General features: G+C 48.6%; 1 protein-coding gene across 4 annotated transcripts; it reads right to left on the minus strand.

The window, feature by feature from the left end:
* Positions 1–9,313: 9,313 nt before the first annotated feature.
* On the minus strand, positions 9,314–33,310 carry slc29a3 (solute carrier family 29 member 3). 4 transcript variants are annotated; one of them, XM_085970676.1, is made up of 6 exons: positions 33,019–33,310; positions 24,422–24,741; positions 22,247–22,329; positions 17,945–18,171; positions 15,942–16,104; positions 9,314–11,348 (listed from the first exon to the last, which is right to left on the minus strand). In XM_085970676.1, exons 2-6 carry the CDS (start codon positions 24,674–24,676, stop codon positions 10,673–10,675), a joined length of 1,404 nt encoding a protein of 467 aa, XP_085826802.1. In that variant the 5' UTR covers positions 24,677–24,741; positions 33,019–33,310; the 3' UTR covers positions 9,314–10,672. The 4 variants fall into 4 exon arrangements, with proteins under 4 accessions (XP_085826802.1, XP_085826803.1, XP_085826804.1 ...); XM_085970677.1 differs by having other exon boundaries at positions 24,422–24,749; XM_085970678.1 differs by lacking the exon at positions 33,019–33,310 and adding an exon at positions 32,876–32,991 and having other exon boundaries at positions 24,422–24,749.
* Between the last annotated feature and the right edge of the window lie 38,432 nt (positions 33,311–71,742).

Consider the following 71,742-nt stretch of genomic DNA (forward strand, 5'->3'; position numbering starts at 1 on the left):
TAGAATTTTATAAGTTTCAATGAGATCCCCTCTCATTCTTCTAAACTCCAGCGAGTACAAACCCAATCTCTCCTCATACGTCATTCCTGCCATCCCAGGTATCAGTCTGCTGAATCTTCGCTGCACTCCCTCCATGGCAAGAACATCCTTCCTCAGATAAAAACGTCAGAATTTGGGTCCAGTCCCGAGTTTCTCATCGTCTTGCAGGACTAGGATGGAGTCAGACAGCAGATGTGACTCTTTCCAAATGATGTACTAATTCCCTGCAGCAATACAAATGGAAGTGATCCTGCACTGAAGGGTAAACCGCCCCGAGGGGAATGGCTGCCCCCTCACTTGTACTGTGCTATGGCTGCATTACTCATGCTTGCGTGGCCTTTAATGCAAGTGGTTTTGATATAGCGGTCGTTGACCTCAGCGCGACCCAGGATTAGGGGTCGCCAACCTTCCAGGCTTGGCCCTGGAGTTTCCAGGAATTGAAGGTTCATCTCCTGGACTCCGATGCGAGCAAAACCCGGGAGAAAAATCATTGGGTTGTTAAAAGTTATTTTCTTTCTCCACTTTCATTGATGTTATAAAAAATAATGGCGACGGGGGGGGGGAAAAAAATGACTGTTTGACGGGAAGTCATGTGATGAATCCTCCAAGCAGAGTTGGCGACCCTACCCAGGACATAAACTTTCAACTATTTTCTAAGCAATGGCACTTGATTCCACCCGTTCCTTAACTTGCTCCATTGCAAATTAATATTTACATTTAGTGCAGCCTCCCTCTGCTTTGAGTTGTAGTGTTTTGCATTGAAATGAGACAACCCTTGGTGTATGCCATAGTCCGTGCCGGCTCTCTGTAGAGCAATCCAGTCAGTCCCATTCCCCCGCTCTATCCCCGTAGCCCTGTAAGTTTATTTCCCTCCAGTGCCTATCCAGTCTCCCCTTGAAAACATTGAGGGCTAAAAATTCAGTTTGGGGCGCCCAGCTCGCCTGGGCGCCGGAATTACCACTGCGCCCGGAGCCGCTTGCGCCATCGGGATATTCAGTTTCAGCACCCCAAATGGAAGCCGGCCGCTAAACAAGGCTTTAGGCGTCCCGCTTGGGGCGCTGAAACTGAATTTCGGCGCGCAAAGTGCTGCAGCGCCACCCGCTGCGGCACGGCACGCTGCGGTACTGCAGGCCTTCCTCCCACTGTTAAGGGGGAGGTGCCTGCAACAGCGCGATCCCCGCTCGCGAGTGCCGGCAAATGAGCCCAGCACCAAGGAGCAGTGCCGGGCTCTTGGGAAACAGCCGGCAATGCCGCGGGGGGGGGGGGGGGTGTAGGAGGCCGGGGACGGAGGTGCGGGCAGGCGGCCGCCGAAAAACCGGCTGGCCACACCTCCACCTTAACTCGCCCCACCACCGCCACAGGTAGGCCCCTGTGTACCGGTCACTATTTGCGGCCGGCGCAGAAGAGGCGGCCGCGACCTAATATGGCGCTCGGGGCGGGTAGCGGGGTGCTGCGCACACCGATGACGTCATCGGTGGCGGCGCAGCGCTACAGGCTAACGCCGCCATTAGCGCCCCGCTAAATATCGCGGTGGTTGTGGCCAGTGGCGCTAAAGCCTCTGAGTGGCCTCTTTGGGCGCAAACTGGTGGCGCAAGCAACTGAATTTCTAGGCCCGAGTGTCTCCGCTTCCACCACTTCCGTTGGCAGCAAGTTCCAGGTCCTCACCACTCGCTGCGTAAAAGAGTTTTTCCTCACATCCCCCCTGTATCTCTTGCCCTAAACCTTAAATCTGTGTCCCCTAGTCCTTGTACCATCAACTAGTGGGAACAGCTTTATCACGATATAAACACGAGCAGCAAGGAAGTAAAGGTGACACTATCGGAAGCCAGTTATTAACGAATTAATTGAAAATTATTTTCAGTTTAAATAAAACCTTACAAAACCCCAAAACAGCTTTAAGCCTCACAGCAGAACGAACACTACTAGAAATTGTTCTTCGGCAGCACCTCCCATACCCGCGACCTCTACCACCTAGAAGGACAAGGGCAGCAGGCGCATGGGAACACCACCACCTCCAAGTCACACGCCATCCTGACTTAAAAGTATATCGGCCATTCCTTCATCGTCACTGGGTCAAGATCCTGGAACTCCCTCCCTAACAGCACTGTGGGAGCACCTTCACCACACGGACTGCAGCGGTTCAAGAGGGCGGCTCACCGCCACCTATCGAGGGCATTTAGGGATGGGCAATAAATGCTGGCCTTGCCAGCGACGCCCACATCCCAGGAATGAATTTTTTTTTAATTGTGCAATTTTAGTGCACCAACATTTTACAAATTAGTAAATTAGCTGGCTATTTATTTTAAACAGCCTTCATTAAATGCAGGTACATTCATATCACGGTAATACTAGGCTATAGTGCCACAGGATAAACTCTCCTAGGCAAGTAACTTAAGAAAGGACAGTGCCTTTATATACAGCCCTCTCCTGCCTCTGTGAAACATCTCCGAGTGCTTGACGTACAACGCATTACTTGCGAATGCATTCACTGCCATGCAATAAATGCCAATCCAGTTTTTGGATTGGGCTGTTCCTAGAAGCAAGCCTAATCAAAAATTCCCCACAGTGACCCTGGAACTCCCTCCCTAACAGCACTGTGGGAGTACCTTCACCACACGGACTGCAGTGGCTCAAGGCGGCGGCTCACCGCCACCTTCTCAAGGGCAACTAGGGATGGGCAATAAATGCTGGCCTTGCCAGCGACGCCCAGATCCCGTGAATGAATAAAAAAATCAGTAGTCAGAAAATCATGGAGAGGTATTGATCATGCAGTTTGAGAGATCGTGCATTTTAGCGATGAGGCAAGATTGGAGAGGCTGGGGTTGTTTTCTTTGGAACAGGGGAGGCTGAGGGGAGACTTGATTGAGGTGTATAAAATTATGAGGGGCCTAGATAGAGTGGATAGGAAGGGCCTATTTCCCCTAGCAGAGAGGTCAATAACCAGGGGGCACAGATTTAAAGTAATTGGTAGAAGGATTAGAGGGGAGTTGAGAACTTTTTTCACCCAGAGGGTGGGGGGGGGGGGGGGGTCTGGAACTCACTGCCGGAAAGGGTGGGAGAGGCAGAAACCCTCATCACATTTAAAAAGTACTTGGATCTGCACCTGAAGTGCCGTAACCTCCAGGGCTACGGACCAAGAGCTGGAAGGTGGGATTGGGCTGGAGAGTGCTTTGTGGGTCGGCTGAATGGGCTCGTTCTGTGCTGTAAATTTCTACGATTCTATGAAATGTTTAATTCCAGTACAGCGATGCCTTTTCGGCCCATGGTTTTGGATAACTAGCTGGAGTGAGGCGGAGAAATGTACAAGGTCCTACTCGCTGCTTCAGTTATTCGCACATAAACAAATCTGGCCTCTCGGTGTGGGGACCTCAGGAGAAGGCGGGAGTCGCGAAAACAACAGTTTCCCGGGAGCTGCGGGCGATCCAGCCCCTGAAGTGTGAACAACCATTGAAGCTCAAACTCCTCAGTCGCTGGTTTGACCACTTGGAATTTAGTGGGCTGTCTAGCCCCTGTTATATTGGGGGGGGGGGTCACTCTAGCCCCTGTTATATGGGGGGGGGGTCACTCTAGCCTGTTGTATGGGGGGGGGTCACTCTAGCCTGTTGTATGGGGGGGGGTCACTCTGGCCTGTTGTATGGGGGGGGTCACTCTAGCCTGTTGTATGGGGGGGGTCACTCTAGCCTGTTGTATGGGGGGGGTCACTCTAGCCTGTTGTATGGGGGGGGTCACTCTAGCCTGTTGTATGGGGGGGGTCACTCTAGCCTGTTGTATGGGGGGGGGGTCACTCTAGCCTGTTGTATGGGGGGGGTCACTCTAGCCTGTTGTATGGGGGGGTCACTCTAGCCTGTTGTATGGGGGCGTCACTCTAGCCTGTTGTATGGGGGGGGGTCACTCTAGCCTGTTGTATGGGGGGGGTCACTCTAGCCCCTGTTGTATGGGGGGGTCACTCTAGCCTGTTGTATGGGGGGTCACTCTAGCCCCTGTTGTATGGGGGGGGTCACTCTAGCCTGTTGTATGGGGGGGGGGGTCACTCTAGCCTGTTGTATGGGGGGGGGTCACTCTAGCCTGTTGTATGGGGGGTCACTCTAGCCCTTGTTGTATGGGGGGGTCACTCTAGCCTGTTGTATGGGGGGTCACTCTAGCCCCTGTTGTATGGGGGGGTCACTCTAGCCTGTTGTATGGGGGGGGGGTCACTCTAGCCTGTTGTATGGGGGGGGTCACTTTAGCCTGTTGTATGGGGGGGTCACTCTAGCCTGTTGTATGGGGGGGTCACTCTAGCCTGTTGTATGGGGGGGTCACTCTAGCCCCTGTTATATGGGGGGGTCACTCTAGCCTGTTGTATGGGGGGTCACTCCAGCCCCTGTTGTATGGGGGGGGGTCACTCTAGCCCCTTTTGTATGGGGGGGGGTCACTCTAGCCCCTGTTGTATGGGGGGTCACTCTAGCCTGTTGTATGGGGGGTCACTCCAGCCCCTGTTGTATGGGGGGGTCACTCTAGCCTGTTGTATGGGGGGTCACTCCAGCCCCTGTTGTATGGGGGGGGGGTCACTCTAGCCCCTTTTGTATGGGGGGGGTCACTCTAGCCCCTGTTGTATGGGGGGTCACTCTAGCCCCTGTTGTATGGGGGGGTCACTCTAGCCTGTTGTATGGGGGGGGGGGGTCACTCTAGCCTGTTGTATGGGGGGGTCATTCTAGCCCCTGTTGTATGGGAGGGTCACTTTAGCCTGTTGTATGGGGGGTCACTCTAGCCCCTGTTGTATGGGGGGTCACTCTAGCCCCTGTTGTATGGGGGGGGGTCACTTTAGCCTGTTGTATGGGGGGGGTCACTCTAGCCCCTGTTGTATGGGAGGGTCACTTTAGCCTGTTGTATGGGGGGTCACTCTAGCCCCTGTTGTATGGGGGGTCACTCTAGCCCCTGTTGTATGGGGGGGGTCACTCTAGCCCCTGTTGTATGGGGGGGGTCACTTTAGCCCCTGTTGTATGGGGGGGGGGGTCACTCTAGCCCCTGTTGTATGGGGGGGTCACTCTAGCCCCTGTTGTATGGGGGGGTCACTCTAGCCCCTGTTGTATGGGGGGGTCACTCTAGCCCCTGTTGTATGGGGGGGTCACTCTAGCCCCTGTTGTATGGGGGGGGGGGTCACTCTAGCCCCTGTTGTATGGGGGGGGGGTCACTCTAGCCCCTGTTGTATGGGGGGGGGTCACTCTAGCCCCTGTTGTATGGGGGGTCACTCTAGCCCCTGTTGTATGGGGGGTCACTCTAGCCCCTGTTGTATGGGGGGGTCACTCTAGCCCCTGTTGTATGGGGGGGGGTCACTCTAGCCCCTGTTGTATGGGGGGGGGTCACTCTAGCCCCTGTTGTATGGGGGGGGGTCACTCTAGCCCCTGTTGTATGGGGGGGGTCACTCTAGCCCCTGTTGTATGGGGGGGGTCACTCTAGCCCCTGTTGTATGGGGGGGGTCACTCTAGCCCCTGTTGTATGGGGGGTTCACTCTAGCCCCTGTTGTATGGGGGGGGTCACTTTAGCCCCTGTTGTATGGGGGGGGGTCACTCTAGCCCCTGTTGTATGGGGGGGTCACTCTAGCCCCTGTTGTATGGGGGGTTCACTCTAGCCCCTGTTGTATGGGGGGGGTCACTTTAGCCCCTGTTGTATGGGGGGGGTCACTCTAGCCCCTGTTGTATGGGGGGGGTCACTCTAGCCCCTGTTGTATGGGGGGGGTCACTCTAGCCCCTGTTGTATGGGGGGTTCACTCTAGCCCCTGTTGTATGGGGGGGGTCACTTTAGCCCCTGTTGTATGGGGGGGGGTCACTCTAGCCCCTGTTGTATGGGGGGGGGTCACTCTAGCCCCTGTTGTATGGGGGGGGGTCACTCTAGCCCCTGTTGTATTGGGGGGGTGGTCACTCTAGCCCCTGTTGTATGGGGGGGGGTCACTCTAGCCCCTGTTGTATGGGGGGGTCACTCTAGCCCCTGTTGTATGGGGGGGTTCACTCTAGCCCCTGTTGTATGGGGGGGTTCACTCTAGCCCCTGTTGTATGGGGGGGTCACTCTAGCCCCTGTTGTATGGGGGGGGGTCACTCTAGCCCCTGTTGTATTGGGGGGGTGGTCACTCTAGTAGCTTTAAATGCCAAAAATCAGAGGACAGGTTAATTATCGACTGGCAAAGCTCACGGGGCAAATCAGCAAAATTGCCAAATTCTGTTAAAACAAGTTCTTCAAAAAAAAAACCTCAACAGGGAACGAGAGATTTTCTTGGAGAACAATTAGCAGCCCAAAATTGTGAAATTTCAAAACTACAAATTTTGTGTCTGCTTAAATTTTAGGAAAAACTTACTACAGAAAGCGACGTTTACTTACATAACCTGAAATGCTCCAACGGGCGGAGGAGAATTTCGGCTCCCCTGTAGAGTAATTCCAATGGATATTTGCAAAGTTAGCAGATGTTTAAAAGCTTCACATTTTGTGTAACCTCACCCAGTGGGATAGGGAATGTACAACTGGGAAAAGACTGCACATCCATCGAACTCGAAAGCACAAATAAAACTTAGCTTTTACTTAAAACACAGGTCAAAGATTAGCCAAACCACTCTGATGTGGGATCTAATTAACAGCTAGATTACAAGTAACTTGGCCCCATAATTACTCCAACTGCCTCCCGAGATATCAGATCCAATGTCTCTCCACTTCTTATCCCTCACATGTCTAATTTATATATTGATTACAATTCTATTCATTAGCGATGGTGGGCTTGGGGTTGCTGGGGAATTTATTTGTGATGCAGCCTGAGCTTTAAGGTTTGGTTTTAATTTAAAAAAAGAGAAAATTATTTTGTACTTTAAGAATGAGTAACTGAAGAGCAAAGGTGTGACAGGGTAGATGCAGGGAGGATGTCTCCCCCTGGCTGGAGAGTCTAGAACCAGGGGGCACAGTCTCAGAATAAGGGGTCGGCCATGTCGGACTGAGATGAGGAGAAATTTCTTCACTTAGAGGGCTGTGAATCTTTGGAATTCTCTACCCCAGAGGGCTGTGGAGGCTCAGTCGTTGAGTATATTCAAGGCTGAGATCGACAGATTTTTGGATACTAAGGGAATCAAGGGATATGGAGATCGGGCGGGAAAGTGGAGTTGAGGTAAAAGGTCAGCCATGATCTTATTGAATGGCGGAGCAGGCTCGAGGGGCCGAATGGCCGACTCCTGCTCCTATTTCTTATGTTCTTCTGGGTCAACACTGGGATGGGACAAACCACTGAGAAACCACTACCATAAAGAATTAAGTGCCTCGTGTTAACTGACAAGTAAATGTGCCCTCAGATTTTCAGAGATTAGAACATAAGAAATAGGAGCAGGAGTCGGCCATTTGGCCCTTCAAGCCTGCTCCGCCATTCAATGAGATCATGGCTGATCTTCTACCTCATCTCCATCTTCTCGCCCTATCCCCATATCTCTTGATTCCCATAGCATCCAAAAAATCTATCAATCTCCGTCTTGAATATACTCGACGACTGAGCCCCCACAGCCCTCTGGGGCAGAGAATTCCAAAGATTATCGCTAATAATCAGAGCCACTGGATTCCAGTCACTGAAGATGAGTTTTTACTTCCAGAGATTTGCGGATTTTGAACCATTGTTTTTGGGGATTGCATTTCAAGGCACGACCAGGCATAAGTATAATGGGGGGGGGGGGGGTGGGAAAGAGGCGTGTGGGGGTGGAGAACAGACCCCCGTTCCCGAACAACCTGGGGGAACCTGCATCCAATTTGCAATTCCATCTATTTTTCAATGAAACCTGCGCCTTGTCTATAATATACGAAGTGGCTTGAATTCCCTATAATCAGAGCAACTGGGTTACAGTGACCGATCAAGTCAAATTCTGTTTTGTTACATAGGACGCTTGGGATGACATTCCACGATCCCTTTAGAATATTTTTCCATGAAAGCCAAGGACGAATAATTTAGACGTCTCTGGCCACACACTGGTGCATCAATGCACAGTGCCAAGCCAGGTAGGGATATGTGTTGGTGTCCACGATTACCCGTGTGGCGAGTTCCTAACTTCAGCCACGCTGGAAGGTGGAGACAGCGAGCAAAAGCCATGTTCTTCTCCGAAGGGTCAGTAAAGCTCTCGCCCATACCTTTGATTAACAAGATGAGGAGGGACCAAGAAACACATCGCCTGCCTGCCTTTCCCACCAAATAATAAAATTATACAAAAGGTTATTGCCAAATAGTTGCGCTGATGCACCCCATTCCAACCACTCCATCGCCAATCTGCTTTGCCACAGATGTCAGCACGTCCCATGCTCCATGCACGGTTTTGTGTCAGCTGTGGCTCAGTGGGTAACACTCTTGTCTCTGAGTCAGAAGGTCGTGGGCTCAAGTCACACTCCAGAGACTCGAGCACAAAAATCTAGGCTGACACTCCCAGTACAGTGCTGAAGGAGTGCTGCACTGTCGGAGGTGCCATCTTACGGATGAGACGTTAAACCGAGGTCCCGTCTGCTCTCTCAGGTGGACGTAAAAGATCCCACGGCCACTATTTCGAAGCAGAGCAGGGGGATTCTCCCCGGTGTCCTGGGGCCAATATTTATCCCTCAATCAACATCACACAAACAGATTATCTGGTCATTATCACATTGCTGTTTGTGGGAGCTTACTGTGCACAAATTGGCTGCCGCGTTTCCTACATTACAACAGCGACTACACGTCAAAAGTACTTCATTGGCTGTAAAGCGCTTTGGGACGTCCGGTGGTTGCGAAAGGCACTATAGAAATGCAAGTCTTTCTTTTTAAGGAACTGGGTGCAAAAAGAGGCCACAGATCTAGCAGCTCACAAGATGAACCCAGATAAAGAAGGGCATTCACCCCCCATCTTACCTCATCCATCCAAAAAGCGTCCAGAGTCCCATCCCAGCGTCCAACAAGCTCCTGACTGATCAGGCGTTTTTCCCCAATCACTCCTTCTGAACGTCGGTTCCAAATGAAGAGCATTCTTCGCGTGAAGCGAATCCTCCTTTGATCAGTCCTAAATCTGACCTTTCGCCAATTTGGACCCGTGGGCCCCCCTTACCCGGTGACCATGGTTTAGCTTGAAATACTCAACCACATTCAAAATGGCAGCCCTGTGGGTGTGGGGGGAGGGGAAGGAACTGCTCCCCAACTTCAGTTAACATGTTCCAAAATAGATTTGCACTTTATTTGGCAGCTTTCTACCACTAATCTCCCATGTGACATTTCAAGAATGCTTGTCTGTGAATACATTTGGCACAATATGACCCGATAAAATTGACAAATTAAAACACTTTTAATTAAATGTTTTCATGACTGTTTCTAAACAGCTTTCATCAATGCTCAACTCAAGACTCATTCCACTCTGTGCAGAATAGAGAAATTCAATTAGTAACAGCTTAGTTCTGAAATTTTTTAAAAATCACTTTCCGACGCTTAATACCTCTCCCCAAAAGCTGCCCATTTAAAAAACTGACCCCCTTTCAAAAATGGAAGCCATTTGAGCGTGAAGATTTCGAGAGCACATCTGTGCTCCAAGATGATTAAAAAAAACTATAAAATAGAAAACATCTAGAGACATGATTTTTTGTTTCTTTGAATCATCCCAAGGAATACAGATCACCACACGGCCAATGAAAACTGGCGTGGGCTGAGGGTTTAGAACACTGTACTTTGAAGCCCATAGACATGGAATCAAATCCAACCCATGCGTCTGGGATGGATGTCACTTCTCCTCACCGTCACTACAGGTGGAAGTGACTGCAGTTCTTGACTATTCTTCTCCTCCCTGTTCCACCTAGCATTAACTGAGCAATCCCACTCAACGAAAGGCTGATAAAGAGACCGAATGTGTCCACTGGTGCAACACAGAGTGACGTCCTGAGGTTGGGGCTAAGGAACACCCCGGGGGGGGGGGGGATGTTGGCGGTAAGGTTTAATCTTCATGCTTCATTTAACAAAACTGTAAATCCTTTCTTAATGAACAGGTATCTGATGGCTACACATGGTACATAAAGGAAATCTTCCTCCTGTGGCTAGGGCAAGTTAGAAAACCTACATGATAGTATATAAAATTATGAGGAGCCAAGATAGAGTGGATAGGAAGGATCCCTTTCACTTAGCAGAGAGGTCAATAACCAGGGGGCATAGATTTACAGTAATTGGTGGAAGGATTAGAGGGGTGTCGAGGAGAACTTTTTTCACCCAGAGGGTGGTGGGGGTCTGGAACTCACTGCCTGAAAGGCTGGTAGAGGCAGAAACTCTCATCGCATTTAAAAAGTACTTGGATATGCACTTGAAGTGCCGTAACCTACAGGGCTACGGACCAAGAGCTGGAAAGTGGGATTAGGCTGGATAGCTCTTTGTCGGCCAGCACAGACATGAGGGGCCGAATGGCCTCCTTCTGTGCTGTAATTTTCGATGATTCTATGATTATAGTTGATGTGGGATTGCTCAACATGGACACCATTTGACCAATGAGATCAAGATAGTCATCGCACAACTCAAGTATACAATGCACTCCCCACCCGTTGAAGATTACATTTTACGGTAGGGTTAGCCCACAAGTAGGCTGAAAGTCCAATCCTGAATTAATTTAACATTTAACGAATAGATAAAACACCCGAATACTCTTCGCTATATCAGATGAACTACAAGAACAGAGCAAGCAGAGCCGAGAGCTAGACCAAGGGCGAGGAAGAAGGACATCACGACTCCAGTCGGCTCGGACAACTCTTTCGGCACAATCCTTGGTCCGTAAATCATAGGCAGAGTTCCCAAGTATCCATTGGTTAAGCCCAGAACAGAGATGAAGACAGCAGGATAAACATCCCGGTCAAAGAAAACCATGTGTAAATGGTCCCGCGGCTGGTAGTTACAGAATATGAACAAGGGTAAGAGAGCGGTCCGCAAAACCACCAAGACGGGGAGAAATGTACTCTTCGGCCCAGGGATTTGGATCCAAGCAGTGGTCTGTCGGCCAGTCCAGTCTGCAAAATTGTACAGGAGGAAGCTGGTCAGAGGTACAAAGTACTTACTGGTCCACACGCTGCCTGAATCCTTTGCGATGGACTCAATGTTGGAGGAGATGGAAGGGAAGATAATGATGGAAATGAAAAAGGTGTAGAACACACTGAAGCCCAGGGCTGCGGTCTTTCTGAGGATGGGTTTCAATGGAGGAACAGTGCCACTGTCGCTGGACAGGGAACCGCTCCCGACAGACCCATTTATGGAGCTGGTGTCATTGATGAGTAAGCTGTCGTTTTCGCCTCCTGTATGTTGTTGTCTCTCATTCAAACTCTTCAGATAGTAGCTAAGGATTCACAGAACAAAAGTGTTAAGATTCCAAGTAATAAGTAGAAATTAAGATATGACACACAATTGCCAAGTACAAAAATTCTTCCCATGTTAATATTGGCCCAGAACTTGGTGTCGGGGGCTTGCCGCGCGTGCAAGCCCCCGATGTGCACTCACCCTGCGCGCCGACATCTGAAACCTGGCCCGCAGTGGATTTCCTGTCAGTGGCCAGGTTCTGATGTCGGCGCGCTGTGCTAACCTGACCCAGCGGCGTAGTTAGTGCGATGTGCCGGCTGGGATCAGGTGAGCACTGTTCAGCCAATCAGGGGAGGGGAAACTTCATTCATAAGTTGAGAGTAAGAACTGTCAAACTCATGAGAAGTACTGCACCCCAAAACACTACTTAAACTTTAAATAAAATTTTAAAAAACATCCCAATCATTAAATTAAGTGTAAATAAGTTTAAAAAAATAACTTAAACAATAATTTTTTTTGTTGAAAAAAATAAATTTTTAATAAAAAGGGTCTAAAACTAAACTTACCTTATTGTAGATTCTTTAAAATAATAAACCTGTGGAAAAAAAAATTCTAAATTGCACTAAAACACCACTTACCTGTAAAAATAAATACTTACGTGTGCTTTTTACAAGCGTAAAGACCGGAGGCCTTTACACATGCGCAAATCCCCCAAAACAGAGGAAATCCAAGATGCACGCGCTGCCCCCTACAGCGCACGTGCTAGCCTCTTCAACTCTTGGGTTAGAGGAGAGGAAATGCCGGTTTTCAGCGCATGCGCTGTGCATGCTGAAAACCGGCATTTCCTCTGGCCAGACGCGTGAGTACCCCTTCCGTACTCACGCGTTTGGAGAGGAATTACTGCCCCATTAACTCAACCGTGGCTAACAAGGGAAATTAGGGATAGCATAAGATCCAAGGAGAGGACATATAAATTGGCCAGAAAAAGCAGTAAACCTGAGGATTGGGAGCAGTTTAGGATTCAACAAAGGAGGACAAAAGGATTAATTAAGAAAGGGAAAATAGAATATGAGAGTAAGCTTGCAGAGAACATAAAAACTGACTGTAAAAGCTTTTATAGATATGTGAAGAGAAAAAGATGGGTGAAGTCAAATCCCTTGCAGTCAGAATCAGGGGAATTTATGATGGGAACAAAGAAATGGCAGACCAATTAAATAAATATTTTGGTTCTGCCTTCACAAAGGAGGACACAAATAACCTCCCAGAGATGTCAGGGAACATAGGGTCTGATGAAAGGGATAAACTGAAAGAAATCAGTATTTGTTGGGAAATGGTATTGGGGAAATTGATGGGATTGAAGGCCGATAAATCCCCAGGGCCTGATAATCTACATCCTAGGGTTCTTAAGGAAGTGGCCCTAGAAATAGTAGATGCGTGCTGATCATCTTCCAACATTCGATAAAATCTGGAACAGTACCCATGGACTGGAGGGTAGCTAATGTTACCCCACTATTCAAAAAAGGTGGTAGAGAGAAAATGGGGAATTACAGACCGGTAAGCCTGACATCAGTAGTGGGGAAAGTGGGGAAAATGCTAGAGTCCATTATAAAAGATGTAATAGCAGAGCACTTGGAAAACAGTGACAGGATCGGACAAAGTCAACATGGATTTACAAAAGGTAAATCGTGCTTGACTAATCTACTGGAATTTTTTGAGGATGTAACTGGTAAAATAGATAAGGGAGAACCAGTGGATGTGGTGTATTTGGACTTTCAAAAGGCTTTCGATAAGGTCCCGCATAAGAGATTAGCGTGTAAAGTTAAGGCACATGGGATTGGGGGCAAGGTATTGACTTGGATAGAGAACTGGTTGGCAGACAGAAAGCAAAGAGTTGGAATAAACGGGTCTTTTTCCGAATGGCAGGCAGTGACTAGTGGGGTACCGCTGGGATCGGTCCTTGGACCCCAGCTATTCGCAATATATATTAATGATCCAAATTTGCAGACGACACAAAGCTGGGTGGGCGTGTGTGCTGTGAGGAGGATGCCGAGAAACTACAGGATGATTTGGACAGGTTGGGTGATTGGGCAGAAGCATGGCAGGTGCAATATAACATGGATAAATGTGAGGTTATCCACTTTGGTGGCAAAAACAGGAAGGCAGATTATTATCTGAATGGCAATAGATTGGGAGAAGGGGAAGTGCAATGAGACCTGGGTGTCCTTGTGCACCAGTCGCTGAAAGCAAGCATGCAGGTGCAGCAGGCGGTTAAGAAGGCAAATGGTATGTTGGCCTTCGTAGTGAGAGGGTTTGAGTACAGGAACAAGGATGTCTTGCTGCAGTTGTACAGGGCCTTGGTGAGACCACATCTTGAGTATTGTGTGCAGTTTTGGTAGCCTTATCTGAGGAAGGATGTTCTTGCCATGGAACGAGTTCAGCGAAGATTCACCAGGCTGATACCTGGGATGGCAGGAATGACGTATGAGGAGAGATTGGGACGATTGGGCTTGTACTCGCTGGAGTTTAGAAGAATGAGAGGGGATCTCATTGAAACTTATAAAATTCTGACAGGACTGGACAGACTAGATGCAGGAAGGATGTTCCCGATGGTCGGGGAGTCCAGAACCAGGGGTCACAGTCTAAGGATAAGGGGTAAGCCATTTAGGACAGAAATGAGGAGGAATTTCTTCACCCAGAGAGTGGTGAACCTGTGGAATTCTCTATCACAGAAGGCAGTAGAGGCCAATACATTAAATATATTCAAGAAGGAGTTGGATATATTTCTTAAGGCTAAAGGGATCAAGGGGTATGGGGAGAAAGCAGGGATCGGGTACTGAACTTGGATGATCAGCCATGATCTCATTGAATGGCAGAGCAGGCTCGAGGGGCCAAATGGCCTACTCCCGCTCCTATGTCTTACAGCACCTCATCTTTCGATTAGGCACTCTACAGCCCTCTGGACTCAACATAGAGTTCAACAATTTCAGATGATAACCTTAGCCCCTATTATATATATCTCCACACTTTCGTCTGGGCTTTTTTCTTCCCTCCCACATGACAGCTGTCCTTCATTCTGCCAGCGCCATTCACACTTCATCCAGAGCCATCTTTGTTCCTTGAATATCTCTTAATGTCTCTCAATGTCTCTTAATCTCTCCTGCTGTCTATCCTATCACTGACCTTCCCTTTTGTTCTTTCATCCCCTCCCCCTTTTCCCAGCCCCTACTTGCTTTAAAATCTATCCCTTTTCCTGCTTTTTTTCCAGTTCTGACGAAGGGTCATCGACCTGAAACGTTAACTCTGTTTCTCTCTCCACGGATGCTGCCCTGGCCTGCTAAGCTTTTCCAGCATTTTCTGTTGTTATGTCTTATGTTCTTATTGGCCATCCCCACTTGTCCTTGAGAAGGTGGTGGTGAGCCGCCTTCTTGAACCGCTGCAGTCCGTGTGGTGAAGACGCTCGCACAGTGCTGTTAGGGGGACAGTTACTGAGGGAGTCTGAAGTTCTCCAGGGACTGATTTCTGGACAGCCCAATCCCGTTTCTAGTCTGTGTGGGCCCGTAGCGTAAAACCGCCTTGAATTTGTGGGACGTGGAAATGTGCAGTCGGAGGCATTTTTCCACCGGGTTGTGATTAAAGCAGGTTATTGCGTCGAGGGAGCTTGGCTCTGCATCTAACCTGCGCCATACCCGACTTGTGTGCGCGCATGTGCTTGATACAGAAGTAGGAAAGTATTCCATTTCACGTCGTTACTATCCCTCCCCAGAACAGAACAAAAAAAAAGAAAAAATTCTGCCAAGTAACATTTATAATTAATCCAGTCACACACATGAAAGGGAAGTGTCCAAATTGATTTACAAGCAAGAAAACAATGGACTTGGGACATTTCTTTTCCATTAGTCTCATTCATCTCTTGTGACAACAATGCAACAGTTGATAGGATACAACTATTAGCGATTTACAGGGCCTGCCGATGTTTTAATTATGCTGGCGGAGAGAACAAAATCAATGCGAGGGGTGTCAGTGCGGATGAAAGGAATATCTTCCCATTTCACCCTCACTGCGTCAATGTGACATCACCCAATCTCTTCAAGGGAGCGCCTCCAGTGAATGCCAATTTATTCCTGGCCGCGTTAGTGTTGCAGAGTTGCGCACACTGGAAGCTGGGGTTAGCACCAATGTTCCCATTAAGCTGTGCAGCCACGCAGCCACCTGAAGCTCCCGCGCAGGGCCACTCGCCGCCTTTTAAATGGGGGGGGGGGGGTGGGCGGCGGAAGAAACGCACAAACGCAATCATTTGAATGGGCCACGCAACCCCAAGAAAAATTAGCGGGAGCGTTAGTTACCATTGCCCCCAAAAATCATTCCCCGTTAGGAATCCTTCTGCGATCAAAAAAGAGCAGACTTTCTCCCAGTCGGATTGGGCTGGATTCAAGCCTGGATTCAGATGCGAGCTCTTAACCTGCAAGCCAGGAATGGCGACGCTTTGGAAATATTTCATACCTTGCATTCAAGTACAACCACTTAAATACTTCATCAATAATTCATATTGGGATGACCGCAAAAATCGATTGTCAAAGAGACGAGGCGGCGATTCCGGGCTGCCAGGCCGAAGATGAGCAACAAACATGCTTACCTGGAATAGGGGATCCTGGGCAGCAGCAAGTAGATGACAATACAGATCACAAGGAAAACATCAGCAGTAATAAAATAGGCCAGTGCGCTGTCTGAAATTGAGCCCGCGGCAGCCAGGTCCACCACTGAAGCCACGGCGCTAATCGTTCCGCCCATGGCCTGTCCTACACAAGAATCAAGAAAACCAGTGAACGCGAGGCCACCAGGCAATCAATCATCGAGAGCCGTCTGTATTATGTTTTTCCAAATGTCAAAGCAAGCCCGCAGCTCTGTTTCGCAGCTGAGAAACTACTAAGTAGCAAATGTTGGGTTCATTATCTTTCAAACACTCCACTTAGACAGAGAAGAACCGAGAATGGTTCCAGGGATGAGGGATTACAGCTATGTGGATAGACTGGAGAAGCTGGAGTTGTTCTCCTTAGTAGCAGAGAAGGTTGAGAGGAGATTTGATAGAAGTGTTCAAAATCAGAGTCATAATGGCACAGAAGGAGGCCATTCGGCCCACCGAGTCCGTGCCGGCTCTCTGTGGAGCGATCCAGTCAGTCCCATTCCCCCGCTCTATCCCCGTAGCCCTGCAAGTTTATTTCCCTCAAGTGCCTATCCAGTCTCCCCTTGAAAACATTGAGTGTCTCCGCTTCCACCACTTCCGTCGGCAGCGAGTTCCAGGTCCTCACCACTCGCTGCGTAAAAAAGCTTTTCCTCACATCCCCCCCTGTATCTCTTGCCCAAAACCTTAAATCTGTGTCCCCTAGTCATTGTACCATCAACTAGTGGGAACAGCCTTTCCCCGTCTAGCCTATCTAAACCCATCATAATCTTGTACATGAGGGGTCTGGACAAGGTAGATGGAGAGAAACTGTTTCCGATGGCTGAAGGGTCGATAACCAGAGGACACAGATTTAAGGTGATTGGCAAAAGAACGAAAGGTGACATGAGGAAAAACATTTTTACACAGCGAGTGGTTAGGATTTGGAATGCACTGCCTGATCGGGTGGATACAGATTCAATAGCAGCCTTCAAAAGGGAATTGGATAAATGCTTGAAGGAGGAAAAAATTGCAGGGATCTGGGGAAAGAGCGGGGGAGTGGGACTAACTGGATTGCTCTTCGAAAGAGCCGGCACAGACTCGATGGGCCGAATGGCCTCCTTCTGTGCTGTACTATTCTATGATTCTAAGATGTTTCCACTTGTGTGGCGGGAGTCCATAAAACTAGGGGCCATAAATATGAGATAGTCACTAATAAACACAATAAAGAATTCAGGAGAAACTTCTTTACCCAGAGAGTGGTGAGAATGTGGAACTCGCTGCCACAGGGAGTGGTTGAAGTGAATAGCAGAGATATACTTAAGGAGAAGCTCGATAAACACATGAGGGAGAAAGTATGAGAGGGGTATTCTGATAGGGTGAGATGATGAGGGGTGGGAGGAGGCTCGTGTGGAGCATAAACACTGGCACGGACCAGTTGGGCCGAATGGCCATGGAGGGAGTGCAGCGAAGATTCACCAGACTGATATCTGGGATGGCAGGAATGACATATGAGAGGAGATTGGGTCGATTGGGCTTATATTCGCTAGAGTTTAGAAGAATGAGAGGGGATCTCATTGAAACTTATAAAATTCTAACAGGACTGGACAGACTAGATGCAGGAAGGATGTTCCCGATGGTCGGGGAGTCCAGAACCAGGGGTCACAGTCTAAGGATAAGGGGTAAGCCATTTAGGACAGAGATGAGGAGGAATTTCTTCACCCAGAGAGTGACGAACCTGTGGAATTCTCTACCATAGAAGGCAGTGGAGGCCAATTCATTAAATATATTCAAGAAGGAGTTAGATATATTTCTTGAGGCTAAAGGGATATGGGGAGAAAACAGGGACAGGGTACTGAGTTTGGATGATCAGCCATGATCTCATTAAATGGCGGAGCAGGCTCGAGGGGCCGAATGGCCTACTCCTGCTCCTATCTCCTATGTCTATGTTTCTGTGCTGCAGACTCCATGTAACCTACCTGAAATCAGGGCTTGCGCATTCCTCATAGGAAATCTTCCCACCTCTCCGAAAACACTTCCCAGAAACACATTGGAAGCTCCGCAGACGACCACCACACAGGCCATGGTCAGACCAAAGAACCCGTAGGTCCACGAAGAGGTGTCCACCTTCACCAGGGCAGTGGTGACACAGAATATAAAGAGCATGACAAACAGGGAAACCAGCACTCGGACTTTAGCAGAAATCCTACAAAGGAAATAACAAAAGGCGTATAGACCATACGGAAGCATTGCAATCCAGCCCTCAACGGAGAACACAGGAAATCTAACCATCATTTTGCAATTATAAAGGCGGGTGCAGGAGCCGAGAGACCTGGGGGTGAACGTACACAAATCTTTGAAGGTGGCAGGACAAGCGGAGAAGGCTGTTATAAAAGCACACAGGGTATATAGAGTACAAAAGCAAGGAAGCTATGCTGGTACGTGCCCAGCTGGAGTATTGCGTTCAATTCTGGGCTCCACACTTTAGAAAGGATGTCAAGGCCTTGGAGATTTACTGGAATGGTACCACGGATGTGGGTCTTCAGTGAGACTGGAGAAGCTGGGGTTGTTCTCCTTCGAGCAGAGAAGGTTAAGGGGAGATTTGAAAATCATGAACTGTTTTGATGGAGTAAATAAGGAGAAAATGTTTCCAGTGGCAGAAGGGTTAATAACCAGAGTTAAGGTGATTGGCAAAAGAACCAGAGGCGGCAAGACAAAAGCGACAAAAGTAATTTAGCTGGAAGGGTGCTGCTCATCCGAGACTAGACAGAAACTGTGGAGGGATTCAGAGGTAGCGCTGGGTGTCACCAGCATGGAAAAATACAGAAATGGCAGGCAGCATCATAACTAGATCTTTCCTAATCATCCCACCCCCCCAATCCCCATCCCATTCTCGCAGCCATGTCATCTCCTGGGAGATGAAAACAATCTAGAGAAAATCCCAGGATCAATAATGGGGGGGAAAAAAACCACACTGGAAAATTCCTCTCCGACCCCCGCAGGTGATGAAACTAGTCCAGGAGATCCCATGGACCAAGTGTTGTCTGTCAAACCACTTACCTTCTCCACTCTAGCCCAGCCAAGGGTTGAGAGGACATAGAAAGACTTGAGAACTAAGGATCTATTCACCTGAGCAGAGAATATTAAGGGGGTGGTTTAATAAAAAAGTGTCAAAAATTATGAAAGGGTTTGTGAGGGCAAATAGTGAAACATTTTCCACTGGGAAGAGGGAGATTCAAAGGATTTGTTTTTCATGCAAAGATTGATTAGAACGTGAACTGCATCAGCACACGCGATGATTGAAGCCAAGCCAATCAAGACTCAGGGTGCGATCTTGCCAGCCCTCGGGAGGCGGGTTTGGAGGCGGGACGGCCAGGAAAATGGCAGAATTTGGGGGCGGGTGCCCAATCCGCCTCCATGCCATCTTGCCAGGAGGTGGGTAGCCGTCCTGCGCCGGGTCCTGTCTCCTTGGAGGCGGGAAGGGATTAAAGCCTATTCACTGCCTGTTAACAGACAGAAAATAGGATTATCCCCTTTTTGCCCTCAAGTGAGTGCTTCCTGAAGGCTCCGAAACCCGTCAGGTCAGCGAGGTGAGTAGTGGGTCTGCGGGGGTCAGGGGGGTGCAAAAATGTGCTGTGAAGGTGAGTGATGGGTGCAAGTGTGGAGAGGTGAGTATCTGAGGTAAATGCAAAGTATTAGTAAAAGTGTACTTACCTTTGTTTCTTCCTGCAGGCTTCAGTCGGTGGGTATGTGGAGAGTCTCGCACCTCTGTGTTGCAGGTGACAGATGGCCGTGTCATTCTCAGATGCAACAACCATCTAATTTCTGCTAAAGAAAGCGGTTTGATGAGGTCTTGAATTCAAGAACTCATCAAACTACAGAGAATGCCTGTGTTTGACAGCTTCACGGAGCTGTCAAACGATGACAATTCATCTTTTGACAGATGAAACGTCATACGTTGACATTCACTGTAACCGGCTTTCCCTTAATTGGCCTGCTGAGCCCGCTGGGCGGGCGTAACAAGGTCAATCAAGGGAAAATAGCGTGGGTTGGCCAGAAGTCGATGGAGGCGGGACTAAAACCCGACAAGAGGGAGTCCCGCCTCCAAAAGTTCCCATTGCAAATAATCACCCCCATTAAGTGGGAATGAGATGAACACTTGAAGGACACAGGATGAGATTGCTCTGTAGAGCCAGTACTTGCACGGGCACGATGAGCTGAACGGCCCACCCTGCATTGGAATTTCTATGACTGTACAATATTCTCCCAGAATATATTCTCAAACAGGGCTGGCTACGAATCAAGGACAATGCCACTTTGGAGCGGTGAAGAACTCCAATCATTTCTACCATAATTCTATAGACTCTGGAACAGTACCTGACGTGATAAAGACTCACTACGCACTTGGTTGTACATAAAGCAAGGCTTTAATTGACTTGTAACAAAACATGGAGGTCTAGTAAGTAGTCACTAGCTTCCTGTTTCCAGACTGTCTCTGGCCAAGCTGGGCCCACGCCCTAGTATTTATACTCCTCGGGCGGCGCCCTCAGCTGGCCGTTCACATAGAAACATAGAAGATAGGAGCAGGAGTAGGCCATTCGGCCCTTCGAGCCTGCTCCGCCATTCAACGAGATCATGGCTGATCATCCAAACCCTAGCACCCGGTCCCTACACCGACAGCCATCCCACCCAAGCTCTATCCCCGTAACCCCATAACCCCACGTCAGTAGTACTTCCTTGTAGAAGTTTTGATTTATGACAGTACCCATGGATTGGATGGTAGCTAATGTAACCCCACTATTTAAAAAAGGTGGTAGAGAAAAAACGGGGAATTATAGACCGGTAAGCCTGACATCGGTAGTGGGGAAAATGCTAGAGTCCATTATAAAAGATGTAATAGCAGAGCACTTGGAAAACAGTGACAGGATCAGACAAAGTCAACATGGGTTTACAAAAGGTAAATCGTGCTTGACTAATCTACTGGAATTTTTTGAGGATGTAACTGGTAGAATAGATAAGGGAGAACCAGTGGATGTGATGTATTTGGACTTTCAAAAGGCTTTCGATAAGGTCCCGCATAAGAGTCTAGCGTGCAAAGTTAAAGCACATGGGATTGGGGGTAAAGTAAAGTACTGACTTGGATAGAAAACTGGTTGGCAGACAGGAAGCAAAGAGTTGGAATAAACGGGTCTTTTTCCGAGTGGAAGGCAGTGACTAGTGGGGTACCGCAGGGATCGGTGCTAGGACTCCAGTTATTCACAATATATATTAATGATCTAGACGAGGGAACTAGATGTAATATCTCCAAGTTTGCAGGCGACACAAAGCTGGGTGGGCGTGTGTGCTGTGAGGAAGATGCAGAGAAACTCCAGTATGATTTGGACAGGTTGGGCGATTGGGCAGATGCAGTATAATGTGGATAAATGCGAGGTTATCCACTTTGGTGTCAAAAACAGGAAGGCAGATTATTATCTGAACGGCAATAGATTGGGAAAAGGGGAAGTGCAACGAGACCTGGGTGTCCTTGTGCACCAGTCGCTGAAGGTAAGCATGCAGGTGCAGCAGGCGGCTAAGGCGGCAAATGGTATGCTGGCCTTCATAACAAGAGGATTCGAGTACAGGAGCAAGGATGTCTTGCTGCAGTTGTACAGGGCCTTGGTGAGACCACACCTTGAGTATTGTGTGCAGTTTTGGTCGCCTTATCTGAGGAAGGATGTTCTTGCCATGGAGGGAGTGCAGCGAAGATTCACCAGGCTGATACCTGGGACGACAGGAATGACGTATGAAGAGTGTTTGGGTCGATTAGGCTTATATTCGCTAGCGTTTAGAAGAATGAGAGGGGATCTCATTGAAACTTATAAAATTCTGACAGGACTGGACAGACTAGATGCAGGAAGGATGTTCCCGATGGCGGGGGAGTCCAGAACCAGGGGTCACAGTCTAAGGAGAAGGGGTAAGCCATTCAGGACAGAGATGAGGAGGAATTTCTTCACCCAGAGAGTGGTGAACCTGTGGAATTCTCTACCACAGAAGGCAGTGGAGGCCAATTCGTTAGGAGTTGGATATATTTCTCAAGGCTAAAGGGATCAAGGGATATGCGGAGAAAGCAGGGACAGGGTACTGAATTTGGATGATCAGCCATGATCTCATTAAATGGCGGAGCAGGCTCGAGGGGCCGAATGGCCTACTCCTGCTCCTATCTTCTATGTTTCTATAAAACGTTTTGACAAAATCAGACAGACAGGAAGCAGGAAGAGTCCAATCCTGTCACCAACACTTACTTGTTCACCAGGAGGAAGTTCATCATCAGGCACAGCACAGAGGGCACGGTCGAAGCAATCGAAAGGTAGCTCTCAAAGTAATTCTGGAAAAACAAACAATCGTAAGCCTCCTCACTCGCCGGATTGCTGCAGTGCTCAGTGTACCAGATTAAGCTGCTCTCCACTTTACTAACAAGGATTTTCGGGCACCGGAGAAGCTGCAGAAAAAGATGACACCTGAACTGAAGAGGTTTTAACTATCGGGAAAGGTGCGACAGGCCGGGGCTCTTTTCTCTTGAAAAGAGAAGGCTGACGGGCGACCCGATAGAGGTCTTCAAAATCATGACGGGGTCCGATAGGATAGGCGTGGAGAAGATGTTTCCGCTTGTGGGGGGATCCAAAACTAAGGGCCATAAATAGAAGATAGTCGCTAATAAATCCAATAGGAAATTCATTTAAGGGGAAGCTGGATAAACACATGAGGGAGAAAGGAATAGAAGGATATGCTGATAGGGTGAGAGGAAGAGGGATGGGAGGAGGCTCGTGTGGAGCAGAAATGCCGGCACGGACCAGTTGGGCTGAATGGCCTGTTCCTGTGCTGGACATTCCGTGTAATTCTGTGTAACTGCTGGCAACATAAGAAGTAGGAGCAGGAGTAGGCCATACGGCCCCTCGGGCCTGCTCCGCCATTCAATAGGATCATGGCTGATCCGAATCTAGACTCACGTCCACTTCCCTGCCCTCTCCCCGTAACCCCTAATTCCCTTATCTGCTAGGAAACTGTCTATCTCCATTTTAAATTTATTTAATGTTGCAGCTTCCACAGCTCTCTGAGGTAGCAAATTCCATAGATTTACTACCCTCTGAGTGAAGAAGTTTCTCCTCATCTCAGTTTTGAAAGGGCAGCCCCTTATTCTTAGATTATGCCCCCTAGTTCTAGTCTCACCCATCAGTGGAAACATCCTCCCTGCATCCACCCGATCAAGCCACCTCACAATCTTATATGTTTCGGTAAGATCGCCTTCTCATTCTTCTGCACTCCAATGAGTAGAGTCCCAACCTACTCAACCTTTCCTCATACGTCAACCCCCTCATCTCCGGAATCAACCGAGTGAACCTTCTCTGAACCGCCTCGAGAGCAAGTATATCTTTTCTTAAATATGGAAACCAAAACTGCACGCAGTATTCCAGGTGTGGCCTCACCAATACCCTGTATAACTGCAGCAAGACTTCCCTGTTTTTATACTCCATCCCCCTTGCAATAAAAGCCAAGATTCCATTGGCCTTCCTGATCACCTGCTGCACCTGCATACTAACTTTTTGTGTTTCATGCACCAGGACCCCCAGATCCCTTTGTACTGTAGCACTTTGCAGTTTCTCTCCATTTAGATAATAACTTGCTCTTTGATTTTTTCTGCCAAAGTGCATAACCTCACACTTTTCAACATTATATTGCATCTGCCAAATCTCTGCCCACTCACTTAGCCTGTCTATGTCCTTTTGCAGGTTTTTTATGTCATCCTCACTCATTGCTTTCCCTCCCATCTTTGTATCGTCGGCAAACTTGGATATGTTGCACTCGGTCCCTTCCTCCAAATCATTAATATAGATTGTAAAGGACGAGTTGGTTGAAATGAGAAAGAACGGAGAATAAAGGAAGATTATTCACGGATGCCAGCCAACACGAAGGAGAGAATATTGTTGGACTGAAGCTTGATAATATTGACCCTCACCTCGTGGATTTTTTTGGGGGCGGGGGGGGTGTTGAGTTGAATTTTGAGAGTTTACCTTAAACACAAGTGTTTTTGTTATTCTTGGGATGTGGCAACACTTGCAATTGCCCACCTGCAGTTTCCCGGAGAATGTGATTGGCCAATTTCTGAGTCACCCACACAATGTGGGGCTAGAGATACGTGAGCCAGAGTAGGTTGGAGTGGCAGCTTCCCCGAAATGAATGAATCAGCTGGGTTTTACAGCAATCTTGCATCTTTGATGGTCATTTTTCCCACCCAATGTCAGGTCACAAACAGCCAGATTTATTGGATTCAAGTCCGCGACTTGCCATGGTGGGATGTGAACTCACGAGCACTGGGTTGCTAGTCCAGTACTATAACCTCTACACTACCCTACCCAATCATCCAACAGAAAGTTACTGCATATACCGTGACACAATACACCGATTTACACAACACTCACGCTAAGGTCGTTCTGCTGGTGAGACTGACCCGTTGCATTGCTCAGTTTGTACAGCCAATAGTGTTTTGCCGTGCAGAAGAAGTTCCAGGGTAACAGGGAGCCAATGCCAAGGATGAAGAAAATCATATACACGGCGTTGAACGTATCTGGAGGGGCCTGGTGGAAGCGACTTCTACCCAGCGGCTTGGAGATCAGAGGATCTTCTTCCTCTATCTGCGAGCTGGGATCCCGAAACGGAGAGTCTGGAGTTTCCATTGTCTCTGAAGCTGGGACAATGCCGGTGGAGCTCGCTGCGAGATTCACCTCCCTTTTCGGGTCTCCTACGGCGCTGAAGCGAAAGAGAAGAAGCAAAACCAAAGAGTGGGTTAGCGAACTTTTTAGAAGACAGCGTGAGGGCAATAGTCAGAGGCCCCTGGCGAGTGTCCAAAACAGATGCAACCTTCTAAACATTGAATTCCATCATTTATACTGGTCCCTGGGGTTCACGTCCCACAACTCCATTCACTCAGGATGATGGCACATTGGCTTATGGTGATTGGATGAATCAAATTTCATTTCCCCTCCCCTGCCCCCACAACATTTTTTATGGTCTTTTGGGAAATGCAACACTGCTGTTTGATCCACTGTTCTGGGCCAACCTCAAACCAGGTGACAACTTTTCAAACCAGGTGCCTTACGGGAAGTTATTGGCCTGTATTTTCCGATCGGGGGCTTCCTGCGTGCGGAGGCCTCCTATCGGGAAAAAATCTACGCCCTTTCCCGAGGGCTCCCGAGGTCCGGACACTTCCACTCCTGGGCCTGTCCTGGTGCACACGCAGGGCCCACGTATCCCAGGGGCGCAGGCGGTTCGCAAGGGATCACGTGGGCCAGGCGAGCCAATGGGAGAAGGGAATCCCCCTTCCTACTTTTGACAGGTAGACCTGTCAAATATATGAATGGGGATCACTGAAAAAAGACACTGCAACATTAAATACATTTTTTTTAAATCACGTTTTTAAAATGAGTTAAAATTACATTAAATTTAATATTTTAAACAAAAATTTAATTTTTTGAAAAAAATTGAAGTTTTTTATGGGGCTAAAAATAAACGTACCTTTTTTAAAAAAAAGTATTTTTATATTATAAATGAGTGAAAAAAAATTATTTAAAAAACTTTTTTAAACTATTATTCTGGTAAAAGCATAAGATTTTTTAAGTGATTTCAGGGGGCGGAGGTTGTGCAGAAAGCGGAACTCTCCCCCCCCCCCCCCGCAGAGGCCCTTCTTCAGGGCAGGCGTCCGATCTGTCAAGAGGATTTTTGACAGATCGCAAGTGCTGGTTTTCTGCGCATGCACTTCACATGCCTGAAACCGGCACTCGCGAGGCCCCTAAGCGTGTGAACACAGTGCGTACACACCCGTAGGGATCGGAAAATACGGGCCATTATTTTAGTGCGGTTAACTGAGACCGTACGTTTTTAAGAAAATAAATCAACTTTGGAACAAGAAAATCCTCACCACTTTTGGGGGAGAAAAGAAGTTTAGTTAAGAATGCCAAGCACGTGCCTGAGATTTAAAGGGACGGCTTCACCACGGAGAAGTGCCTTGCAAACAGATCATGCAATTGGCTTCGCCGCGGACATGACTCAGTGCAAACCACATCGTGACAACTGCAGAAGCACACGGTGTAGCTGCTACAACAAAATCTTCCTTTCGACCAACAATGCTTGCTCAGCCTTGCCATGGGGGAGGCAGCTCCTGCCAGGACCTTGTGACTCCGAGGCGAGACGGTGCTCCCCACTGAGCCACGGCTGACACGACAGACCATTATTGCAACTAACAGGAACAAACTCTCGTGTGCCAATTGACGTAAGAAAACTACTAGGCACTTGGTCTAAGCGTTAAACAAAGCTTTAATCAACTGATTTACAACATGGAGGTCTAGTTGTGTCCTTCACTAGTTCCTGTTAAAGAATGTCCTGCGCAAGCTGGGCCCGTGCCCGAGTATTTATACTCTCCGTGGACAGCGCCACCCGTAGGCCGCTCAGTATTATTTCATAAGTCTTTCTTTCATGAATGACTGATTCATGTCGTTAGCCACACGGTTATCTCCCCCAGGCAGGTACGTGCGTCCCACTGCCAGAGAGCGGGACCATGGTAACGCAAAGGATTCTGTCTGGCTTCTATTAAAGTGGATCCCCTCACAGCAACAACTTGCTCCTTTAATGTAGGAAAATGTTCCAAGATGCTTCCCCGGGGTTGGGGGAAGGTAATTCTGCAAAAATGGATGCCGAGACAAAGAAGGAGATATTAGGAGGGCTGAGCAAAAGATTGGCCGAAGAGGTGGGTGACGTAAGAAATCTACTAGGCACTTGGTCTAAGCGTTAAACAAAGCTTTAATCAACTGTTTTACAACATGGAAGTCTAGTTGTGTCCTTCACTAGTTCCTGTTAAGAATGTCCTGCGCAAGCTGGGCCCGTGCCCGAGTATTTATACTCTCCCTGGACAGCGCCACCCGTAGGCTGCTCAGTATTATTTCATAAGTCTTTCTTTCATGAATGACTGATTCATGTCACCAATAATTACAAATCTGCTTTTCTCTTGTATCGCTTTATCACATCTGCGTTACCGATGAGTTTTGCAAAGGAAATGGTGGGATTGAGCATTGTAACTCGGACATGTTGCAACCTGACCATCCATAAGCAAAGCACTTCCGGAAAGTTGCTCCTCATGCTCTGGCGGAGTATAAAACTGGTGAAGTATAGAGCCCTGGTGAGACCACACCTGGAGTATTGTGTACAGATTTGGTCTCCTTACCTAAGGAAGGATATACTTGCCATAGAGGGAGTGCAACGAAGGTTCACCAGACTGGTCCCTGGGATGGGGGGATTGCCCTATGAGGAGAGATTGAGTAGACTAGAACTATATTCTCTAGAGTTTAGAAGATGAGAGGTGATCTCATTGAAACATACAAAATTCTTACAGGGCTTGACAGGGAGGATGTTTCCCTTGGCTGGGGAGTCTAGAACCAGGGGTCATAGTCTCAGAATAAGGGGTCAGCCATTTATGTAGTGTATGTAACCGTTCTACCTTTAAGAGAACTATTGTATGTAACCGTCCACCTTTAAGAGAACTATTTTAGGTGTTGCACTACTTTATGTTGGCTGATGTATACTGTAATACCGGTGGTGACCACACCGGTATATAAGTGCTGTGGCAGAATTTATTGGGCAGATTCGCCCTGACCTTCGAATAGTAAAGTCCTGTTAAAGTTACTCTTGTAGTCTGTGTATTACTTCGCTATACAACCCACAGACTTTACAATTTAGGGCCGAGGTGAGGAGAAATTTCTTCACTCAGAGGGTGGTGAATCTTTGTAATTCTCTACCCGGGGGCTGTGGAGGCTCAGTCGTTGAGTATATTCAAGACAGAGATCGATAGATTTTTGAATATTAAGGGAATCAAGGGATATGGGGATAGTGCAGGAAAGTGGAGAGGAGGTCGAAAATCAGCCATGATCTTACTGAATGGCGGAGCAGGCTCGAGGGGCCGAATGGCCGACACCTGCTCCTATTTCTGATGTTCTTAAACACCGGCATAGACCAGTTGGGCTGAATGGCCTGTTTCTGTGCTGTAAATTCTATGTAATCATTTATGGTTCTACTTTACTAATTAAGTCGGAGTCATTTCTGTACTTCAATTGTATGGTGAATGGGTGGAAGTTATTCTCCTTCAGCAGGGTCTAGCATGAACACAGTGTAGGTCTGGTGTGTCTGATTTCATTAGGAAATGAAAGTACGAACAGAAACTTAGAGACGTTACCTCCCAACTGTACTGCACTGGAGCGTCACGTCCCGGAGTGGGGCCTGAACACGTGATCTTCTGACTCAGGAGCAAGAGTGCTATTACCAAACCAAGCTAACATAGCGTGGATTTAGCAAATGCTTTTTTGGAAGTGCACTAGCACTGAGGGAGTGCGGCACTGCCATAGGTGCTGTCTTTTTGGATGTTAAACCGAGGCCCCGACTGCCCCCTCGGGTGGATGTAAAAGATCCCATGACACTATTCGAAGGACAGCAGGGGGGTTCTCCTGGTGCAAAAGCAAAATACTGCGGATGCAGGAAATCTGAAATAAAAACCGCTCAGCAGGCCAGGCAGCATCTGTGATGACAGAAACAGAGTTAACGTTTCAGGTCTGTGATCCTTCTGATGAACATCAACCTGAAACGTTAACTCTGTTTCTCTCTCCACAGATGCTGCCCTGACCTGCTGAGTATTTCCAGCATTTTCTGTTTTATTTCAGAGTTCTCCTGGTGTCCTGCCCATTATTTACCCCTCAACTAACATCACTAGAAAGCACTTCATTGGCCCTGAAATGCTTTGGGGCATCTCGAGTTCATGAAAGGCGCTAAATAAAGGCAAGTTTTTAAAAATTCGTTCCTGGGATGTGGGCGTCGCTGGCAAGGCCAGCGTTTATTGCCCATCCCTAGTTGCCATCGAGAAGGTGGTGGTGAGCCGCCTTCTTGAACCGCTGCAGTCCGTGTGGTGAAGGTGCTCCCACAGTGCTGTTCTTTCTTTAATGTTGACACTACTACAGGTTGAGTGTCCAAAATCCAGAGTTCCGGAATCCAGAATGTCCCAGAATCCGGGGCGATTGCTGGCAGGGTCGTCCGGAATTCCGGATTTTGGATGCTCAACCTGTACTTCAGAAAGCCATTAACTTTTGTTGTCTTTTTAAAAAAAAATCCTATGAAAAATGCGAGTGATGCAATAAAACTTTAGTGTGGTGTTTTATCCTCCTTAATCTGCACAGCTCCACTAAGTGTTTCCGCCAGGCTGCGGCCACGGTACCACGCCGCCCCGGTGGCCTAGTGTGGGCCATCGGATGCTCTGCCGAGCTGGCAGCATCCCTCCCCCTTTAACAGAAGGGGAGGGGGCGGAGAAACACGTCAGTGCTACGCGGGAGCGGCCCAGGCATTTCCGGACTCGGAACGTGTTTCTGACGTCCAAAGTCCAGAAATGCCCGAGCCCAGGTTGCGATATTTCCGGGACTTCGGACATCAGGAACACGTTCCGAAGTCCGGACAAACACGAAAACCGGCTCGGCCTCGGTCCCGAGGTTGCCGGATTCGGGACGCTCAAACTGTACGAGTAACATTTTCATGTCGCCTTTAAAAGGCACAACCACATTGGAATATTCACGCTCAAGCAACAAGACTGAAGCGAAACATCTGCCTTGCCAAGCAAAATGCAACAAAAAAACACACGCTTTTACACCACAGTTCACATCCCAAGAAATTTCACTGGGAATTGAAAAACACCAAGCAGGAAGTGGGAGAGGCATTACTGAGATCGCCGAAGGTGGAGATGAAGAGGTAGGCTTTCAGGAAGGTTTACCAAGGTAGGGAGAGAGGTGACCATGCTGAATAGTTCAGGGAGACAATGCCAGAGTGCACGGGAAGTTGCCTCACTGGCAACTAACTCACACCTGAAAGGAAAGACAAGCTCGAACAGAACAGAATTATTGGGCAGTGCACCGAATCACAGGAGAACAATGTGCTAAGATTCCTCCGATCATCTCCAGAAGGAATGCTTATAAAAAGTCAGACTCGGACTGAATGAGCAAAATTGAAAACTTATGGAAGGCGACAAAAGGCAACAAGTGTAATCGCACTACAACAATTGTAGCATTGGTGCAAAGCGGGTTCACCTCACACTGACTCGACAATTAGCGTGTAAATGAAGTCAGGGGCAAGACTCCCTGAAGGAGGCGGCCTCATTTAGCATCGCCCGAGAATCAATGTGGGCTGTAACACCCAATTTATACTGAACACACTTACAATTGGGGTAAAGCCCAAACTGCCCCTCACTGCACCTTAAAAAACACAAACAGTCGTTTATAACCCCAGCACATGGGAAAACAATTTCTTCCGTCAACCTGCTCCAATTACAGCTATTAAACTATAATTAATCAACTTCAGGAGGTTTGCAAATCTGCTTTGCAAAGTGGTGGTTTCCTTGCAAAAATTGCAAGACTGGTAAGCATCCGACCTTAACAACAACGCAGCGTGCTAAAATGAACCGCACCGCTTTTGAAATGCAGCACGACGGTCGCAGTGCCCAATAGCTGCCACCACACATTGCCGAGAATCAGAGAATCTCACAGCACAGAATGACGCCATTCGGCCCATCATGCCTCAGCCAGCTCTTTGAAAGAGCTCTCCAATTTAGTCCCGCCCCCCAGCTTTTTCCCCATAATCCTCTTCAAGTACATTGTTCCTTTCAATATACAGGAAAGCAAACTCAATATATACACAATAACAACAGAAAATGCTGGAAAAACTCAGCAAGTCAGGCAACATCCGTGGAGAGAAATTTGAGTTGACGTTTCGGGTTTGACCCTTCTTCAAAACTGGAGAGAAAAGGAACTAGATCGAAGGCAGGGCTGCGATCGGACAAAAGAATAAAAGAACCAAAAGAAGTAAAAGAGATTAGAAGCTAGACGAGATGGTAATAGGCTGGGATTAGGTGTAAAGTGTACTGGCAGGGCAAAAGATAGCTGCCAGGTGTGAGAGAGAAACAAAAGGAAAGGGGGGGGGGGGGGGGGGAAAGGAAAGGAGTGGAAAAATATAAGTGAAAATTTCAGATCATAACCTCGGCCCCCTTTCATTTTCACTTATATTTTTCCACTCCTTTCCTTTCCCCCCCCCCTTTCCTTTTGTTTCTCTCTCACACCTGGCAGCTATCTTTTACCCTGCCAGTACACTTTACACCTAATCACAGCCTATTACCATCTCGTCTAGCTTCTAATCTCTTTTACTTCTTTTGGTTCTTTTATTCTTTTGTCCGATCGCAGCCCTGCCTTCGATCTAGTTCCTTTTCTCTCCAGTTTTGAAGAAGGGTCAAACCCGAAACGTCAACTCAAATTTCTCTCCACGGATGTTGCCTGACTTGCTGAGTTTTTCCAGCATTTTCTGTTGTTATTTCGGATTTCCAACATCTGCAGTATTTTGCTATCAATATATACACAAACCTGTTAAGGCTGCATTTTGACAAAGCCCAGGGCAGAAGCTGCATTATTCGGATTTATTGCCCCCATGGAAAACACTGTACAAACTGTACTCTGCAGCGATTTATCACAAAACAAGGAGGCTTTGGAAACTGAAGGGGAAAATGTCAGAGAAAATGTCTAACCAGTGAACAATAGACAGAACACTCCGTGTCTGAGTGGGGATGCAATCCATGGTTCAATCACAAACTGATTCAGGAACATTGTGTCCTAGTGATATAGTAACAAGCTTAATGTATCCCAGTAACAGTTACATGGTTACTATATCCCAGTGATATACTGTAGGTATACCATGCCAGAGACTTGAGCACATCAATCCAGGCTGGCACTCCCAGTGCAGTGCTGAGGAAGTGCTGCACTGTCGGAGGTGCCGTCTTTCAGATGAGATGTTAAACCGAGGCCCCGTCTGCCCTCTCAGGTGGACGTAAAAGATCCCATGGCACTATTTCGAAGAAGAGCAGGGGAGTTATCCCCGGTGCCCTGGGGCCAATATTTATCCCTCAATCAACATCACTTAAAAACCAAAGTATCTGGTTATCACATTGCTGTTTGTGGGAGCTTGCTGTGTGTAAATTGGCTGCCAAGTTTCCTACATTACAACAGTGACTACACTTCAAAAAAGCGCTTTGGGACTTCCCGAGGTTGTGAAAGGCGCTATATAAATGCAAGTCTTTCTTATTGAAACATATGTTACTGAGGGGGCTCAACAAGGTTCATACAGAGAGGGTGTTTCCCCTCGTGAGGAAATCTAGAACTAGGTGGCATAGTTTCAGAATAAAGGGTCGCCCTTTTAGAACTGAGACGAGGAGGAATTTCTTCTCTCAGAGGGTCGTAAATCTGTGGAATTCTCTGCCCCAGAGAGCCGTGGAGGCTGGGTCATTAAAGACATTTAAGGTGGAGATAGACAGATTTTTGCAAGATAAGGGGGCGAAGGGTTATGGGGAGCGGGCAGGGAAGTGGCTTTGAGCCCAAGATCAGCCATGATCTTATTGAATGGCGGAGCAGGCTCCAGGGGCCAAGTGGCCTATTCCTGCTCCTATTTCTTAATGTTCTTTTGTTCTTCCTGTAAGGAGAGATTAGGACAGATGACCAAAAGCTTGGTCAAAGAGGTAGGTTTTAAGGAACAATAGACACAATACGTGTCTGAGTGGGGTTACAAGCAGTGGCTCAATCACAAACTCAGACAGGAACTGTGTGTGTCCTAGTAATATAGTAACAATCTTAATGTATCCCAGTAACAGTTACATGGTTAATGTGATAGTGACATACTGTAATAACATCAGTCTGTGTCCCAGTGACAGAGACACTCACTCCTGTCTGTACCCCAGTGGCAGAGACACTCCTGTCCGTACCCCAGTGGCAGAGACACTCCTGTCCGTACCCCAGTGGCTACAGCACATGTCTAACCTGTTTCTCTTCCAAAGAGTCTCCTGTTCTCACAGACAGCAGTGGCCCAGATTGAGAGGCCAGGAGATGGAGCAGTTTGCAAAGCTGGGGAACAGACAGAGACTCCACCCAGAACAGCGAGTAACCCGAGCTCCAGCACTCACCCGCTGCCGAGTCCCAGCCCCAGCCCGGCTACTGAACCATGGCTGGCGGCGGAGCGCACCTGGGAGCCGGATCTTGGTGCTTGTCCCCGGCGCTGGGTGCGAAGCTCGGCTCCCGGCCCGGCCCCGCTCGGCCCATCCAGCACCTCCTCTCCCAGCAGCCGGCCAATCAGCAGCCCGCACGCTGCACGCAGCGCGGAGCTCCCCCCAGCGCAGACTTTCAAACTTGATTCTCAGAGGCAGCGGCCCGGGGCTCCCCACAGGCAGCACTCTGCCGGGGCTTGGCGTGCTGCAGCGGGCAGTGCTCTGCTCCGGGAGAGAGAGAAGCAAAGAGTGATTGAAAGGAAAAATTGATTGAAAGAAGGAAAGATTGATTTGAAAAAAGGAAAGAAAGAAGGAAAGATTGATAAAAAAGGAAAGAAAGACTTGCATTTCTACAGCACCTTTCACGACCTCAGGACGTCTCAAAGCGCTTTACAGCCAATGAAGTACTTTTTTTGAAGTATAGTCACTGTTGTAATGTAGGAAACGCAGCAGCCAAGTTGCGCACAGCAAGCTCCCACATACAGTGACAATGACCAGATAATGTTTTTTTAGTGATGTTGATTGAGGGATAAATATTGGCCAGAACACCAGTGATAACGCAAAATACTGCGGATGCTGGAAATCTGAAATAAAAACAGAAAAATGCTGGAAATACTCAGCAGGTCAGGCAGCATCTGTGGAGAGAGAAACAGATTTAACGTTTCAGGTCGATGACCTTTCCTCCGAACTGGAAAAAGCTGGAGATGGAACAGGTTTTTAAGCAAGTGTAGGGGGCAGGGTAAGGAGGGAGGGGAGGAAAGAACAAAAGGGAAGGTCTGTGATAGGGTGGAAGGCAGGAGAGATTAAGAGACAAAAGGGATGATGGTGCGAGGCGAAAGGATAACTCCCCTGCTCTTCTTTGAAATAGTGCCATGGGATCTTTTACGTCCACCCGCCTCGGTTTAATGTCTCATCCGAAAGATGGCACCTCTGACAGTGCCGCACTCCCTCAGCACTGCACTGGGGTGTCAGCCTAGATTTTTGTGCTCAAGTCTCTGGAGTGGGGGCTCGAACCCACAACCTTGTGATTCAGAGATGAAGGTGCTGCCCACTGAGTCAATCAACATCACTAAAACAGTTAATCTGGTCATTATCCCATTGTTGTTTGTGGGAGCTTGCTGTGCGCAAATTGGCTGCCACGTATCTCTACAGTGACTACACTGTGACGGAGCCACCAAAGGACTCAGAGCAGTTGTACATAATTCCTTTAACAGCAATGTAGTTACTGTCTGTGCCTGTACCTTTAATTACACTGTTTGACTGTACAATGCCCAGTTACCTTTACAGCACGTGATGACGTCGTGCCGTTAGTCACGTGATGCCCCAATGGCGGGAAGAACGTGATGACGTCATGACGCCACTCTCCTGATCAGGGGATCAGTCCTCGTGGAGCCCTCAAGAAGAGTAGACCTGTTATTGATGTGTCCTAGCAGTTTCCAGTTTAAACTTGTTTGATTTCATTAAAGTTCATTAATTTAATTGCCTGAGTCGAACTCAGTCTTTTTGATAGGAACCTCCGTTCCTACATTGGTGACCCCGACTTCTACGAACGATTTTCGTGGAAGATTCGACATGGACATGAACGCCGTCACGCTGAAACTGCCACAGTTCTGGGAGCAACAACCAGACACCTGGTTCATCCAGGCTGAAGCCCAGTTCGCCATTCGGAACATCAATGCAGATCAGACCCGTTATTATTACGTGGTCTCCGCCCTCGACAGCGCAACTGCATCCCGGATCATTAGCCTCATCGGTAGTCCTCCTACTGACAGCAAGTATGATGCAATTAAGGCGTGGTTGCTTCAGGTTTTCGGGCTATCAAAGTCGGAGCGTGCTCGCCGGCTCATCACGCTGCCCGGCCTCGGGGACTCCAAACCGTCCGAGCTCATGAGCCAAATGCTCACGCTCTTGGGTGCTGAACCGGAATGTTTCCTCTTCCGGGAGCTTTTCCTCTATCAACTGCCTGAACAGGTTCAGGCTGCCCTGGCCAGCTCCGACATTACTGACTGCGCCAAGCTTGCGGCCGAAGCCGATAAGATTTTCACGGTTACCCAGCAGTGCTGCGCGGCCATGAGGTGCCCACCCCCCACAGGCGCGGTTCCGGCTTCTCCTACAGCGGGCTGGTGCTCCTACCACACCCGTTTTTGCGCGAAAGCACGGTGCTGCCATTCCCCCTGCAGTTTTTCGCCAAAAAAACCCCCCAAGAAGGCGCAGGCGGCATCCCTGGCGACGGATGACTAAGTCTAATGGGCATTCCGCGGTGGCGATGGCCGTCGGTTCTACGGGGAAACTCCTCCATATCACCGATTCCCTCTCGGGCCGCCGTTTCCTTTGTGACACCGGGGCGCAGTTTAGCATTCTACCTGCGTCGAAGTGCAACACGCAGACTGGGAACCTCGGTTTTTCCCTCGTAGCGGCTAATGGCGCAGCTATTCGAACGTTCCGAAAGCGGCGGGTCGAAGTCTGTTTCGGCGGTCAGCGCTTCTTTTGGGATATCGTCATGGCTACAGTCTCACAGCCTATCCTAGGGGCAGACTTTCTGTGTGCCAACAGCCTGCTAGTCGATGTCCGACACCGCCGGCTGATCAACGTGGCCACCTTCCACTCGATTCCGTGCTTCCACGGTACCTCCGTGGCGCGCTCCATTGCCTGTGCTTTCCCTCCTCCGGATGACTTCACGCGGCTCCTCGGGGAGTTTCCGAAGCTGACAAGGCCCAGCTTCTCCTCTTCAGCGATGAAACATGGTGTTGAACATCACACCACCACTACTGGCTCCCCGGTTTATGCGCGGGCTAGAAGGCTCGAACCCGGCAAGCTTGCAGCTGCGAAGGCGGAGTTCGCCACAATGGAGCGGCTCGGCATCATTAGGTGGTCGAACAGTCCCTGGTCTTCGCCTCTCCACATCGTGCCGAAACCAGGCGGCGGCTGGCGGCCATGCGGTGACTACCAACGCCTCAACGATGCCACCACTCCAGATCGGTACCCAATCCCGCATATCCAGGATTTCTTGGCCCACTTGGCGGGAAATTCTATCTTCTCTAAAGTCGACCTCGTCCGTGGATATCACCAGGTTCCAGTGCACCCACAAGACGTCCCGAAAACCGCAGTCATCACCCCTTTTGGCCTCTTTGAGTTCCCGCGGATGCCATTTGGCTTAAAGAACGCAGCACAGGCGTTCCAGTGTTTAATGGATTCCGTTCTTCGAGACTTGCATTTCCTTTTCGACTACCTTGACGACATACTCATCGCCAGTGCCAGCAAGGAGGAGCACATCTCCCATTTGCGTTCCCTCTTTACGCGCCTCAGCCAACATGGTTTAATCATCAACCCGGCCAAGTGCCAGTTCGGCCTGCAACAAATCGACTTCCTGGGACATCGCATAACATCGGACGGCGCCGTCCCTTTGTCGACGAAGGTTGAGGCGGTTACTTCTTTCCCGCTGCCGTCGACAGTCAAGGCCTTGCAGGAGTTCCTGGGGATGGTCAACTTCTACCACCGTTTCGTCCCCAAGGCGGCTCAACTCATGCAACCTTTGTTCGGGGCCCTCAAGGGCAAGTCCGGTAAAGACCCAATCAGCTGGACAGCTGAAATGATCCAGGCATTCGGCGACACCGAGAACGCTTTGGCCAACGCAACCATGCTGGCGCACCCACTTCCAGGTGCTACTATCGCCCTTACCACCGACGCGTCAGACTACGCCATCGGTGCGGTGCAAGAACAGTGGGTCAACGGCACGTGGCAACCGCTGGCGTTTTTCAGCCGTCAATTGCGAACAAATGAAAAAAAGTACAGCACCTTCGATAGGGAACTACTGGCCCTTTTCCTCGCCATTCGCCATTTCCGGTTTTTATTGGAGGGGCGTCCCTTCACGGCTTTTGTCGTCCACAAACCCCTTACGTTCACCATGGCCAAGACCACCGAACCGTGGTCCGCTCGTCAACAACGTCACTTGACGTTTATTTCCGAATTTACCACGGACATTCAACATGTGTCTGGTAAGGACAACCTGGTGGCAGATTGCCTCTCCCGTGCGACGGTCCACGCGGTGCACCTGGGAATCGACTACGCCCTCATGGCGGCAGATCAGGTTTCGGATTCGGAGGTCCAATCATATCGAACCGTTCCCTCCAGCTTCCAAGCGACCGACGTCGTCTTCCAGGACGCAGGTGCCACGCTCCTTTGCGACGTTTCCATGGGAGTCCCCCGTCCCATAGTGCCAGTCGCATGGCGCTGGAGGGTTTTTGATGCCATACACGGGTTGTCGCACCCAGGGATGAAGGCTTCGCAACGGCTTATGTCAGCCAAGTTCGTCTGGAAAGGTATGCACATCGATGTCCGTGACTGGGCTAACACCTGCGTCATATGCCAGAAGGCCAAAGTCCAGCGTCATGTCAAGGCTCCAGTGGCTGCATTCACTGTTCCGGAGCGTCATTTCGACCACGTGCATGTGGACCTCGTGGGGCCGCTTCCGCCTTCTCAGGGTTATACTCATCTTACCGTAGTGGACCGCACCACTAGGTGGCCAGAGGCAATTCCTTTGGTTTCCACCACGTCGGCAGACGTCGCTAGAGCTTTCATCTCCTGTTGGGTCGCCCGTTTCGGGGTGCCGGCTGACATCTCTTCTGACCGCGGGCCACAACTTTCCTCGGATCTTTGGAACGCTGTGGCTCAGGGGCTCGGTACCAAACTTCATCGCACCACCGCCTATCATCCGCAGGCAAACGGCCTTTGCGAGCAATTCCACAGGTCGCTTAAAGCCTCTCTTCGGGCCAGTCTTCAAGGTGCAGGATGGGTGGACAGACTCCCATGGGTCCTGTTGGGTCTCCGTACGGCGCCCAAAGATGATCTACAATCGTCTTCGGCTGAACTCCTCTATGGCCAGCCGCTCCGTGTACCAGGAGATTTCCTCCCTTCTCCCACAGAGCCATGGTCCGCCTCCCGGCAACTCGTTCGCCACCAAGAAGCGGCCAGATGCTTCGCTCCGATACCTACATCCAATCACGGTTTGCAGACCTCCTACGTGCCACCGGGACTGAAAAATGCGGAGTATGTCTTCATCCGCCACAACGCTCACTGGGATCCACTCAAGCCCCGTTACACTGGTCCTTTCCGCGTCATCGAACCAGGAGACAAATCCTTTTTGGTCAACGTCAGAGGGAAACCGGGTCACATCTCGGTGGACCGCTTGAAGCTGGCTCACCTGGACCTGGACCACCCTGTCGTAGTCGCTCAACCACCCAAACGTGGCCGACCGCCCGTTGCCGCCGCACCTGATCAACCAAAGCCGCCTGACAACCCGACTGCGCTTGCCACGCCTGCTCAGCCGCCACCGACTGCCAACACATCCACCGGTCGTCAACTTCCTCTACCAGGGTATCACAGTCGATCGGATAGGCTCATCAGGCCTCCTCCTCGCCTCACCTTTTCTGTTAAAGACAATTCTGGGGGGGCGCATGTGGCGGAGCCACCAAAGGACTCAGAGCGGTTGTACATAATTCCTTTAACAGCAATGTAGTTACTGTCTGTGCCTGTACCTTTAATTACACTGTTTGACTGTACAATGCCCAGTTACCTTTACAGCACGTGATGACGTCATGCCGTTAGTCACGTGATGCCCCAATGGCGGGAAGAACGTGATGACGTCATGACGTCACTCTCCTGATCAGGGGATCAGTCCTCGTGGAGCCCTCAAGGAGAGTAGACCTGTTATTGATGTGTCCTAGCAGTTTACAGTTTAAACTCGTTTGATTTCATTAAAGTTCATTAATTACCTGAGTCGAACTCAGTCTTTTTGATAGGAACCTCTGTTCCTACAACACTTCAATAAAGTACTTACTTGGCTGGATAGCGCTTTGGGACGTCCTGAGGTAAAAGGCACAATATAAAAGCACAATTTAAAGTTCTGTCTTTAAAATGCATGTACGTCTGTTTCTTCCCCCATTTACTTCTGTGTCGTGTGTTGTGGAGACACCGGTCATTAAGTGTTCCAATAAATTTTTAATCAAGTGAAATATCAGAACATAAGACCCCATATCATCACATAACATAAGGAAGATGGTTGTGGTGGTTGAAGGTCAATCATCACAGCCCCAGGACATCGCTGCAGGAGTTCCTCAGGGCAGTGTCCTAGGCCCAGCCATCTTCAGCTGCTTCATCAATGACCTTCCCTCCATCATAAGGTCAGAAATGGGGATGTTCGCTGATGACTGCACAGTGTTCAGCGGCATTCACAACTCCTCAGATAATGAAGCAGTCCATGCCTGCATGCAACAAGACCTGGACGACGTTCAGACTTGGGCTGATAAGTGGCAGGTAACATTCGCACCACAGAAGTGCCAGGCAATGACTATCTCCAACAAGAGAGAGTCTAACCACCTCCCCTTGACATTCAATGGCATTACCATCACCAAATCCCACACTATGAACATCCCGGGGGTCACCATTAACCAGAAACTTAACTGGACCAGCCACATAAATACTGTGGCAACAAGAGCAGGTCAGAGGCTGGGTATTCTGCGGCGAGTGTCTCACCTCCTGACTCCCCAAACCCTTTCCACCATCCATAAGGCACAAGTAAGGAGTGTGAAGGAATACTCTCCACTTGCCTGGATGAGTGCAGCTCCAACAACACTCAAGAAGCTCAACGCCATCTAGGACAAAGCAGCCAGCTTGATTGGAACCCCATCCACCACCTTAAACATTCACTCACTCCACCACCGGCGCACCGTGGCTGCAGTGTGTACCATCTACAAGATGCACTGCAGCAACTCACCAAGGCTTCTTCGGCAGCACCTCCCAAACCCGCGACCTCTTCCACCTGGAAGGACAAGGGCAGCAGGCGCATGGGAACACCACCACCTCCAAGTTCCCCTCCACGTCACACAACATCCTGACTTGGAAGTATATTGGCCGATCCTTCATCGTCGCTGGGTCAAAATCCTGGAACTCCCTACCTCACAGCACTGTGGGAGTACCTTCACCACATGGGACTGCAGCGGTTCAAGAAAGCGGCTCACCACCACCTTCTCAAGGGGCAACTAGGGATGGGCAATAAATGCTGGCCTTGCCAGCGACGCCCACATCCCATAAAAACGAATAAAAAAACATAAACTTCAACCCCCTTACCACTGCTTTGCTTCCCCGTCTAGATTTGAAGTTGGTAAAAAGAAGCGTTGATTCGAGGCAAGATCCAGTCAGCTTCCCCTTCCCATTTTGTCCTTTTCCTGGTCTCCGAGGGCCAGACACCTGCTAACTCTTAGAAAATTAGGATGACACAGGTGTCATCAATAGAAAGCAAATTAACAAACGTGCCACCTGTTTAAAGGGGCTCAAGCAATAAACTCCAAACTATAAGTAAAACAAAATGAAACATACCAAATGAAGTCATAATGTTGTCCCTAGCGCTCTGTCCATACATGCCTATAGATCTCCAAAGGCAGCTGGAAAGTGGACTCGCAGCCACGGTCTAACTCTGGTTATGCTGCCGACTGTGAACCATTCTGATTTTCAGTGACACACTGGCGTGGAACAGCTCTGAAAACCTCACTGAAAATATGCTGAATCTAATTGGTGTTTTTTAAAAATGTGCTGACCTACATTGGCTCCCGGTCCGGCAACGCCTCGATTTTGAAATTGTGTTCAAATCCCTCCATGGCACTCGCCCCATCCTATCTGTACAGGGTGCTGGTGAGAACATGCCTGGAGTACTGCGTGCAGTTTTGGTCCCCTTATTTAAGGAGGGATATACTTGCATTGGAGGCAGTTCAGAGAAGGTTCACTCGGTTGATTCCTGAGATGGAAGGGTTGTCTTATGAGGAAAGGTTGAGCAGGTTGGGCCGATACTCATTGGAATTTAGAAGAATGAGAGGTGATTTTATTGAAACATATAAGATTCTGAGGGTGTTGGACAGGGTAGATGCTGAGAGGATGTTTCCCCTCGTGGGGGTATCTAGAACTAGGGGGCATAGTTTCAGAATAAGGGGACACTCAGTTAAATCGGAAATGAGGAGGAATTTATTCTCTCAGAGGGTCGAGAATCTTTGGAATTCTCTTCCCTGGAGAGCTGTGGAGGCGGAGTCACTGAATATATTCAAGGCGGAGATAGACAGATTTTGGAGCTACAGGGGAGTCGAGGGTTATGGGGAGTGGGCAGGAAAGTGGAGTTGAGGCCAAAATTGGATCAGCCATGATCTCATTAAATGGCGGAGCAGGCTCGAGGGGCTGAATGGCCGACTCCTGCTCCTATATCTTATGTTCTTATCTCTGTAACCTCCTCCAGCCCCACAACCCTCCGAGATCTCTGTGCTCCTCCAATTCTGGCCTCTTGCGTCTCCCTGAATTTTAATCGCTCCACCATTGGCGGCCGTGCCTTCAGCTGCCTGGGCCCTAAACTCAGAAATTTCCTCCCTAAACCTCTCCGCCTCTCCCTCCTCCTTTAAGTCGCTCCTTCAAACATACCTTATTGACCAACTTTCGTCCGTCTGCCCTAACATCTCCTTATGTGGCTCGGTGTCAAATTTTTGTCTGATAATCGCTCCTGCGCAGCGCCTTGGGACGTTTTACTACGTTAAAGGCACTATATAAATGCAAGCCGTTGTTGTTGTTGGGAACTTTCACGGTGATCTTACCCCAACGTGAGCACTGTGTCCCATTAATTCAGAAACTGAATATAAAGTACAAACCACACTCAGCAATCTCAAGCACCACTGACTCATGGGGAGGGGGGCCTGTCACAGAACAATTAATTAACGTTGCTTCTGTTTTGCATCGCACAGCACAATTTGCATATTCTCGCTATAAGCAAACGTGTCTGTTCCCAGTTGGCAGCTGCAGCAGGATAATTAGTTAATTTACTTGGTAGATTGACTTAACAAATTACCGCTGCAGGTGGGAGCTGGTACACACTCGCTGTTTATTGACAAAATACAATGTCATTTTGTCGGAGCCTTCTCCTCTTGGCCAGGTTTTTCATGCTTCCCTCCCCCCGCCCCCCGCTCCTCTCCGGCAACCATTTACAGCCCCCCCCCCTCCGGACCCATCTTTTATCTCTTTACCTCCTGCTTTTGCCTCCGAGATCTCTGTGCTCCTCCAAATCTGGCCTCTTGTGCCTCCGCGATTTCCTTTGCTCCACCATTGGCGGCCGTGCCTTCAGCTGCCTGGGGCCCCAAGCTCTGGAATAAGAACATAAGAACATAAGAAATAGGAGCAGGAGTAGGCCAATCGGCCCCTCGAGCCTGCTCCGCCATTCAATAAGATCATGGCTGATCTGATCCTAACCGCCAATCCACTATCACAGAACCATCTCCTGAATCTAACAGAATTAGACACACGAAATAGGAGCAGGATCAGGCTACACAGCCCCTGGGCCCGCTCCGCTACCCACAGGGCCATGACCGATCCGAACCTAGACTCATGTCCAAATTCCTGCCCGCTCCCCGTAACCCTTAATTCCCTTTACTTCTAGGAAACTGTCTATTTCTGTATTAAATTTATGTAATGATGTAGCTTCTACAGCTTTTTGGGGCAGCATATTCCATGGACCTACCACCCTCTGAGTGAAGTAGTTCCTCCTCATCTCAGTTTTGAAAGAGCAGCCCCTTATTCTAAGACTATGCCCCCTAGTTCTAGTTTCACCCATCATCGGGAACATCTTCCCTGCATCCACCCGATCCAACCCCTTCACAATCTTATATGTTTCAATAAGATCGCCTCTCATTCTTCTGAACTCCAATGAGTAGAGTCCCAATCTACTCAACCTCTCCTCATATGTCCATCCCCTCATCCCCGGGATTAACCGAGTGAACCTTCTTTGTACTGACTCGAGAGCAAGTATGTCCTTTCTTAAGTATGGACACCAAAACTGTACGCAGTATTCCAGGTGCGGTCTCACCAATACCTTGTACAACTGAAGCAATACCTCCCTATTTTTATATTCTATCCCCCTAGCAATGAAAGCCAACATTCCATTGGCCTTCTTAATCACTTGCTGCACCTGCATACTAACCTTTTGAGTTTCGTGCACCAGGACCCCCAGATCCCTTTGTACTTCAGTACTTTCCAGTTTCTTGCCATTAAGATAATAACTTGCTCTACGATTTTTCCTGCCAAAGTGCATAACCTCACACTTTCCAGTATTGTATTCCATCTGCCAAATCTCTGCCCACTTACTTAGCCTGTCTATGTCCCCTTGCAGGTTTTTTATGTCCTCCTCACTCACTACTTTCCCCCCCATCTTAGTATCATCTGCAAACTTTGATATGTTACACTCGGTCCCCTCCTCCAAATCGTTAATATAGATTGTAAAGAGTTGGGGACCCAGCACTGACCCCTGCGGAACACCACTAGTTACTGATTGCCAGTCTGAGAATGAACCATTTATCCCAACTCTCTGCCTTCTGTTAGATAGCCAATCCTCTATCCATGCCAGAATATTACCCCCAATCCCGTGATTTTTTATCTTAAGCAATAATCTTTTGTGTGGCACCTTGTCAAATGCCTTTTGGAAGTCTAAATACACTACGTCCACTGGTTCCCCTTTATCCACTCTATATGTTACTTCCTCAAAGAACTCCAGCAAATTTGTCAAACATGACTTCCCCTTCATAAAACCATGCTGACTTTGTCCTATTAAATTATGATTATCCAAATGTCCTGTTACTGTCTCCTTAATAATGGACTCCAAAATTTTACCTACCACAGATGTTAGGCTAACCGGTCTATAGTTTCCAGCCTTCTGTCTGCTGCCCTTTTTAAATAAGGGTGTTACATTAGCAGTTTTCCAGTCTGCCGGGACCATTGCCGAGTCCAGGGAGTTTTGGAAAATTATTACCAATGCATCCACAATCCCTACCGCCACTTCCCTCAAGACCCTAGGGTGTAAGCCATCAGGTCCAGGTGATTTATCCGCCTTGAGTCCCATTATTTTACCGAGTACCACTTCCTTAGTGATTTTGATCGTGTTTAGCTCCTCCCCCCCTTTAGCCCCCTGTTTGTTCAGTGTTGGGATATTCTTAGTGTCTTCTACTGTAAAGACTGATACAAAATATTCATTCAGTGTTTTTGTCATCTCCATATTTCCCACCATTAATTTCCCGGTCTCATCCCTCCCTAAACCTCTCCGCCTCTCTCTCCTCCTTTAAGACGCTCCTTAAAAACCTACCTCTTTGACCAAGGCATTTGGTCACCTGTCCAAATATCCCCTTATGTGGCTCGGTGTCAAATTTTGTCTGATAATCGCTCCTGTGAAGCGCCTTGGGACGTTTTACTATGTTAAAGGCGCTATATAAATGCAAGTTGCTGCTGTTGTATCATCATCATATTTGTCATATAATCACTACTGCCCTCACTTTAGTACTTTTGCTGCTCCTTTTCCCTAACTCTGTACTTACTTAAAAGCTGTTCAACATCTTCCGGTTCTGACAAAAGACCATCGACTTGAAACGTTAACTCTGTTTCTCTCTCCACAGATGACCTGCTGAGTATTTACAGCATTGTCTGTTTTTACTTCAAATTTCCAGCATTCACAGTATTTTGCTTTTGTGTCATTTTTTTTTTGTATTGTGACTGGTAAATCGTGCTTGCAACCTGTGGGAAAGTTGGAGTGCCAGGGAAAGAAAATGATCACACTCCCACTTTGCACCCTCCAAAACCCTTGAGGTCCAAAACTCTGCTGCCCGTATCCTAACTCTCAGGTGGACGTAAAAGATCCCATGGCCACTATTTCGAAGAAGAGCAGGGGAGTTAAACCCCCGGTGTCCTGGGGCCAATATTTATCCCACAATCAACATCACAAAGACAGGATTATCTGGTCATTATCACATTGCTGTTTGTGGGAGCTTGCTGTATGCAAATTGGCTGCCGCGTTTCCAACATTACAACAGTGACCACACCAAAAGTACTTCATTGGCTGTAAAGCGCTTTGGGACATCCTGAGGTCGTGAAACATAGAAACATAGAAGATAGGAGCAGGAGTAGGCCATTTGGCCCCTCGAGCCTGCTCCGCCATTCAATGAGATCATGGCTGATCATCCAAATTCAGTACCCTGTCCCTGCCTTCTCCCCATATCCCTTGACCCCTTTAGCCTTAAGAAATATATCTAACTCCTTCTTGAACATATTTAATGAATTGGCCTCCACTGCCTTCTGTGGTAGAGAATTCCACAGGTTCACCACTCTCTGGGTGAAGAAATTCCTCCTCATCTCTGTCCTAAATGGCTTACCCCTTATCCTTAGACTGTGACCCCTGGTTCTGGACTCCCTCGCCATCGGGAACATCCTTCCTGCATCTAGTCTGTCCAGTCCTGTTAGAATTTTATAAGTCTCAATGAGACCCCCTCTCATTCTTCTAAACTCCAGCGAGTATAAGCCCAATCGACCCAATCTCTCCTCATACGTCATTCCTGCCATCCCAGGTATCAGCCTGGTGAATCTTCGCTGCACTCCCTCCATGGCAAGAACATCCTTCCTCAGATAAGGCGACCAAAACTGCACACAATACTCAAGGTGTGGTCTCACCAAGGCCCTGTACAACTGCAGCAAGACATCCTTGTTCCTGTACTCGAACCCTCTCTCTACGAAGGCCAACATACCATTTGCCTTCTTAAGAAGGCGCGATAGAAACGCAATAGCGGGTGGGAAAACATTAACATTATCTAACAACATATTCTAGTCTTAAGGTGCAACAGGTCAAATATTTAGCATTGTATAATATGTTTAACAGCAACATGAATTTTGTTCTTTCACCATTGTCTTCATTGCCACTAGAATAATACAACTGAATCCAGTGACAAGCATCAGGAATCAAATTCCACAGGGACAGATGAAGATGATATTCAGATGCCAGCATAATCTGGCCATTTATCAGATTGCTGTGTGTGAGAGCTTGCTGTGTGTAAATTGGCTGCCGCGTTTCCTACATTACAACAGTGACCACACTTCAAAAGTACTTCATTGGCTGTAAAGTGCTTTGGGATGCCCTGAGGTCATGAAAGGCGCTATAGAAATGCAAGTCTTTCTTCCTTTCTATGTGGCCATGTAATTAGAAGAGATAGCTCACATCTAAAAGGATCTAGTCTTTCTCTGCAGGTCAAGCAGACACAACGGAAGATGAAAGGCTTTCTTCTCAGTCGTCAACCAATCAGGACATTCATCATTGCTGCCAGTTGTACAGATGAGGTGTGAGCATCCATCTCTGGCTCTCTGTTGAGTTATTTGCTCAACAGATCCCATTCTTAATGTCATGAGGAACCAAACAAACAAACTTAGCCTGGTTATTTTAATCAACCATGGCTTTATAAACAGACAAATAGAGTACAAAAGCAAGGAAGTTATGCTAAATCTTTATAAAACACTGGGTTATCCCTAGCTGGAGTACTGCGTCCAATTCTGGGCATCACACTTTAGGAAGGATGTCACAGTCTTAGAGAGGGTGCAGAAGAGATTTACTAGACTGGTACCAGGGATGAGGGACTTCAGTTATGTGGAGAGACTGGAAAAGCTGGGGTTGTTCTTCTTAGAGCAGAGAAGGTTAAGAGGAGATTTAATCGAGGTGTTCAAAATCATGAATGGTTTTGATAAAATAAATAAGGAGAAACTGAAGAGCTAGGTGGTGACAGCAACTCTTCCACCTGTAACTTAATAACATCGAGGCATTGCTTGATATTGAACTGGCAGGAAATTCTTCATGCTTGTACACTTAATGCCCGTTGTTGTAAAGCACACGAACATTGAGTCAGAGAAGGGGCCGATTTTCATTCAGAAGTCGGGACTACAACTTTCGGGTTGTAGTCCCGCCTCCATCGAGATGCGGCCAATCCATGTGATTTTCACTTGATTGACCTTGTTGAGCCCGCCCAGCGGGCTCAGCAGGCCAATTAAGGGCCACCCGGCAACAGGTGACGTCACAGACTGAAATTTCATCTGTCAAGACATGTTGACAGATGAAATATCAGTGTTTCACAGCTGTTTGAAGCTGTCAAACACTGACAGTCTTACTTCTAACCTGAGTCCTTCTACACAGACTCAGTTAGAAATCTCGCCGGCACTGAAAGCTGAAGGCTGTCACTTTTGACAGCTCGCGGCCATTCTGCTTTCGGTGCCGGCTGAATGATGGACTCCCGAAACCTAGAGGAAGGAAGGCTGTAAAGGTAAGTACAGGTAATTTAAACTTCTTTACACACTTTAGACACACCAAACACACTTACCTTTGCACTCATGCACACATCACTCACCTGAACACCGACACCTCGACCCCTCCAAGTCCTTCAACCCGACGGCCCGACTCCTCTAACTTGGCGTGGTTTGGAGCCGTCGGGAATCCCACACTTCAACATCAAAAATAGGGATTAGGCTAAAAACTGCCTGTTAACTACCTGTTAACAGGCAGGTAATTGTCACTAATCCCTTCCCGCTTCGGGTCGGCGGGTCCCAGTGCGGGGCGGGTACCCGCCTCCTGCGAAACTTACGTGGAGGCGGGTTTTGGGCGGGATGGTGTCGGGACCCCCGAATTCGGGATTTTAACCCCCCACGCCTGAAACCCCGCCTGACGGCTCCAGGAAAATCGACCCCCATTGCTTCTAGTCAAGAATGGAGCAAATCTGCCAGGGCTTTCAGAACACAACAACACTCAATAAAAGTTACAGAACCAGTGAGGACAAGACTATCCTTGTCTTTTTCTTTAAAACCTTGAGTTAGTAGATGAATCTGTACTGGCTTGCATATGGGTCAATAAACCAATATCAGTAATATCCAGAGACCAAACAGATTGCAGCCTCAGCAGATGAATCCTGATTCTCGGCATTTTACACTTCAAGGGTATGTAATCTCTTTGATAAATATATCAAAGCAGAAACATAACAAAGTCAATAGAATTCAAAGGAGACGGGGCAGAGGGAGAAAAATAAAGAAAGCCTTACATTTGTACAGTGCTTTTCACGACCACCGGACGTCTCAAAGCGCTTCACAGCCAATGAAGTACTTTTTGAAGAGTAGTCACTGTTGTAATGTAGGAAACGCGGCAGTCAATTTGTGCACAGCAAGCTCCCACAGACAGCACTGTGATAATAACCGGATAATCTGTTTCTTTACTGATGTTGACTGAGGGATTAAATATTGGCCGGGACACCGGGGATAACCCCCCTGCTCTTCTTCGAAATAGTGCCGTGGGATCTTTTACATCCACCTGAGAGAGCAGACGTGGCCTCAGTTTAACGTCTCGTCTGAAAGATGGCACCTCCGACAGTGCGGCGCTCCCTCAGCACTGCACTGGAGTGTCGGCCTAGATTTTGTGCTCAAGTCCCTAGAGTGGGACTTGAACCCACCACCTTCTGACTGAGAGGCGAGGGTGCTGCCCACTGAGCCATGGCTGACACTCCTGATAAGGGACTACTGATGTCCAAAAAAAATTGTAAACCTTTTAATTGAGAATTTCATTGGAAATAGTCACTAGGAAAAATCTTCCCATGATGGCACTAACATATAACGGCCGAAGGAAGTCCTCCCGGGACATTGTGGGAATTTTCTTTTTTCTTATTCGTTCATGGGATGTGGGCGTCGCTGGCAAGGCCAGCATTTATTGCCCATTCCTAATCGCCCTTGAGAAGGTGGTGGTGAGCTGCCTTCTTGAACCGCTGCAGCCCGTGTGGTGAAGGTGCTCCCATAGCGCTGTTAGGGAGGGAGTTCCAGGATTTTGACCCAGCGACGATGAAGGAACGGCCGATATATTTCCAAGTCAGGATGGTGTGTGTGACTTGGAGGGGAACTTGGAGGTAGTGGCGTTCCCATGCGCCTTCTGCCCTTGTTCTTCAAGGTGGTAGAGGTCGCGGGTTTGGGAGGTGCTGCTGAAGAAGCCTTGGCGAGTTGCTGCAGTGCATCTTGTAGATGGTACACACTGCAGCCACGGTGTGCCGGTGGTGGAGGGAGTGAATGTTTAAGGTGGTGGATGGGGTGCCAATCAAGCGGGATGCTTTGTCCTGGATGGTGTCGAGCTTCTTGAGTGTTGTTGGAGCTACACTCATCCAAGCAAGTGGAGAGTATTGCTCTGATTGTTACATGTAACATTATAAAACCCCAACTGGTTCAACAATGTGCCTCAGGAAGGGGATCCTGCCAACCCTACCTGGTCTGGCGTAACCGAGACTTCAGTCCCATATCACGTGATTAGTTCCTAATGCACTAGCAAGCCACTCCATGGCTCAGTGGGCAGCACTCTCGCCTCTGAGCCAGAAGGTTGTGGGTTCAGAATCCCATTCCAAAGAGTTGAGCACACAAATCCAGGCCGACACTCCCAGTGTGGTGCTGAGGGAGTGCTGCACTGTCGGAGGTGCTGTCTTTTGGATGAGATGTTGAACCGAGGCCCTGTCTGCTCTCTCGGGTGGATGTAAAAGATCCCACGGCACTATTTTGAAGAAGAGCAGGGGAGTTCTCCCTGGGGCCAATATTTATCCCTCAATCAACATCACTTTTCACATTTCTGTTTGTGGGATCTTGCTGTGCGTCAATTTGCTGACGTGTTTCCCACATTACAACAGTGACTACACTTCAAAAGTAAGGCACTGTGGGATGTCCTGAGGCTGTGAAAGGCGTTGTATAAATGCAAGTCCTTGTTTCTTGCTTACAGTGATCATGAGCACAGACCAATCAGAACCCTGTTAACGAGCACCACAATTAGCCATCACCCAATGCCCTGAAGCCAAATGCAGAGCTGTGAAACGCAACAAACCTTCTCTTCCTCATTACCATAGAAATGCACAAACATTCAATCAAATTACAATTAGCGGCCTCGCGATAAACAACACCGGCGCAAACATGCACAAAGGCAAAAAGTTCCCACCCGCTCGTGAAACAGAAAAAGATTTCAGTCCCTCGATTGTCGCATAACGTTGGCGACATTCTTAAAAGATTGTGGCACCAAATTAATAAAGAATCTGGAACAAATCCTCATGACACAGGCAGCAAAAACCACCACAGGAAATGGTAAAAGCAGGAACCTCGCCACAGACAGAAACTCAAACCTTAACAGAAACTCAGAGTCCCCTCCTCCCAGAACAATCGAATGTACAAACACTGCAAGGTCTTCGCCACCACAGGCTGTGGCTGCTGCAGTTTGAACTTTCGCAGTACATTTTTTTTTTACATTCCACGCACGAGCTGATACCATCGTCTTATCCACGAAAGACATCGGTGTCAGTCGTGGCTCAGTAGGCAGCACTCTCTCTTTCTCTTTCTCTCATCTCTGAGTCAGAAAGTTGTGGGTTCAAGTCCCACTGCAGAGATTTGTGCACAAAGATCTAGGCTGACACTCCCGGTGCCAACAAGGTGTGAGTACTTCACTGTTGGCGGTGCCGTCTTTCGGATGAAAGGTTAAACCGCGGCCCCGCCTGCTCTCTCAGGTGGATGTAAAAGATCCCATGACACTATTTCGAAGAAGAGCAGGGGAGTTATCCCCGGTGTCCTAGCCAATATTTGTCCCTCAATCAACATCACTAAAAAAAAAACTAGATTATCTGGCCATTATCACATTGCTGTTTGTGGGAGCTTGCTGTGCGCAAATTGGCTGCCGCGTTTCCCACATTACAACAGTGACTCCACTTCAAAAAGTACTTCATTGGCTGTGAAGCACTTTGGGACGTCCGGTGGTCGTGAAAGACGCTGGAGAAATGCAAGTCTTTCTTTTAACACCTGCACTTAGAAAGAACCTCAACACATCTGTCAGAAATATTTCAAAACACTTCCCCCCCCCAACCTCGTGCCAACCAACCAGAACTAGCTCAAACCAACAAGACTCGCTCGAGCCAATCAACTGCATCAAAACAAAGCTCGAAACTAGCCCTGAATATAACTCCCTGTGAAGACGAGGGGTGCAGGTGAAAGCGAAGTGGGGCGCGAGCTTGCCCAGCGTCCGACTGCTGAGACACAAAAACTTGAAATACACCAAACACAGTTCTGAACGAGTGGTGCATTTAGAAGTTAGTGAAAGGGGATGTGAGCACAAGGTTTATTTTCTAGGGAGAGCGGGGCAGCCCCTAACATTCATTTCTGACACTAATTAGTACGGGCATTTTGGAGCTTCCGGTAAAATTAAAAAACTGAGTTTGACAGATATTTCTTAGGCGAGGGTATTAAGGGTTATGGAAACGAGCCAGATTAAATGGAGTTAAGATACAGATCAGCCATCTAAAAGAAAAAGACTTGCATTTATATAGCGCCTTTCACGACCACCAGACGTCCCAAAGCGCCAATGAAGTACTTTTTGAAGTGTACTCACTGTTGTAATGTAGGAAACGCGGCAGCCAATTTGCGCACAGCAAGCTCCCACAAACAGCAATGTGGTAACGACCAGATAATCTATTTTAGTGATGTTGGTTGAGGGATAAATATTGGCCCCAGGACACCGGAGAGAACTCCCCTGCTCTTCTTCGAAATAGTGCAGTGGGATCTTTTACGTCCACCCGAGAGAGCAGACGAGGCCTCGGTTTAACATCACATCCAAAAGACGGCACCTCCGACAGTGCAGCGCTCATTCAGCACTCGTCTTCTTCTTAGGCAGTCCCTCGGACCCGAGGATGACTTGCTTCCACATTAAAAATGAGTTCTCAGGTGACTGATGAGTCCAATGTGGGACCTACAGTCTCTGTCACAGGTGGGGCAGACGGTGGTTGAAGGGGCGGGTGGGTGGGGTGCTTGGGTTGACGTGCGCTCCTTGCGCTGTTTGCACTTGGCTTCCGCTTGCTCCCGGCGAAGAGACTCGAGGTGTTCGGCGCCTTCCCGGATGCTTCTCCTCCACTTTGTGCGGTCTTGGTCCAGGGATTCCCAGGTGTCGGTGGGGATGTTGCACTTTTTCAAGGAGGCTTTGAGGGTGTCCTTGAAGCATTTCCTCTGCCCACCTGGGGCTCTTTTGCCGTGTCAGAGCTCCAAGCTCCTCGCACCGTCAGTGTGACCAGGGCTGGAGTTCCTCGCACCGTCAGTGTGACCAGGGCTGGGGCCCCTCGCACCGTCAGTGTGACCAGGGCTGGGGCTCCTTCCCACCGTCAGTGTGACCAGGGCTGGGGCACCGTCAGTGTGACCAGGGCTGGGGCCCCTTGCACCGTCAGTGTGACCAGGGCTGGGGCACCGTCAGTGTGACCAGGGCTATGGCCCCTCGCACCGTCAGTGTGACCAGGGCTGGGGCACCGTCAGTGTGACCAGGGCTGGGGCCCCTCACACCGTCAGTGTGACCAGGGCTGGGGCACCGTCAGTGTGACCAGGGCTGGGGCCCCTCGCACCGTCAGTGTGACCAGGGCTGGGGCACTGTCAGTGTGACCAGGGCTGGGGCCCCTTGCACCGTCAGTGTGACCAGGGCTGGGGCTCCTTCCCACCGTCAGTGTGACCAGGGCTGGAGCCCCTCGCACCGTCAGTGTGACCAGGGCTGGAGTTCCTCGCACCGTCAGTGTGACCAGGGCTGGGGCACCGTCAGTGTGACCAGGGCTGGGGCACCGTCAGTGTGACCAGGGCTGGGGCCCCTCGCACCGTCAGTGTGACCAGGGCTGGGGCCCCTCGCACCGTCAGTCTGACCAGGGCTGGGGCCCCTCGCACCATCAGTGTGACCAGGGCTGGAGCCCCTCGCACCGTCAGTGTGACCAGGGCTGGGGCCCCTCGCACCGTCAATGTGACCAGGGCTGGAGTTCCTTGCACCGTCAGTGTGACCAGGGCTGGGGCCCCTCGCACCGTCAGTGTGACCAGGGCTGGAGTTCCTTGCACCGTCAGTGTGACCAGGGCTGGGGCACCGTCAGTGTGACCAGGGCTGGGGCCCCTCGCACCGTCAGTGTGACCAGGGCTGGGGCCCCTCGCACCGTCAGTGTGACCAGGGCTGGAGTTCCTCGCACCGTCAGTGTGACCAGGGCTGGGGCCCCTCGCACCGTCAATGTGACCAGGGCTGGAGTTCCTCGCACCGTCAGTGTGACCAGGGCTGGGGCCCCTCGCACCGTCAGTGTGACCAGGGCTGGAGTTCCTCGCACCGTCAGTGTGACCAGGGCTGGGGCCCCTCGCACCGTCAGTGTGACCAGGGCTGGGGCCCCTCGCACCGTCAGTGTGGCCAGGGCTGGGGCCCCTCGCACCGTCAGTGTGACCAGGGCTGGGGCCCCTCGCACCGTCAGTGTGACCAGTGCTGGGGCCCCTCGCACCGTCAGTGTGACCAGGGCTGGGGCCCCTCGCACCGTCAGTGTGACCAGGGCTGGAGTTCCTTGCACCGTCAGTGTGACCAGGGCTGGGGCACCGTCAGTGTGACCAGGGCTGGGGCCCCTCGCACCGTCAGTGTGACCAGGGCTGGGGCCCCTCGCACCGTCAGTGTGATCACTGGGGATTCACCATCTGACCAGTTTTGAGCACAAAAGCTCACCACAATTGCCCTGTTGCACAATGCATCGCAACATCAGCATGGAATAGATCAACTTTAAAAAGAATTGTTGACAAGACAGAAATAGACACAGACACAACGTAAGCTAGCAATTTCCCGTTGAGGGTGTTGGTTGCTGAAATTCTCTGGAACCAATTCCACCCCCGAAGCTTGGCCACATCATCCAACCTTTCAGTCCCACTCCTGGTCAGTGCTGACCCCCAAAGAAAGAATGAAAGACTTGCATTGATATAGCGCCTTTTATGACCACCCGACGTCCCAAAGTGCTTTGCAGCCAATGAAGTACTTTTGAAGTGTAGTCACTGTTGTAATGTAGGAAACGTGGCAGCCAATTTGCGCACAGCAAGCTCCCACAAACAGCAATGTGATAATGACCAGATAATCTGTTTTTAGTGATGTTGGTTGAGGGATAAATATTGGCCCCAGGACACTGGGGAGAACTCCCCTGCTCTTCTTCAAAATAGGGCCATAGGATCCTTTACGTCCACCTGAGAGAGCAGACGGGGCCTCGGTTTAACATCTCATCTGATAGACAGCACCTCCGACAGTGCAGCACTCCCTCAGCACTGCACTGGAGTGTCAGCCTGGAATTTTGTGCTCAAGTCTCTGGAGTGGGACTTAGAACCCACAACCTTCTGACTCACGAGGCGCGAGTGCTGCCCACTGAGCTACGGCTGACACCGAGGGCGTTGATGGTGGGGAACTCGGCAATGGAGTGTTGTTGAAGGTCAGAGGGGCAATTTCAGCTGGGTGAGGGACCTGCACACTGTTGAAAGTCGGTGGATTTAAAGATTGCATATGTCCAAACCCCCAGAGTGCCTCGTGTTGTGGACTACAAGGGTGATAATGTCAATGGCGGGTTCACAAAGCAGAATGGCTAATTTAACGGGGGCAGCGTCATCACTGCCCCAATCCCAACGAGCAATATAGCTGGAGAAAGCTCGCAGCTGTGGCTTTATGGATGTTTTACCGATGTTTAATTGCCTCACTCAGGAAAGTGAAACAGGGTAAGAGGCCACGACATTGAAAATTGTACACGGCCCATTGGAGGGAAGGAGCTCAAAGGGCCGAATGGCCTTTATTTAACTTCTTGCAGCCCTACTGAAGGCCCACATACAATGTTCCTGCTAAGGTGCACGTGAGGCCGTGCAGTAACGTGAAAGGTCCCGCGCAGTCCGCTCACCGGTTTTTACATTGCGGATACCGCGCTGGCGCAGCTATTTAAAGGGACCGCGCGTTAAAAGAAACAGGCCGCGCAGAACAAAGCCCAGCTTACAGGGAACATTGCACAAATTTTATAAATTTATATATAATACAGACACAAACACAGACACACATTCATAGACACACACTCACAGACAGACACAGACACAGACACACAGACATTGATTTAAAGTCTCATCCTCAGGATGGAAAGTCGCGCAGGCTGCAAACTTGTCACGCTAACCTCCCCGCCCGGAGTCCCATCCCAGTGCGTGCTCCCATTGTGTGAAACTTTGTGCTGGGAACGCAAACTTAAAAATATAGCTTCTTGCGTGGCTTTAAGAAAGGCCAGCACTTCAACAAGGATCAGCATTAGCGTGACCCATGATCGCCCTCGAGTGTCTGCACACTGTAACTGCATGCTTGGCAATTTGTGGAAAAAGTCTGCTTAAAGTTTCAAAGGTCATTAAGTAGGGGAAATATTTAAATGGACCAAATAAAGAGATACTTACAAGTAAGGGGGGAGGGCGAGAAGGAAGGGGAGGGGGCGAGAGGAGGAGAGAAGAAGGGGGGGGGGAAAGAGGATTAAAGGAGGAGAGAGAGGCGGAGAAGTTTAGGGAGCGAATTCCAGAGCTCAGGGCCCAGGTAGCTGAAGGCACGGCCGCCAATGGTGGAGCGATGGAAATTGGGGATGCTCAGGAGGCCAGAATTGGAGGAGCGCCGAGATCTGGGAGGGTTCTGGGCTAGAGGGGGTGTAGACGATGGCCTTAATTCATGCAGCTGATGTCTCAGCTGTTCAATTCTTCTGTTGTATTTGCTCATGCTCGGCAGCCGCCCAGTGAATCGCCACTGTATTGCCCACAGGTCCTCAATATCCTTTCTATAGACACACAGAACTCGAACTGAGGTTTTAGAATCATAGAAGCCTATGGCACAGAAGGAGGCCATTCGGCCCATCGTGCCTGTGCCGGCTCTTTGAAAGAGCTCTCCTATGTAGTCCCACATCCCCTGCCCTTTCCCCATAACCCTACACATTAGTTCTCTTCAAGAGCAATTGCCTTTTGAAAGTTCCTGTGGAATCTGATTCCACCGCCCTCTCCGGCAGCGCGTTCCAGATCTTAACAACCCTCTGTGTGTGTGAAAAAAAATTCTCATTTCCCCTCTCGTTCTTTTGCCAATTATTTTAAATCTGATCATCTCTAGTTCCCGACACACTTGCCAGAGGAAATAGTTTCGCCCTGCGTTTTATTACGTTTTTATACAGAGTCATCGTTATCTGTTGGCTTTAATATTCTATACCTCTTGTGATTAAAAAAAAATAGCAGATGAAATTCTAGGTTTCAACAGCCTTAAGCAACCTGGGGTACTGAGTTTAATGTCCTGTGAACTTGTTCCCCTCAAATCGCTCTGCTCTTCCACAGCACCGAGCCCATTTCCATTCAGAGTTTAATTACTGTTGTTTTACGTTGCCGAAAATGTATTGGCCCAGATTTTGCGATTGTAATGATTGTCAGCATTCGGCGTCATTGCCCTGTGAAAGTGACAGAAACTTCTGGCATCCGCACATGCGCAGTTAAACGCGGAAATCCAGAAGTTGCCGTCAGTGATTCCCCGCTCCTCCACAGGGCGCGCTGTTGAAGTCCCCGCAGATGGCAATGTTTCTGAAATCACTGAACTGACGAGAACGTCCCCTTTTTATGCTGTAATATTGCTGTTAAAAACTCCAGAAAAAGTTAACCCTTGTTGAATGAGGTGTAACTGGGTTTTTAAACGGCATACCAAGTCCTAATTACTGCTGAACGACCTCTCTGGCCCTGAAAAACTAATTTTATAGTTGTGGAATGTCAAATTTTTCCATTATGATAAAATTTCCATATTTTAACATAAACTTTACAAAATATATAATTTTAATGATATTTCAGCTTCTACCTTTATTTCGCTCTCTGTAAAATTTGTTAAAAGTGAAGGATAATCTGTGCATTTTACTTCCTGGCTTGCTGTCTGTGAGAATTCTTCAACGTGATTGGCTGTTTCGCTTGCTTGAGTACATCATTGTTGCTGGATGTTGGAGATTCCCTAGGATTGGCGTCAGATTCAAATTAACGTCGGGAAAGATTAAATCGACGCCACAGGGACCGCTAGATCTTTTCGGGCAGCTTTCTTCAAGGTCAGTGGCGAACACTGTCACTTCGTCGCTGGCCACAAAATCCGAGCCATTGTCTCAGACTTACTGGTATTGAATTCCATCTGGCACTTTTTAGACCATTTCCTCATTTTATCAATCTCCCTTTTCAGCTGCCTTAAAAAAAAATGTCAACTGTGCCTCCTGTTTTGGCATCATCTACAATGTAGACACCACTCATTTTAACCTATATGCAAATCACTGTGAACAGAAGTGGCCCCAGAACTGAACCCTGTGGGACACCATTACCCACTTCCAAACACTCGAGGAACCGCCCTTAACTCCTACTCTCTGTTTTCAGCCTTCTAACCGAATTTGTAATCCAGTTTGCTCACCTTCCCTTCATTCCACATCCCTGAATCTCCCATGTAGTATCTTGTCAACAACAACTTGTATTTATATATTGCCTTTAATGTAGTAAAACGTCCCGCGGCGCTTCACAGGAGCGATTATAAAACAAAATTTGACACCGAGCCACATAAGGAGATATTAGGGCAGGTGACTAAAATCTTGGTCAAAGAGATAGGTTTTAAGGAGAATCTTAAAGGAGGAGAGAGAAGCAGAGAGGTTTAGGGAGGGAATTCCAGAGCTTAGGGCCCAGGCAGCTGAAGGCACGGCCGCCAATGGTGGAGCGATTAAATTCGGGGGATGCTCAAGAGGGCAGAATTAGAGGAGCGAGAGATCTCGGAGGGGGGGGGTGGTTGTGGGGCTGGATGAGATTACAGAGATAGGGAGGGGCGAGGCCATGGAGGGATTTGAAAACAAGGATGAGAATTTTAAAATCGAGGCGCTGCTTAACCGGGAGCCAGTGTAGGTCAGCGAGCACTTTATTTCTTATTTCTTAAAATCACCGCTGTTCAGTAGAACTTTGACAGGTAAATTCAGACTCAATTGTCTTATTTTAGGAAACAAAATTCACTTGCCCTTTGAAATTGGTTTGTCAGGCCTGCTATTTAATGTGAGGAAGGAAACAAGTACAGCGTCAGAGCTCACGAGCCGCCGGCTTTGGCAGCTGTAGTCAAACTGAAAGGGAGAAGTGATGACCAACAGCTGTGATTCTTTCTTGGAGTTCAGCTCGTACTTCACTCATTCTCGCCTTCATGGAACGGCTTAAGGCGATCTTTGCCATTGCAAACTATTTCCGCTGCTTGGGGATTCCAGGACTAGTGGGGTACAGTCTAAAAACTAGAGACAGACCTTTCAGGAGTGAAATTCAGAAACACTTCTACACACAAAGGGTGGTAGAAGTTTGGAACTCTCTTCCGCAAACGGCAATTGATGCTAGGCCAATTGTTAATTTTGAAGCTGAGATTGGTGGTTGTTTGTTAACCAAAGGTATTGAGGGATATGGGTACAGGAAACTCTTTTTTATCCGGCACCGACGGGACCGGCGTGGTGCCGCTTTATCAAAAAGTCCGGATTACAGAGAGGTTTAGTAAAAGGTACGAGAGCCCCGTACACAGCCACAGATCCAGGCGTCCCCAGGTGCAGGAACCCCGGTTACACGGCCACAGATCCAGGAACGGCCACTAATATGAAGTAAAACTTACCTGAACCTGTTAAGTATGTGTATTGTATTGAACAATTAACACAAAGACTTAAACGTATAACTCAAACAGGTCTTTACTGGTTGGAGGTAGGGACTACACGTAGCTCTTTACTTCATGCCCACAGGCGGGAACTGAGGGGGATCAGTACCCACAGTACTATTTATACCCCTATGGCCAGGAGTGGTACTGCGTATCACTACGCCCAACAAGTAGTGCAGTCCTGTCCATAGGTTCAAAGTAGCACACATATTACATACACAACATTCCTCCCTTCCTAGCTTTACAGTCATCTCCCCATTTAACATAACGTAATAACATATATACATATATAACTTCAGGTTTACATAACAGAATAACATAGATACATAGATAACTTCATGTCAAAACAGATCACAGGTTCAGTCTCTGCGGAAAACAGTTCACAGATTCAATCTCTGTGGTGTAGTCGGTTCACGTTGCTGGAGTGACTCATTCAATAGTCCTTCCATGGATTTAACAGTTTGAACTTCCGAACTGAATTGGCTCCGTTCGGAGGGACCACGTGTGTGATCTGGTAGAGGTAATAATGGTTCAGATGGGTCATCTTCTGTTTCGACTTTTCCTTTTCTGCTTCTTGGAGACTCTCTGGGCTCCACTGTCAGCTGCCAGCTGCATGCGCAGTTCCTCCTTCTCTCCCTCCTTTTTCCGTAGTAGAGCCACCTTCTCCCGATGTTCCGTAGACTTTCGGTGCTCCTCCATGATTTCTGTATGGTGGGAGTCGAAGTTACAAGTTGGGCAGGACAGGACATAGTAATATTCGGTGTCGTCCTGATCTAGGCCAGCGAGAGGGTCTTCTATTTCCTCCATACCCAGCTGGGCGTTAGCCAGCTTTTGTTCCAAGTCCAGACATCTTTCCTGAAGAGACTTCTTCATGCGTACCTCTTCATCCAGCTTTTTCTGGGCTTTCAGCAAGTCGTTTACTAATGACCTCATTTGAGATTTTACTACTTCAACTTCTTTTGGAGATTGATTGATCGGACTATTCAATCCCTCTACCGGAGCAGCTGTTTCAGCGGTCTGTTGTTCTACGTTGACGTGAGTCAGCGTACTTTTGGCATCCAAGGGCTGCTCTGTTGCAGTCATCTCAGTCTGTGTTGCCACCTCAGCTCTTCCAATAACCTTTGAGAGCTCCGAACCCCTTTCGTTTGAATATTGAAGTTCGTGTTCAAGTTTTTCCCATTTCAGAGTCCTGTCCTTCAGCATATGCAGGAGTTGGCTGACCGTTAACTCCTCTGACATCAGACGTTTTGTGTGCTCCTGCTCCATTTTCTCCATCAGCTGCTTCTGTTGTCTTTCCAGATTCTCCAACTCTATATCAAAGAACTCTTTCGTTGCATTCAACTCTTGCTCACAACGGCGAAGCATTTGTTCTAATTGCTGTTGTAGTTTGAAATGGAGTTGAGTTCGAGCCCGGTGTCCCTCAGAAATGGGCACATCAGTAGACTTGCCAGACTCAGAATCCACAGTTAAACTATGTTGTTGTTGCTCAGTGGAATTCTGTGCTGAAACTTTGTCTTTTGCACCTGAGTTGGGCTTACCATCATCCGTTCCAGAGTCTGGGCCGACTATCTTCACCGAGTTCTCACTCGTTATTGTCTGTAGGAAATGCCAGTCCATATTCATTTTCCTAATCCACTCCCGTCCTAGTAGTGGAGAACCTCCTTCAGATATCACATATAAGTCCATTATTTGACTGTCTTCGCCCTTGTGGACCACTGCAACCTCTATTTTCCCGATGGGGTACACTCTTTGCCCCGTGTATGTTTTCAATATAATCCCCGTATCCTGTAGGGGAATATGTTGGAATAACTTTCCGTAATCTTTCTTATTTATGACCGTCAATGCCGATCCAGTGTCCAATTCCAGTTTTACTTGGACTCCTTCTATCTGAAGAGTGACCCAAATTGTCTGGAGGTCTGCACCCTTACCAGCGTTGAGTACTCTTAAGCTAGCCAGTTCATTACAGCTTAAGCTAGCCAGTTCATTACTGCTAGCGTCTGAATCGGACTCCTGTTCAGTCACCTTGTGTACCTTTGCGTATTTTCCTTGCGGTGACTTCTTGTTGCTGGTCTTCTTCCCTGACCTGCATACTCTAGCTATATGTCCAAGCCTACCACAAGTTCTACATTCTTGGTTTTTAAACCAACACTGGTTCTGATCATGCGTTGTCTTTCCACAACGATAACATTTGCCAGAACTCACACCCAATTTGTGTGCACTGAGCTCCGGTGACCGTAGCTGCATTACTGCCGTGCCTCTCGCTGCGGCTTCGTGTGCTGCTGCCATAGTGACCGCCTTCTCAAGTGTCAGCTCATTCTCCTCGAGCAGTCGCTTTTGTGTATCCTGTTTAAATAAACCACACACAAATTTGTCTCGAAGTGCCTCTGTCAGTCCCGTTCCAAACTGGCAATATTTCGCTAATTTACGCAATTCCAGCAAATATTCAGCATTGCTTTCATGCTGTAGCTGCCTTCTGTCGTAAAATTTAAATCGTTCCGCTAGCATCAGCGGCGTGGGGTTTAGATGATCTTTCAGGACAGTAACAATCTCATCGAACGTCTTATCCGCCGGTTCATCTGGTGATAACAGGTGTTTCAATTGCCCGTATGTCTTCGCACCCATTAAATTTAATAATGTTAGAGCTTTATCTTGGTCACGAATTTTATTGGCCTTACAATAATTTTTTACTCTTTCAACATATATGGCCCAATCTTCGAGGTCACTATCAAAGGTGCTAATATTCCCGTGTTTAGGCATTGTAGATTTGCAATTTCTCAGATTTTATTTTCTTTACTTGTTATCAAAGATGGCGGCTTCCTGCTCTTGCCGTCGTCCTCCGCCCACAAAATGGCGGTTTTCCCGCGCTTGGCGGTCTTCACCCGTCCCCCGACGCCGTCTCCCTTCAGCCCCCGAGTGCGGCCCTTATCTTCGCCGCGATCGCCCGAGTGCTGCCCTTATCAGCGGATGCGATCGCTGGATAGCGAAGTGGCTCCCGACCGAAGCGGCTCTTGCTCGCTCCCTCCCGGGCTCTGGCTTACCCGCTCGCGCGTTTCACCGCGGCTCTTATCAGGGATTGCAATCGCCCTTATCTTCTCCAACTTCCCCAGCCCTGTCTTTGCAGCCAACACTGCACGGCTTACCCCACCACCTAGGTTGAACAAGGAAACTGCAGAAGGACTTCTGTCAGTCGCTGGAAGCTGTCAGGATGGCTGCTGCATTCCAGTGCTCAGTTGCTGATGGAGGCTTCAGAGTCCTAAAGCCTGTCGCTTCTAGTGGGGTGGTGATGTTTGAAACCTCTCTTCAACTGCCGCAGGGTAAGAACCTGACTCGTCGCCAGTGTTAAGTATGTGTATTGTATTGAACAATTAACACAAAGACTTAAACGTATAACTCAAACAGGTCTTTACTGGTTGGAGGTAGGGACTACATGTAGATCTTTACTTCATGCCCACAGGCGGGAACTGAGGGGGATCAGTACCCACAGTACTATTTATACCCCTATGGCCAGGAGTGGTACTGCGTATCACTACGCCCAACAAGTAGTGCAGTCCTGTCCATAGGTTCAAAGTAGCACACATATTACATACACAACAGAACCTACTCCTGAATTTTGCCGGTTAAGAGAGATTTCCGGTTATTTAGGTGCCGGTAAATCGAGAGTTTCCTGTATATGGAGTTAGGTCGCAGATCACCCGTGATCTCATTGAATGGCGGAGCAGGCTCGAGGGGCTGATTGGCCTCCTCCTGTTCCTATGTAATGGCGGGAGTGTGGGAGAGGGGCGGGTGGAGGCAGGAGGTCATGTGATAACACCTCCAGGAATACCTTCCAACCACAATTGGCAACATTAGCTGCCATTCTTCAGAACTGCTCTGAGTTTGATCTGCCACCATGTCAGCTTGGCTCAGTCGCACTCTTGTCTCCGGGTGGTTGGTTCAAGGCCCACACCGGGACTTGAGCACGCCGTCTGGGCTCCAGCGTTAGGATCAGGTGCTGTCCTCCAGGTGAGGGCTTAAATTGAGATCCTGTCTAGTGTTTCGGGCACGTTAAAGACCTACTACATCAATTAAAAAAAAAGGGCAGGGCGCCCGGTGTTCTGATCGATATTCTTCCCTCAGCCAAAAAGCCGATTAAGTGGCCATTCCATTAGTGGGCTCCTGCTGTGCACAAATCGGTCTTCACATTTGCCTATATAACAACTGCTACAATGCAAAGTAATTAATTGTACGTCAAGCGGTTTGAGACGTGACAGGGCACTATATTAACGTAATCTTCTTTTACGGATACACGGTTTGATGTGTACCTTTATGTTGCAGAATACATTTTATCCGTTTGTAAAATGACCTCTTGGCTAGGACCAGGTTTTTAAACAATATTTGCTAATAGCACTCTCGCCTCTGAGTCAGAAGGTCGTGGGTTCAAGTCCCACTCCAGAGACTTGTGCACAAAAATCTAGGCTGACACTCCAGTGCAGTACTGTGGGAGCGCTACACTGTCGGAGGTGCCGTCTTTCAGATGAGACGTTAAACCGAGGCCCCGTCTGCTCTCTCGGGTGGACGTAAAAGATCCCGCGGCACTATTTCGCAGAAGAGCAGGGGAGTTCTCCCCGGTGTCCTGGGGCCAATATTTATCCCTCAATCAACATCACAAAAACAGATTATCTGGTCATTATCACATTGCTGTTTGTGGGAGCTTGCTGTGCGCAAATTGGCTGCCGTGTTTCCCACATTACAACAGTTACTACACTTCAAAAAGTACTTCATTGGCTGTAAAGTGCATTGGAACGTCCGGTGGTCGTGAAAGGCGCTATAGAAATGCAAGTCTTTCTTTTTTTCTTTCTTAATAACTTGCACAGTCACAAACTGTAAGTCTCAAAGTGGTGATAGACATCTTTCTTTTGTCTGAATCACTAAACCATTCCATTTTTCTGCGAGGAATGTTATGTAATGAGCCTCTGGGTTTAAATGGCGCCAGGTTACCTTCTGAAGAGTCATTTTTCTTTATTTATGCTCAATTTTACTACAGATTCACTTCAGATCTGTCAAACTATATCTCGGCCGCCTCCAATAAGCGGTTTAATTTTCGAAGCTTGCGCAGTTTGAGGAGGAGAATTCCATTTCAAAATCCGATTTGCGACTGGCTTCCTCGACTTCACAGCTGCCCCCCCCCCCATTAAGTGACTGTGTTCTCCGGGCCTAACCAGATTTAAAGCCTTTTTACAGCCTTGATTGCCACCTGCAGTGTGATCATTAGCTGTCTTTTACTGGCGGAGATCCTGGCTTCTGCACAGCGACAGGGCAAAAGGTAAAGCAAACAAAGGTCGACTTTGATGAAGCTGATGGCTTCAGAGGCCTCCACTTTAGTCGCAAAGGATAAGCCTGGCATTGAATTGGCATAAATTAGGCCTATTAGTAGATCAGCGAAGAGCAGAGGCCTCTCGGCAACTGGGAGCTCTTCATCAAACAGGCTGTTGTCCAGAGCCTGCTCCCTGATTGAATTAAGTAATAAAATTTTGTCAGTGCTTAAATAAAAGCTGACAAGAGCTAGCGCCGACTGCCAGAGAAAGGTAATTACTTATCAATTTCTGTATTTGAGCAGGAGAAAGCAGAGTAGATTTAATTGACATTGCATGTAATGGCTAATAGTCCTGCGTTTGTCAAGTGCCAACAAGACATTTTAAAAAGGCCAAATATGTGTCAGCCTCGGACTGAGTGAAAAATCAGTAATTATGGATCCAATTGTATTCATCAGCACTGCTCACAGCGGACTGCTGGTGCAGGAGTCTGGCAAAAGCTCTCCGCACGCTGCTGGGAACATGATAGGAAAGATTGCAAAACGCACGTCACATCTGAAAGACTCCCTTCAGTTTGTTTTATGCGGATAACATGAAGTCTAGATTGCGTTCCGAGGTCTTTACAACCACCCCCCCCCCCCCAGTCATTCTCCGGACATGAGCGTCGCTGGCAAAGTCGGCGCGTCCTCCCCGCCCCTGCTTGCCTCGAGAAGGTGCTGGTGGTGGTGGGCCCAATGTCTCCTCCGATTTTTTTTTTTGGTGCCGCGCTGCCCCTTTGAGCGGCGGCGCGGGACATTCAGAATACCGTGCATGCACGGTTTCCGCAGTGAAAAGTCGGCAAGCCGGCTGCGCGGGATTCCCTGGCGCGGGAAAGGTTGGGTGGGCCGCCTTCTCCCTGAACTGCTGCAGTCCCATTTGGGGCTTGTTATTTTTTTTTTGCAGTGCTTTGATACAACCGAATGGCTCGCTGGAACACTTCACAGGGCAGTCGCGCATCGGCCAGACCGGGCAAGGACGGCAGGTTTCAGAGGAACAGAGGAAATAGGAGCAGGAGTCGGCCATTCGGCCCCTCGAGCTTGCTCCGCCATTCAATAAGATCATGGCTGATCTTCGACCTCAACTCCACTTTCCCGCCCGATCTCCATGATTCCCACAATATCCAAAAATCTATTGATCTCTGCCTTGAATATACTCAACGATTGAGCCTCCACAGCCCTCTGGGGCAGAAAATTTCAAAGATTCACCGCCCTCTGAGTGAAGAAATTTCTCCTCATCTCAGTCCTAAATGTCCTACCCCTTATTCTGAGACTGTGACCCCTGGTTCTAGACTCTCCAGCCAGGGGAAACATCCTCCCTGCATCTACCCTGTCAAGCCCTGTAAAAATTATATACGTTTCAATGAGATCACCTCTCATTCTTCTAAACTCCAGAGAGTTTAGGCCCAATCTACACAAGGTCATTCAAGGACTTCCCTAAAGGACATTAAGAAAGAGCTTGCACATTTATATAGCGCCTTTCATGACCTTAGGATGTCCCAAAGTGCTTTACAGCCAATTAAATACTTTTGAAGTGTTTTTTTTATTCATTCCTGCGATGTGGGCGTCGCTGGCAAGGCCAGCATTTATTTCCCATCCCTAATTGCCCTTGAGAAGGTGGTGGTGAGCCGCCTTCTTGAACCGCTGCAGTCCGTGTGGTGAAGGTACTCCCACAGTGCTGTGAGGGAGGGAGTTCCAGGATTCTGACCCAGCGACTGTGAAGGATCGGCCGATATACTTCTAAGTCAGGATGGTGTGTGACTTTGAGGGGAACTTGGAGGTGGTGGTGTTCCCATGCGCCTGCTGCCCTTGTCCTTCTAGGTGGGAGAGGTCGCAGGTTTGGGAGGTGCCGTCAAAGAAGCCTTGGTGAGTTGCTGCAGTGCATCTTGTAGATGGTACACACTGCAGCCACGGTGCACCGGTGGTGGAGGGAGTGAATGTTTAAGGTGGTGGATGGGGTGCTAATCAAGCGGGCTGCTTTGTCCTGGATGGTGTTGAGCTTCTTGAGTGTTGTTGGAGTTGCACTCATCCAGGCAAGTGGAGAGTATTCCATCACACTCCTGACTTGTGCTTGTAGATGGTGGAAAGGCTTTGGGGAGTCAGGAGGTGAGACACTCGCCGCAGAATACCCAGCCTCTGACCTGCTCTTGTTGCCACAGTATTTACGTAGTTGGTCCAGTTAAGTTTCTGGTCAATGGTGACCCCCAAGGATATTGATGGTGGGGGATTCGCCAATGGTAACCCCGTTGAATGTCAAGGGGCGGTGGTTAGACGCTCGCTTGTTGGAGATAGTCATTGCCTGGCACTTCTGGGGCGCGAATGTTACCTGCCACTTATCAGCCCAAGCCTGAATGTCGTCCAGGTCTTGCTGAATGTAGTTACTATTGCAAAGAACCAGTTGGATTATTACGGCAATCTGACAGCTTCATACTCAGTTTAAAAAAAAAACTGATAGCAGTTTTTGTATTTCTAAATTTAAAAAAAACTGACTTCAAGTTCTGAAGCTGCCATGGTTGGATTTGAACTCAAACTCTCTTAATTAGTCCAGGTCTTGAGATCACTACACTAACGTACCCCATACAAGGTGGCACCATGTGAAGGAGTTCAGCTGAACAAGATCAGTCAGACTTAAATGTCATCTGAACCCAGACACTCTGGCCTGTGTTATTCCGCTTGTTGTCTACAGGGAGCAGTATTGCTCCATTATTTTACCTCCTCCCAATTTTTTGCAGTTAGTTGGGTCGGACACAGTTGGCAGACTCCTGCATTTAAAGCCTGCAATTTGGTCTAAAGTGCTATTTTACCTGGTTCATGCATTACAGTGACATCGTATTTATCTCCCTGCACCTGGCTTATGCCAACTTTATTTGTTTCGCGACATGAAACGCGACTGCCTCACCTGGAAGCAAAGCCCGATTTTTAAAATTAGAAGCAGCACGAGGTGGAATGTGCAGCTCTTGACTTTCCTGGTTTCCGTGGGCAACAAGCAAATCCACGTGAATGTTTTTTGAGACCGCGCTCGTACTGGGCAACAGGAGGCCGTCAATCACTCGGCCACAGAAGAGTCGGAAACACACAACATCCCTAAAGAGAAATGAAAGACTCGCGACCATCGGACGTCCCAAAGCGCTTCACAGCCAATGAAGTACTTTTTGAAGTGGAGTCGCTGTTGTAATGTGGGAAACGCAGCAGCCAATTTGCACACAGCAAGCTCCCACAAACAACAACGTGATAATGACCAGATAATCTGTTGATTGAGGGATAAATATTGGCCAGGACACCGGGGAGAACTCCCCCTGCTCTTCTTCGAAATAGTGGCCTTGGGATCTTTTACGTCCACCTGAGAGAGCAGGCGGGGCCTCAGTTTACTGTCTCATCCAACAGACAGTGCAGCACTCCCTCGGCACTGCACTCAGCTGAGATTTTTGTGCTGAAATCTCTGGAGTGGGACTCGTTTGTATGTTGTGGATGTCAACAGGCGTGACTCAGTGCGTGTGAGTGGGTTGGCCGTACGCACAGGGCTTTAGAACCAGAGTGAGGGGCCAAATTCTGCATCGTCTGTCTGTGCACTTTGCAGCATCCTTAAGCTGGGCTGGGAACACTGTAATAAGCAGACCTCAAGCTCGACAGTTCCTGCATTTCTGGAGGATATTTTCTCAGGGAAATCTTCCCTGAAAATCGTCGTGGCAATTGCAGTTTCAACCCCGCCTCAGAATATAGGTTGAAGAGTAAAGGAGAGGTGAGGTAGGGCAGGGAGGTTTCACGAGGCGACTTCAAGCTTGGGTCTTACAGAACCTGAAAATTGACGGAGTGAAGGTCCTGAGAGAGAATGTTTTATAGTAGAAGATCGTGATGTGTCCTTGTTTTAACAAATGGAGTGAGAAGGAACAGGACAGGAAAATTCAGGGGGGCCAAGTAATATTCAAAGGGACACACTGACCATACTGAGAAAATAAAATGATAAAACTAACACACACTCACAGAAAGAAATGGGGAAGAGAGAGAGAGAGAGAGAATGAGACCACATGAATAGGAGAGCGAGGGAGACAAAGAAACAGATAGAGACAGAGATAGAGTTTCGAGGCTAGAGGTGAGAGAGGGGTCACCTAACAGATAGAAGTTTCTTTATCTGGCCCCGGAATAGGAGAGTCGTGTCGGAGGAGAATGCCCAGATTTGAGGACAGTGCTCAAGTTATTCTCAGATTTGGGATTTACAAAACGTTATCAGTAACCCAAGCTTCTCAGAGGCAGCTTTAGTCGGGCAGATGTGGGAGTTCCATTTGAGGTTAGAAGAGGTGAGACTGAGATTATGGATAAATGACGGGAGAGGTGAGAGCTGGGATTAGGCTTGCAAGAGATCTGAAGAAATTGTAACTTTGGAGAGAGGCTGAATATTATGGACATATATAAGAAAGAACTTGCATTTCTATAGCGCCTTTCACGACCACCAGACGTCCCAAAGCACTTTACAGGCAATGAGGTACTTTTTGAAGTGTAGTCTCTGTTATAATGTAGGAACCACGGCAGCCAATTTGTGCACAGCAAGCTCCCATAAACAGCGATGCAATAATGACCAGATAAGCTGTTTTAGTGATGTTGGTTGAGGGATAAATATTGGCCCCAGGACACTGGGGAGAACTCCCCTGCTCTTCTTCGAAATAGTGCCATGGGATCTTTTACATCCACCTGAGAGAGCAGATGCGGCCTCGGTTTAACATCTCATCCGAAAGACAGCACCTCCGACAGTGCAGCACTCCCTCAGCACTTCACTGGAGTGTCAGCCTAGATTTTTATGCTCAAACCTCTAGAGTGGGATCTGTTAAATCCGTGAATCTTGAGGTATGGTGTCCTTCAAGAAATAGACAGAGACTGCAGAGGAACAATCAACAAGTGTTTACTGGATGAGGGTTACTCTAAAACTAACAGTACAGATCCCTACTCAGGGTTTATATACAGGTGTGATCACTGCCGGTACTACAGTATACAGGAGCTGTAAAAAGTAGTTCTCCCCTTAAAGGTACATACACTACAATTCCTCCCCTTTTAGATTAACAGTACCATAACACTCATTTAACAATTAACACTTTTAACATGCAACATTAACTGAAAATAGTCCATTTATAAATTCAGTCTTTGGGGCGGCTTCCTGATCCTTTCTGGATAGTGCCTTTCCTGAGTGTCTTGCTCTTGGTGCGGAGGCGATTCTGGCCCCCTGTCGTCGGTTGGTTCATCAGCTTCCGATGCTACTGTTTCTGGGGTAGATGCTACCTGTATATCGGGTTCATCACCAGGTACGCGAGACATGGGGTTGACTCGTTCCTGTGACTCTAGGATCTGGTCGACATGGCGTCTCACAATGTTCTCCCCAACATCCACTGTGTACATTAGTGGCCCCTGCCGTGTGCATATCGTTCCTGGTTGCCATTTCTCTGTTCGGTAGTCGCGGGCCAAGACTGGTTGCCCTACATTGAAGCTCCTTGTCAGCTTCTCATTGATGTGCTGGAATTGCTTATTCTCAACATCTCTTCGTACATTTGGTCTGAGCAAATCCAGACGAGATCTCAACCTTCGGTTAAAGAACATCATGGCCGGGGTCTGGTTGGTGACTGCATGTGTCGCATTTCTGTAGGCTAACAGGAAATTGTCCACCTTATGCTACAGTGGAATGTCGTCATCGCACATGGCCCTTACTGCCTTTTTAAAGGTTTGTACGAACCTCTCAGCCAATCCATTTGTGGCTGGATGATACGGGGTGGATGTGTAATGCCTTACCCCATTCCTTTTCATAAATTTCCGAAACTCTTCGGACACAAACTGTGGTCCGTTATCAGAGCAAATCTGCTCTGGCAAGCCGTTCCTGGCAAATATGGTCCGTAGGACTGCAATAGTTTTCTCCGTGGTGGTGGAGGACATTTTGATCACCTCAGGCCATTTCGAGTGCGCATCCACGGCTATTAAAAACATTGAGTCCATGAATGGACCAGCAAAATCAATATGCACCCGTTGCCATGGAGAGGAGGGCCACTCCCATGGGTGTAGAGGGGCATGTGGTGGTGCATTTTGGACCTTCTGGCATCCTGAGCAGCTCTTTGTCAGGTCCTCGATTTGCTGATCGATCCCCGGCCACCACACATAAGCCCTAGCAAGGCTTTTCATTTTCACCCCTCCCAGATGGCCATCGTGAAGCTCATTGAGCACTCTCTCCCTTAACTTGGGTGGAATTACCACTCGGGATCCACACATCAAGGTCCCCTGGCATACTGACAGCTGTTCTCTTCTGGATGAGAATGCTGGCAACAGTGAGTCGCCATGTGTTGGCCATCCCTTCACCGTCAAGTCATATACCCGAGACAGTGTCGGGTCATTTCGGGTCTCCTTCTCTATATCCACGTTAGTTACTGGCAAGCGTTCAATTATAGTCGAATAAAATATTTCGACAGGGTCCACTGCTGGTGCTTCCTCCGCAGTAGGCAGTGGCAGGCGTGATAGCCCATCAGCGTTTCCATGCTGTTTCGTGCCCTTATACTCGATTTCATATTGGTTCGCCCCTAGAAAAAGGGACCATCTTTGTAGCTGTTGCGCAGTCATCACCGGAACGCCCTTCTTTGGATTAAAGATGGAGACAAGTGGTTGGTGGCCAGTCAGCAAGGTGAACTTCTGCCCGTGCAGATAGTAGTTGAATTTTTTCACTCCCCACACTAGACTGAGGGCCTCCCTGTCAATCTGGGCGTAGTTACGCTCGGCTGAGGTTAGTGACCGAGACGCAAAGGCTACTGGCCTCTCCGAGCCGTCCGGGAATTTGTGCGGCAGCACCGCTCCAATACCATAGGGTGATGCATCACACGCCAACCGAATTGGTAGTGCTGGGTTGAAATGAGCCAACACCTCTTTTGATGTGATCAATTCTTTGCACTTCTGGAAAGCTCGATTACATTCGTCATTCCACTTCCATGGTACCCCCATTTGCAGTAGGGTGTTCAGTGGGTGTAGTACTGTAGACAAATTCGGCAAGAACTTATGGTAGTAGTTCACCAGCCCGAGGAACGACCTCAGTTGTGACACATTTTCCGGTGCTGGAGCCTTGACTACTGCCTCAATCTTTTCAGGGGACTTATGTAACCCCTCTTCATCAATAACGTGGCCACAATACGAGATCTGCTTCTGGAAAAACTCGCATTTGTGGCGATTAGCTCGGAGCCCATATTCCTTCAATCTAGTGAGCACCTGCTCCAGGTTGGCGAGGTGATCACTGTCATTTTCGCCCGTGACCAGGATGTCGTCCAAATAACACTGGGTCCCTGGAATCCCTTGCAGGACTTGATCCATTGCCCTTTGCCAAATAGCCGGAGCTGATGCTACCCCGAACACCAGCCGGTTGTATTGGTAGAGACCTTTATGAGTGTTGATCGTGAGGTACTGTTTTGAGGCTTCTTCTACCTCCATTTGCAGGTACGCCTGGGCCAGATCAATCTTAGTGAAGCGTTTCCCTCCAGATAGCGAGGCGAAAATATCTTCAATCCGCGGAAGCGGATATTGTACCGTGTGAAGGACTGGGTTCACTGTCACCTTAAAGTCCCCACAGATGCGAACCTTCTTTGGTTCCCCAGGCGTATTACTCAACGACCTCTTCATTACAGGAACGATGGGTGTAGCCCACTCGCTCCAGTCCACTTTGGACAGTACTCCAGAACGTTCCAAACCTTCCAGCTCTGCTTCGACGGCTGGGCGGATCGCATAAGGCACCGGCCTGGCCTTAAAAAACTTTGGGCTTGCATTTTCCTCTATTTTGATCGTCGCTGTTATGCCTTTTAGTGTTCCGAGTCCCTCCTGGAACACTTCTTGTGCGTCAGTTAGCATTTTTGACAGTCGTCCAGGTGTGACGTCGTCATCCTTTTTGGCATCTACAGTCAGTGCTTGTATGGAATGCCAATCTAGCTGTATCTTCCGGATCCAT

This window comes from Somniosus microcephalus, chromosome 29, assembly GCF_052327205.1.
Source record: "Somniosus microcephalus isolate GS21.2 chromosome 29, FLI_Smic_1.0, whole genome shotgun sequence".
Classification (NCBI taxonomy): Eukaryota; Metazoa; Chordata; class Chondrichthyes; order Squaliformes; family Somniosidae; genus Somniosus; species Somniosus microcephalus.

What these genes read in the sequence shown, in the direction of transcription:
- slc29a3 (XM_085970676.1), bottom strand. Translation starts at nt 24,676, where the DNA reads ATGGAAACTCCAGACTCTCCGTTTCGGGATCCCAGCTCGCAGATAGAG. An exon ending in ACCAGCAGAACGACCTTAGC is followed by an intron (nt 22,330 to 24,421) that starts GTGAGTGTTGTG and finishes TTGTTTTTCCAG; the next exon opens with AATTACTTTGAGAGCTACCT. An exon ending in TGCGCAAGCCCTGATTTCAG is followed by an intron (nt 16,105 to 17,944) that starts GTAGGTTACATG and finishes ATTCTTGTGTAG; the next exon opens with GACAGGCCATGGGCGGAACG.